The following is a 72,089-nucleotide window of genomic DNA, read 5'->3' as shown; positions in this document are numbered from 1 at the left end:
ATATCAAAAGATACATTTTTGTATAAATTGTTTGTTAAAAAAATTTCAACATACAAATCGATGTTGAAATTTCTCGAATCTCGAGTTTTACCAGTACAATATACATTTGCAGATGTGTTTTACACTTTTAATTATTATTGACATATATTCATCAATAACACTTATTTTTTTTCTAAAATTGTGTAAAAACATAATTATGAGGATTGACAACAATAGTTGAAGTGTTTCCAAATGACTACTTGTTTAGACGCAAAACTGAATGGTTTGTTGAGGTTTTTAAACAAGGCCTTGTAAGAAAGAGGAGAGGATTGTTAAATAAAAAAATATATGAAAAAAATAGGTTTGTGAGTGGTGAGTTTGTTGATGCAGATGAGAGGGTTATTAAATTGGAAGAGAGAAAAAATTAGTTATCAGTAAACAGCAAGAGCTCTTTTGATGAATGGATTTTCGGAATAAATTCTAGTTTTTTTTTTTTTTCAAATAACTCTTATTTGATAGAATTAATAAAAAAATTGGTTTTTTAATTTTTAAACTATTACTAAATTTTATAAATTACTACTATTAAATTAAATTTAAATATTATATTAGATAATATAATAGGTTACAGTTTTATTTATATTATAAATTTATTTTAATTAATATAATTTTTAAATAAAATATTCTCTTAGTTTAATTTATACTAAAATAAATTTTAGAATGTAATATATAAATGTTATATATATTAATATTTATTTTTATTAATATAAAATAAAATATATAAGTAAATGATAATTTTGATATTTTAATTGATAAATTGATTAATACAATTAAAATAAGAGTTGAGTTTTGAAATAATTTTTTTTTTATCATAATAATTAAAAAAAAGTGTAAAATTGTATTAGTCATGAATAAATGTTAATTTTATATGGTTATTGTCGTTACTTTCTTAATTTGAATTTAATATAATTTTATTGTCATTACTTTTTAATTTTATAATAGGTATCTATAAATTTTCTTATCTTATAATAATTTTATTTTATTAAATTGAAAATATATTTATAACTTAAATTAATTCATATATTTATTTAGAATGTTTGTTTAAAGTTAGTTTATACATAAAAAATTGAATAAATTTCCTTATAAAAATTTAATTTAGATTAGGTATATTTATAAATTAATTAATATTTATTTTTTAAATATATTAACTTTATTTTATAGTATAATTATTTATTTATTTAAATTATTTAAAATTTAAATGTTATATTAGATAATATGGTAGGTTATAGTTGGATTTATATTGTGTTTTAATTTTTATTTAAGATAATTAATAAAAATATTAAAATGAAATAATTTGAGAACTTAATTTATATTAAAAAAAATTAAAATGTAAATAAATATTATATATATATATATATATATAAGTGAATTTTTATTAGTATAAAATAAAATATTTAAGTATAGAGTAATTTTAATATTTATATAGATACAATTATTAATAAAGTTGTGATGTGATATATGAGTTTTGGTAATAAAAATGGAATAAAATTTCAATAATGATCCGAGTTGGATGCATATTTGGTCAGTAACCTAGATAAATCAAAACTTGTTGTTAAATCACTCACAAATTAAATTAAATTTTCTTTTATTGTAAACATTCATAAGAACAAAATAATATAGCTTATACTGAAATATATTATTGGAAAAATATATTTAAGGCATTCGTTTTTTTCTTCCTATTTAATGTTAGGTTTATTAGGATCTAAGAAAAATTATTTAATGAGACATAAATTTAATGAATGAGTTTTCAAGTTGATTTGTATTTTGTATTCTTCTTAATAGATATACTAATATTAAGTTAAAAATATTATAATATTTTTATAATTAAAATAGTTAAATTTATTAAATAATAAGTTCAAACACATAAGTTCAATAATTTTGATAACCACCGAAAGAAAAAAAAAACAATAAACTAATTTCATTGAACCAAGTGATGATTATTTTTTATATATACAGTTATACATCAAATTAAGAGAAAGAATTGAAATCATCTTCTAATATTTATATTTATATTTATTTATTATACTTATTTATATAATCACACCCTTCTAAACAAAAGTAATGTTGCTTATTTTGATTTTTAATTGTCTTATTTAGGAATAAATAAGTAACGTCATATTCAATATTCATAGTTTTACAAATAAAATTAATCAAAAACTAGTTTTGTTGTGCGCATTTATATGTCATGACTTCATACCTATGTATACATTTTAAACATATCATAAAATAATACTCCTCAGATTAAATACGTATAAATTTTATGTTTATAATAAATTTATGTTTGCAGCTGAAACATATCATAAAATAATTATTAAAATATTAAAAAAATATATGTTTTTGCGTTGATCTTGATTCCTTATTTTTTGGTTAAAATATATATATAAGTCGTAATTCAATTATTTCAAATCCATAACTACACCCAAAAAATTATTGGATTCTTATAATCACCGTAGAGAGTTATAAAAAACTTGTTAATAATGAAGTTTATTTTGATAATCGAATACTTGTGACATTTGAGGAAACAATACTTTATAATGAAAAAGAAAATAATGAATCATCCAAAAGTTAATCTCATCATTAGCAACTTATACTGAATACTAGCACAATAAGTAGATTGAAATGGAGTAAAAATAATAAACGACTAAGCACATTTGAAATGACTATGAAAGAAAACGAATCAAGAGTAAATCAAAGGGTAACCCTAACCGCGACACCAGATTATATTAGAAATGCCGCAAGGTCTAACTAGGGGTGATCATTGGGTGGATCAATCTGAAATCAAATCCAATCCGAATCCTAAATACTAATTCAGATTAGATATTTCGGATTGGATTGAGATCGAATCGCATTGAGTTCGGATTGAATTAAATCGGATTGGATCAGGATTATCCAAATTATCCAAACTATCTAAATAAAATATATTTTTTAATTTATTTTTCATCTCAATATAATATATAGTTTACTTATCATCACTTTGACAACGATATTTTATTTTATTTTTTTATTTTTTTATTATTATTTTCAGGTTCAAATTTAATAATAATAATAAATTATTTTTTTTTAAAAAAAAAAATAAAAATATATAAAAAAAATGTTGACTAATTTCAAGTTGATATATATAAATATTTTTTAGTTTGGATTATCCAAACCATTTTTAATCCAATATGTATTAATTAAAAAAATGGTTTGATTACGGATTAGATAAATTTAGTTTGGATTTAATACGGATCGGATAAAACAGATTGGTTTTATCCATTTACTCACCCCTAGGTCTAACGTCCGACCAACCAAAATCATGTCTGTGGTGGTGTCGAATGGGGATTTCACCTTCTTCCTTTACCATTGGATACTTATAATGAATCAACAAAAGTTAATCTCTTATGATTGTCAAACACTTGTGTCACTTGAAAAGTCACGAAAACCTTTTATTGCATCCTTAGTCTCCTTTGAAATATATAGGTCAATTCTTGTTGCAATTCTCAACTATCATCCTCATATTAAATATGTGCATAAATTTATAATGTTTAAAGTAAAATTTGAGCAAAAATTTATATTTGTAGTTGAAAATATCATATAAGAATTATCAGTATATTACCAAAAGTGCGTGTTTAATTGATCTTAATTTCTTACTAGCATTTATTCCGTGCATTTGCACGAGTAATAATATAAAAAACCGTGAAAAAAAATTACGGATAACATTTTTAATTTTATTTTTAACCGTTTTAAGTTTATGGGTCGGTCAATCCACAATCCGACCCAAGTATTCATTTACTCAACATAATTATATATTAGTTAATTAAAAAATTAAATTTATATTAATGTTAAAACGTCCCGTGTTCATCAAATTTGGTGTTGAATTTAAAATATAAAGTCTTAGTAGCCTAGTTGGTAAAATGTTGTACTTATTTTTGTTATGTTGCAAGTTTGAAACATACCTCTAACATTTTTAATTTTATTTTTAACCGTTTTAAATTTAAAAACGGGTCAACCCATATTCCGACCCAAGTATCCAAATTAACCATAGCTCTCGACCCGGCAATCCGGACATTTTAAAAATTAAGCATCATTATATATATATATATAGATTAGTTAGTCAAAAAGTTGAACTTATATTAATATTAAAACGCCCTGCGTTTATCAAATTTGATGTTGAATTTAAAATATAAAGTCTTAGTAGCATAGTTGGTTAAAGAGTTGTACTTATTTTGTTAGGTTGTAAGTTCGAAACATACCTTTAGGATTTTTAATTTTATTTTTAACCGTTTTAAATTTAAAGGTGGGTCAACCCATAATCCGACCTAAGTATCCAAATTAACCACAGCTCTCGACCCGGCAATCCGGACACTTTAAAAATTAAGTATCATTATATATATAGATTAGTTAGTTAAAAAGTTGAACTTATATTAATGTTAAAATGTCCCGCGTTTATCAAATTTGGTGTTGAATTTAATATAAAGTCTTAGTAGCCTAGTTGGTTAAAGAGTGTACTTGTTTTGTTAGGTTGTAAGTTCGAAACATACTTCTAGCATTTTTAATTTTATTTTTAACCGTTTTAAATTTAAAGGCGGGTCAATCCACAATCCGACCCAAGTATCCAAATTAACCACAGCTCTCGACCCGGCAATCCAGACACTTTAAAAATTAAGCATCATTATATATATATATATATATATATAGATTTTTGATTAAAGTATAGAAATAAGTCTTCTTCAATGACGTGAAATCCATAACTGCACCAAAATAATAATAAATCTAGTTAATTTTTGTTTAAATAATGTAGTTCCAAAACATTTTAATTAAAATTGAACGCACTCAAAACATATAAGATTATACCACACAAAAAAAAAGTCAAAACACAAAATAATTAAATAAAAAGAAAACATTTGAAAATGACCTGTTAACAATGATGTTTCTTCTAATAATCACTACAGAAAAGTTGGAAAAATATTTGTTAAACAAATAGAAATCGTTGTAGAAGGTGTAGGGAATTTCCCTCCTAATCAATCAAAGAACTAAGAAATATAATAACAAGAAACCAATAAAACAACACAAGATTTGATATCGGAGTTCGACCCAAAAAAGATGGTCTACGTCTCCGTCGAGCTCTGTTACGAACTCGATTCCACTATCACAATTTTAACGTTTCAGTTACACCTCCTTCTTTATATATATCACTCACACCTCTAAAATCTCTAACCTTCTTGTGTGAATTACTCATATATATATATAAACAACTTGTCCTAACTAACTTAACAAACTTAATAAACTTAACAAACTTAAGCTTTTGACACTTTAGTTAATTGGGCCTGACCCATCAACTCAATTTCAACAATCTCCACCTTGGGTTGAAGGGTCCTTCTCTTGTTCTAGTGAAATCGAATATGTTCATCACTTCATTGCTCGAAGCCTTCATTGCACTAAATCTCTTGAACTCTAAGCAAATCCAAACAATGCCTGAATTTACTTAGAGGTAGTACCTTGGTTCCAACATCAGCCGGGTTATCTTCTGTTCCAACCTTGTTGATTGAAACCACCCCTTGTGCTATCTTCTCTCGAATGAAATGGTGCTTGATATCCACGTGTTTTGTTCTGTCATGGAACACGGGATTCTTGCACAAGTGTAGTGCACTTTGGCTATCTGTGAACACCGTCGTAGGTCCTTCGAATACCTTCAATTCTTGCAGCAGACCCTGAATCCACATTGCTTCCTTTACAGCTTCAGTTGCTGCGATATATTCGGCTTCTGTTGTTGATAAGGCCACTACTGATTTCAACTAACTCTTCCAACTGATACAGTTACCGTTCACCAAAAAATAGAAAGCCGAAGTTGATTTCCTTGAGTCTTTATCTTCTGCATAGTCTGAGTCCACGTAACCTCTGCTCTACTTCTTTTCTTGTAACATATCCCCACATTAGTAGTCGAGACTATGTATCTTAGTAACCACTTCATTGCGAGCCAATGTTCACGGCCTGGACTCGCCATAAACCTGCTCAAGACACTAATCGCATGTGCCAAGTCTGGCCTGGTACAGACCATTGAGTACATCACAGACCCAACGGCACTTGAATACGGAATTTTTTCCATGTAAGTCTGATCTGACCTGGTTTTTGCCGAGTTCACAGACGACATCAGATACTGATTCGTGATCGGCAACTTTGCTGGCTTGGCTCCTCGAATTTCGAACTTGTCAATCACCTTCTCGAGATACCCTTGCTGGCTGAGAGTCATTACACCATTCTTCCTGTCTCTCTTAATCCTTATCCCAAGAATCTTAGCAGCTTTGCCTAAGTCCTTCATATCGAACTCGGAACTTAGAACAATTTTCAACTTCTTCACACTTGAAGCTTCTTTGCTGATTAGTAGCATATCATCTACATATAGCAGAAGATAATCAGCTTCAAGTATATTCTTCCCTCTAAAGTATAAACAAGTATAATAGCTACTACTCATAAAGCCTTGTTGAGTAATAAACGCATCAAACCGTAAATACCACTGCCTTGGTGATTGTTTGAGTCCATACAACGACTTCCTAAGCAAACACACCATGTGCTTCTCTTGCTGAACTTTGAACCCTTCTGGCTGCTCCATGTAGATGTTTCCTCTAAATTACCATGAAGAAACGCAGTCTTAACATCCATCTGTTCTAACTCAAGTTCGAACTGAGTTACCAGCGAGAGCATTATCCGAATGGTTTTGTACTTAACAACTGGTGAGAAGATCTCATTATAGTCCACTCCTTCCTTTTGAGAGAACCCTTTAGCAACTAATCTTGCTTTGTGTTTGACCCCCTCCTAAATCGAAATACCTTCCTTGATCTTATAGATCCACCTGCACTTGATTACAGATTGTTTGACAGGCCTTGGAACAATCTCCCAAGTTGAATTCTTATAAAGTGAATTCATTTCTTCCTTCATAGCTTCCATCCACTTGGATCTATCACTAGAACTCAAAGCCTCTTTGAAATCTTCCGGCTCAGTTTTGTCTAACTCAACTGCTGTCATAAACGCATATGTCAACATATCGGTATAAGCTGAGAACCCATACCTCTGGATGGGTTTTGGTTGCCTCCTTTCCCTATCCCTTGCGAGTTGAAAACTAGCTTCCGACTGAGCTGTAATTTCCTCGTCTTGTGTCACAACAGGTTCAACATCTGTACCAGTAAATTCCTCTTGATTATCAGCAACCATTTCAGTGTTTTGATCTGAAATCAATGGCTCCACCTAACCATGATCCCCTGCATTACTCTCCACTTGACCAGTCCCCTGCTCGCTTTTACCCAAGTCACCTTGATTAGATTGATTCTGAGAGAGACACACAAACTCCTCTTCATTGAATACTACGTCCCTGCTGTTTATGGTTTTAAAACCACCAGACTGTTTTAACCACAGCCTATAACCTTTCACTCCTTGAGGATACCCAAGAAACACACATTTCACACTTCTTGGCTCTAACTTGCCTTCTTTTTGATGAGCGAAGGCTGTACATCCAAATGGTCTAAGATGAGACAAATCTGGAGGCTTACCTGTCCACATTTCTTTAGGAGTTTTGAACTCAATTGCTGTCGACGGACATCGATTCACCAAATATGCTGCTGTCATTACAGCTTCTCCCCAGAAGGACTTGGACAAACCTGCCCCGAAAAGCATGCATCGAGACTTATCTAACAAAGTCCGATTCATTCGCTCAGCAACTCCGTTTTGCTGGGGTGTGGATCGAACTGTTCTATGTCTTTGAACCCCTAGCTCACGACAATGACTATCAAACACTTCGTTGCAAAACTCTAACCCATTATCTGTTCTTAGGATCTTTAATTTTCTACCTGTCAGATTCTCAACCAAAGTCTGCCATGTTTTGAACTTTTCAAAAGCATCACTTTTGTGTTTTAATAGATAAACCCATACTTTACGAGAATAATCATCTACGATTGACAAGAAATACGAGTTACCTCCATGCGTCGATGTTTTCTCAAGACCCCATAAGTCTGAATGGACATACTCCAACACGCCCTTAGACTTATGAACCCCGGTCTTAAATTTCTGCCGATGCTGCTTGCCTAACACGCAATGCTCGCAAAAGTTTAGACCCTTGACTCTATCTGAGCCTAATATATTCATGTCCCTGAGAATCTGCAAACCCTTCTCACTGATGTGACCGAGCCTCCGATGCCATATCGTGGCCTTCTTGTCTTCATCTGAAACTACAAGTGCAGACTGTCTCGACACAGTCTCACCAATCAGCTGATACAAACCTTCTTGTTTGATACCTTGCATCATTAACCTGTTTTCCTTCATTATCTTCATCTTCCCCGACACTATTTGATTTGTGTATCCCAAGTCATCAAGAATCCCGAGAGAGACGAGGTTTCGTGACAGCTGAGGCACGAACCTGACTTGTTTCAGAACCCTTACAACACCATCGAACATTTTTATGCTGACATCTCCAATACCTTCTACTTGACATGCATTGCTATTTCCCATCAGCACCTTGCAACCACTCAGTTTCTGGAAATTAGAGATCCAATCTTTTCTGTATGTCATGTGGAAAGTACAACCGGAATCAAGAACCCAGTCCCTCCTAGTATCTTCCATTGACGCTATTAAGACCTCTCCACTATCATAGCCATCACCATAATTCGCTGTTTCTTTAGTCTCCACTTGCTTTTTCTTGTTATCTTTTAGCCAGCTATAGCAGTGGTTTCGAATATGACCAACCTTTCCACAATGATAGCATTTTCTTGTTTCCGTAGATTCCGATTGTGATGTTTTTCTTTTCTTGTCTTTCGATTTGTTATTGGTGCGAGGTTGCCCTTTGAAGAAGTTTTTCCCTTTGGCCATGTAATTCTCACCATTCGAACTCGCTTTCTTTTCTGTTCTTAATTCCAACTCTCTCGACTTCAACGCTGAAATCACCTCTTCAAGAGTGATATTTGTTCGTCCATATTTGATCGCATTACGGACTTCCTTGTAGGATTCGGGAAGAGAGTTGAGGATTATTATTGCCTGGTTTTCATTGCTCATTGCTTCGTTCTCGCTTGAATTTGCCAACTCGATATTGAGTTTCAAGAACTCATCAAGATTTTGAGTAAGAGTCTTTTCTTGCATCATCTTGTAACTGAACAACCTTTCTTTCAAGTAAATCTTGTTGATCAAAGATTTGGATTGGAACAGCTCGTCTAGGCGCCTCCACATCGATGCTGGAGTCTTCTCATTGTCTATCAACCGGATTACAGAATCTGAAAGATAAAAAATGATTGTACCAATCGCTGTCTCTGTCATCTCGATCTTTTGATCTTTATTCATCTCTATTGGCCACGAGACTGGTTCTTCTAGAGTTCGCAGAAGATGCTGCTGTGCCAAGAGAGCCCTGATTTTCCGCTGCCAAATGCGAAAATCTCCATTTCCATCGAACTTGTCAATGTCAGTCTTCATGCTTGAGATGGACTGCCACTGGAATTCCCAAGGTGCTGTTTTCTGTGTTGATCTCTTTCTTGTATAATATTGAACCTTGTCCACTTTGTCTCTTTATGCGCCTGAGCCGAAATCTTCCTTATCCGTATCACTAGCCAGCATTAAAGACCTTTCCAAGATTCCTCAAGATTCTTCAAGATTGATTCTAATCTTGCCCAAACCGAGCTCTGATACCACTGTAGGGAATTTCCCTCCTAATCAATCAAAGAACTAAGAAATATAACAACAAGAAACCAATAAAACAACACAAGATTTGATATCGGAGTTCGACCCAAAAAAGATGGTCTACGTCTCCGTCGAGCTCTGTTACGAACTCGATTCCACTATCACAATTTTAACGTTTCAGTTACACCTCGTTCTTTATATATATCACTCACACCTCTAAAATCTCTAACCTTCTTGTGTGAATTACTCATATATATATTTAAACAACTTGTCCTAACTAACTTAACAAACTTAACAAACTTAAACTTTTGACATTTTAATTAATTGGGCCTATTTAATTGGGCCTGACCCATCAACTCAATTTCAACAGAAGGAAAATTTATTAGAAGATGACATTAACAATGAAGTCTCTTCTTATAATCTCTATAAAGAGTTGTAAAATAAGAAAGGATTTTGTTTTTTTTATTATTATTTATATAGTGGGACACTTATGGCATTTTAGGAAACAACTCATTTTTTTCTTTAGAATTGTTTTTTTGTTAGGAAACAAACGGATAATACAAGGACGGAACTAGGATTCGGTGATGGGTGAGCTTAAAAATAATTTAGAGTGGACTTAAATAAATAACGAGAAAGTTTTAGATAAAACAAGTAAGAAAATATAAATTTTACCATTTTTTAAATTAGAGGTAATGTCATATTTAAATCGTACAAAAAAAAATATATATATTTATTTATTTATTTTGATGGCCCTACATAAATACGTGTTCCTGGGATAATGAATCATCAAAAGTTAATATCATCATCAAGAGTAGCATATAGTAGATACAAGCAAAATACATAAATTGAACTAGATAAAGAAATAAACGATTAAACACGTTTGAATGACTACAAAAGAAAACAAATTAAGAGTGAATGACAAGGTAACCCTACGCATTTCATCGATTTTCTTTTGAATCCGATCTTAGTCAAAGAATGAGTAATGATTAAATTTTATGACTAATTAATAAAATAAAATTAATTTTTTAAATGAATATGATTTCTATATTCTTAGTCCTAAATTTTTTTACTATTTTTTCATTTTTTTAAATATTATTATTATTTATAACGTTTAATTAATTTAATATCTAATGATTTAAATGTTAAAAGTATACATCAAGATATTTTCTCTTTCTTATATATATATATATAAATATTTATCTCTCTTCATTTATCTTTAATAATAAATTCTTTTTCTTTCTTTTATTATATTATAAGGTGTATAACACGCTCTCTCTCCCTCTAATCATCCACAAAAATCAGGTAATTTATCATTCCTAATTTATTTATCTTACTTATTTTCTTTCTCATAATATAAATGTATAAATTTCTTTCCTAAAATATATATTTTTCTCTCTTAATCTAATTATTAAATATTTTTTTCTACCTTACTATATAGATTTTTATATTTTTTCACACTAATAATATAAAATATTTTTTTATTAATAGTTTTTACATTAAAATATATAATATTACATAACATATTATTTTTATATATATAATAACAATATATATAATAATGTTTAATAGATGAATATGAAGGTTTATACACAAATTATTTTTATCTCATTTCATAATAAAAAATGAAGTCTCTTCTTATAATCTCTATAAAGATTTGTAAAATAAGAATGAAGGTTTTGTTTGTTTTTTTTTTTTTTTATAGTGGGACACTTATGGCATTTTAGGAAACAACTCATTTTTTTCTTTAGCATTTTTTTTTTGTTAGGAAACAAACGGATAATACAGGACGGACCTAGGATTCAGTGGTGGAGTGAGCTTAAAAATAATTTAGAGTGAACTTAAAATAAATAATGAGAAAATTTTGGATAAAAGGAGTAATAAAATATAATTTTACTATTTTTAAATTGAGAAATGATTAGGTGAGGAAATTTGGTGAGGGAATTTGGTGAGGGAAATGATGTGGCATAATCTTATTCGCTGGAAAAAATCAATAATTTCTCTTTTTTCTCTCTTTCCTCCCACTTTTACAATTTTCCAACACAATGAAGGTGATGTCACGTCATTCCCTCACCAAATTCCCTTACTAAATTCCCTCACTCTATCACTCCTCTTTTTAAATTAATTAGAGGTAATGTCATATTTGAACCGTAAAAAAAAATATATATTTATTTATTTATTTTGATGGCCCTACATAAATACGTGTTCTTAGGATAATGAATCATCAAAAGTTAATATCATCCAGAGTAGCATAAAGTGGATACAAGCAAAATACATAATTGAACTAGATAAAGAAAATAAATGCTTAAACACATTTGAATGACTACAAAAGAAAACGAATTAAGAGTGAATGACAAGGTAACCCTAAATGTCACAATATCTAACGTCCAACTAAACAAAATCACGTTCGTGGTGGTCTCAAGTGGGGGATTTCACCGTCTCCTCTTACCATGGATACCTATAAGGAATCAACAAAAGTCTCTTCTGATAGTTGAACACTGATGGTATTTGAGAAAACAACTTTTTTTTTTGTTTGAAAAAAAAAACGGAATACATATACATAATGAATCAACAAAAGTTAATCTCATCATCAAGAACAACTTAGGGTGGAGGTAGGCACAAGAAATAAATTGAAACAAGGTAAAAAATAAACTCTATATACACTCGAAATGACCACGAAAGAAACGAATCAGAGGTAATCAAAAGTTAACCTAAAGTGCACCAGAAACGTCCAAGGTCTAATCGTCGGGCCAACAAAATCACTTCCATGGTGGTGGTCCTTGAGTGGGAATGTCACCTTCCTCTCTATGATCTATAGAAAATTAGTTAGAGAAAGAATAAAAAATAAGATTATGATTATCTTCTTTGATATGGGAGATGCAAGAACCGTTATTGGGATAATGAAAAGTTAGGTGATATATAGAGAAAATAAAAATAAATAGAATTAGCATTGAAGTGCATTCTAGGAGAGCCCTACCAATGAAAATGGCAGTTATTAATAGAAAAAGAAAGCACAATATCATGGAGATCTTTTATGAATGGAAACCAAAGAGGTGTGCTTTTTGTGATACTTTCTTGCACAATAAATATATAAGCTAGAAAAGAAGAGCAGAAAACCAGAAAAGTCAAGAAGTATAAAAGAAAAAGAAGAAACAGAGGGAGGCTAAACTCCAAAGTTCAAAAAATTGTAGAAGAAAAGTAAGAAGGATTCTGGGAAAAAGAAAACAGTGAAGAAAAAAATTAAATGAATCAAGGTGAAAAGAAAAAGAAATTTTATGTAATGCGAAAGATTATGATGGAAATGGAAGATGAATCTCAAGTTGTAGTTGAGTAAACTCAAGAGGAAGACACCCAAAAATTTCAAAACTGAAACAGGAATTCAAAAATTGATAAGAAGATTCCAAAATCGATGTGGAGTCTAAAGCTGAAGTCGAAGATAAGGAAGACAAAAACACATAAATTTAAGTTGAAGATAACAAAGGTAAAAAAATCCCCTAAAATTCTTAGAAACAATTATTTCTATTAACTCAGAACGGGCTCGTACAAAAAGAAAATTCAAAATGAGAAACAAAAATGCTCATCATCTTCTTCAATACAATCTCATTTCATCGTTAGAGGAAGTGGAGGAGGAAGAGGAAGAAGAAGGGGAAGAATGGTCTCTCAATGAAAACGAATGACATGCAAAAATGTCAGACTAGGATGGTTAAGTTTGAATGTAGTCTTTTCCATTTGTAATCTCTGTTTATGTCTTAGAATATATGATGTTACTAATTAGTTTTTTAAGGTCTTTTGATTGTTATCTTTGATTTTTGACCCTCCCATTTTTGAGATTTAATGAATGGGTTATAACTGTTTTTAAAATAAGATTATTTATCTTTGATAGATAGAATGAAAAGTAAAAAAAATATATATAATAATTTCTTTTTTTCAATATATATAATCGTCGATGTCAAAAAATTTAGATTATTTTTAGAAAGATATTTTTTTTTAACCTGAAATTAAGTAATGCTAGCATGTAGCCGGCATTTGCACGAGTAATTGATATAAAAATTGTGAAAAAAATAACGATAAAATGTGATAACATTTTTATTTATTTTTTAACCGTGTTTAAGTTTATAGACGGGTCAACTCACAATCGACCCCAAAATCATTTACTCTCACATATATATCCAAATTAACCACAGATCTCGACCGATAGTCTAGACACTCTAAAAATTAAGCATCATTATATATATATATATTATATTAGTTAGTTAAAATATTGTTAAAATGTCTTGCGTTCATCAAATTTGGTGTTGACTTTAAATATAAATTTTATTAGTCTAGTTGGTTAAAGCGTTGTACTTGTTTTTGTTAAGTTGAAAGTTCGAAACATAAATATAAAGTTTTTAATTTATTTTTAACCGTTTTAAGTTTATGGGCGGGTCAACCCACAATCCGACTAAAGTATCCATTTACTCTCACATATATATCCAAATTAACAATAGCTCTCAATCCGGCAATCCGGACACTTTGAAAATTAAGGATCATTATATATATTAGTTAGTTAAAAAGTTGAACTTATATTGTTAAAATATCCTACATTTATCAAATTTGGTGTTGAATTTAAAATATAAAATCTTATTAGTCTGGTTAAAATATTGTACTTATTTTGTTAGGTTGCAAGTTCGAAACATACCTATAGTATTTTTGTTTTTAACCGTTTTAAGTTTATGGGCGGGTCAACCCACAATTCGTTCAAAGTATTCATTAATCTCACATATATCCGAATTAAGTACAACTTTCAACCCGACAATTTAGACATTTTAAAATTTTTGTCAATTTTGGAAAGAAAGAAAACGGTTTATGACATCCTCATCAATCTCATTTGAGATAGATAGGTCAGTTCACATTCAATTCTCAACCATCATTGTCGGATTAAATATGTGCATAAATTTATGTTTATAATAAAATATGAGCAAAATATAATTTTTGTAGCTGAAATATATCAAAAAAAATTTATTAATATATTACAAAAAAAAATATATATGTATTTGCATTGATCTTGATTTCTTATTTTTGGTTGAAGTATATAAAGAAGTTGTCTTCAATGATTTGAAATTCACAAAATAATCATAGATCTAATTAAAAATAGATTAAAAGTAAGGTAATTTCAAAACATTTTGATTAAAATTAAACACACTCAAAACAATAAGATTATACTAGAAAATCTTAACTCAAAATAATTAAACAAAAAAAATTTGAAATGACCTATTTAACAATGAAGTCTCTTCTCATAATCACTCTAGAGAAATTCAAAGTATATGTTAAACAATTAGAAATAGATGGAAAAGCAGAAATTATTGGAAAATGACATATTAACAATGAAGTCTCTTCTTTCAGTCGCTATAGAGAGTGTAAAAAATGGTTAACAATGAAGTCAAAACATTTTGACATTTGAGAAAACAATTATTTTTTTTCTTTAGCTTTTGTGTTTGGAAAAAAATAGGATACCTATGTTGAATCATCAAGAGTTAACCTCATCATAAGAGTAATTTATAGTCGATACAAACACAACAAATATATTAAAATGAGGTAAAGAAATAAACGTCTAAACACATTTGAAATGACTATGAAAGAAAACAAATCAAGAGTGATTATAATCACTCTTCTGATTATGATTACATAAAAAAAAAAAAATGTATGTGGTGGTCTTGAGTGAGAATTTCAGAGACTTTCTCATACAATTGGATACCTATACTGAATCAACAAAAAGTTAATTTCTTCTGATAGTCGAACACCATGTGACATTTGAAGAAACAACTCATTTTTTCTTGTTTGAAATAAAGCACCTATATATAATGAAACAACCAAAGTTAATCTATTCATCAAGACCACAACTTAGATTGGATACTAGCATAACAAATAAATTGAAATAGACTCAAGAAATAAACGCCCAAACACACTCGAAATAACTACGAAAGAAACTAATCAAGAAGTCATCAAAGTTAACATAACTATCACACGAGAAATGTCCCAAAGTTTAATCGTCGGGCCAATCAAATTATTTCCGTGGATCTTGACTTGGATGTCACTGTCTTTTTCTTGCCGACGAATAAAGTTTGGATTTCTTTGTGATCTATACACAACCATATTAGAGAGTGAAAGAAAAAAAAGAATTAAGATTATCTTCTTTTGATACCGGAGACTAAGAATCGCTAGTGTAAAAATGAGAAGTCACCCAATATAAACTAGCATGTATACCGTGCATTTGCATAATTAATAATATAAAAACCGTGAAAAAAATATTACGGTAAAATTTTTATGGATGGGTCAACCCATAATCCGACCCAAGTATTCATTTACTCTCACATATATCCAAATTAACCACAGCTCTCGACCCGACAATCCGGACACTTTAAAAATTAAGAATCATTATATATATATATATATATATATATAGATTAGTTAGTTAAAAAGTTGAACTTATATTGTTAGAATGTGACGCGTTTATCAAATTTTGGTTTGAATTTAAAATATAAAGTGTTATTAGCCTAGTTGGTTAAAAAGTTGTACTTGTTTTGTTAGGTTGCAAGTTCGAATCATACCTATAGTATTTTTAATTTTATTTTTAACCGTTTTAAAGTTTATGGGCGGGTCAACCCACAACTCCGACCTCAATATCCATTTAATTTCACATATATATATAAATAAAAGATGATCGCGTGGAAAACTATATATACTCTTAAAAAAACCTAAAAACCAATGATGAAAAAAATTCTCCCGCTACCTGTTTTGATTCGTTTAAGATCGAACGTTAGAAAGCTGAGGCGAGTGTTTTTGGATCGTTTGTTTACTCTGACTAGTTTATAAGGTATATTCCAAATCCTCTCTTCAGTCTTCGAATTTTCTGATCTGTACCGAGTCTCCGTTTTACTTGAATTTGATCGTTGTTTTTCTTCGATCGGAAGAAGCACTGCTTCTATTTTTCTGTTTTAGTTTCATCGACATATCGGCCAGCGAACTCTGTTTCAATTTATTATTGTTTCATGTGTTTGAATATGATAACACAGATACGATCTAATGGATTTTATGACCTGTATACTGCTTACTAAGGATTTTATTCAAGATTTTCTGCATATGCTGTATATGTCTTTATGTAGATCTTTGAATATGATTTATATTTCTTCATATTGGACTTAGTTTATCCTTATTAGGGTTTTGTATTTCTTCTCAGACTCCTTATTAGGTACTTGATTCAATATTAGGGTTGATATACTGTTTATTGATTCATCTTAGTAGTCTTACCTGCAGAATTGAATTGATTAGTTTGATTTGTGTGCTGGACCTTCATTCATTATTTTAGAGAAATATGTACTTTTTCTATAACTTTTTGCAGTATAAAGTTTAGAGCTGAAAGGACGATGTTTCAAAATAAAGTTTTCGAGGAAACTATGTTCTGAACATCTCTCCCATGTTTCAATTTTTCATTTGAGATCATCTAGAAGCTGAAATCACTTGTTTTTAGAAATGTTGCAGAACTGGAATTAAATCTAGAAAAGAAAATGACCCAACTGTTTTGAATTAAAATTTGACATTGATGGTAGGCATTTGATGTTAAACTAGATTGATGAGTCAAGTTTCAAGATATGAAAGTCAGTTTTTCATTTGAACATGAAATGGTTTTAAAAAATCATCAAAATAATAGGCTTCCCTATTTGTTCTGTTTTCTGGGCAGCCTATTGCATTTATTTTGCGAAAATTGAAAATAAAACTTGTCTCTGTCATTTGAAGTTAAAAACCTATTAAATGATAGTTAAGACTTTTGGTATTCATTTGTTCTAGTTCTAATGCACCATACACTCATATTCAAATTCAATTTTATGACCTGGAGACTGCTTCTAGTTATAGTTTTTATTATACATTATATAAGAACAGAATATCTTAACTGAGTTAAGTTTATTACAGATTGACTGGCTCAGAAAAAAATGATTTCTAAGAATTTGGAGATGGAAATGGACGATGGATGTAATGAAGAAGTTAAAGTTGGCAAAGATAAAGGTTATAGAAAGGCTAAACATGACATGTACGCTGAAGAAGTTAAATTTAGGCGTATCAAGAGAATTCTTTTATCTATCACAAAGCCTTCATATACTCTAAGGTTGGGCGGTGAAAATGTTCGAGCTGAGCACCGAAATCGACTGCAATATCTTCTGTGCATGCTCGTACGTAGGCACAATTGGGAAGAAGCGAGTGGCGTGCTGAGTGTTCTTCTAAAAGCAACAGTAGGCAACAAATCACCAATAAAGAATCGCATAAAGTATGGGGTATGTAATTTCTTAACCTAATCGATAAATGTGCTTTGGAATTAATGTCTGAACTCACCATTTTTTTTGGGAGAGATTAAAATTGAATGTCAATTCCAAGTGAAGTCTATATTGGAGGATACAGTTTGTCATAACCTGGGCTCAGAAATGTTATGAACATTGTTTAAATTGATGTGTGTACTCTTATTCAGGTTGCATTAGAAATTCTCAAGCATGCAAGAAGTGATGTTAAAGCAACTAAATTCCGGCACATATTTGAAATTTGGATGAAAAAGATTGGGTCAATGAATATGTGGCCAACAAAGGTACAATATGGAAACTAAGGTTATTTATTAAGCAGTTTCTACTTGCTTTTCAACACATGTCATTCCACCAATTTAATAGTTTTTTTACAAGTCATTTTCTTGTCATACTGAATGTATTTTCTTGACCTGGTATAATAAATATGATTTGGATTCTAATAAATGCTACCTTTGCTTTTTCCTCTGGGCAGGATAGGTATGTGGTTCAATCGGAATATATTATTTTCTGTCTAAGACAAGGGAATCTCGATGGTGCATATCAGGCTGCATTGAGGTATTGACCTTAGTTTATTCTTCTGTATTAACTGAATATTGGTTCATAGGATTTTCTACTTCCTTCTTGGTTAATTATTGATCATTACTCTCAGTCTGATGCAAGAACGCCAATTTTCAAATGATCCAATGTCGAACTTAGTTGTGGGTCTGACATTCTACCAGTTATGGTATTCAAGTATCCCAGAGGATTTGCAGTTGCAAGATATTGATGAATCACATGTGTCTCTGGAGTCAGAGATCTCAAGATCATATGCTAATACACTATTTGAGAATTCCGAAGGACAGTGTGTGGTAGATGAGCATGAAGCTAGTCACACCTCGGACTTAGACTCAGACACATCTGTTAGAATTGACAAAGTCAGTTCTCATGCTCATAGTGTGAATGACAGTAAAGGTTCCATGGAGGTTGATGGATCTCAAGGAGAAATGACACCCAAAAAATTTCAGTCACAAGGACTTTACATGCAGTCTGACGATGATGATGATAATAGCAGTCAGAAAGACCACTCTTTTGATAATCATGCTGATTATATGGAATATGTATCAATTCTTCATTCCCGTGGTGAGTTAATCATTGTCATCTTGTTTAGCCTAGGTTCCACTCCTTACAAAGTTAGTGTTCCGACTTCTGAGACCTGTAAAGATAACTTTTTTCTTACTCAACAGTCAAATCATCAACCATAATACCATCTTTTTTTTAAAGATTATTTTCTCATTACATATTTATACCCCTAAGGTCTTGTTACCCAAATAACTTGATTTTCTATAACCTACACTAAATAAGATCATTTGGAAATAACCACTTGGTTATTCAAATAACCCAAGATCAAACAAGGCTGAAATGTAAACCTCCTGGGACTACCCCTTAGGGGGAGACAGAAAAGAACCTGAGATGCAATCCCGGTTCCAAAAGATTACCATTGAATAGATTCTCTGCTGTCAGAGAAGTTTGGTATAAAGAAAATGGACGTAGATAGTTTTTGTTGTAGGAAGTACCATAATCATTATATATATGGTCAACCAATCTTAACATAAAGGTGTTTGTAACACATTTTTTTTGTTTCAGTTAAAGTTATGGTGTTCAATATGTGACTGGAGTCATTAGATATTAGAACTTGATCTAGGAGTTTGTCTGATGTGGGATTATTTGGGTTTTTTCAAATAACCCCTTATCCCATCATTAATCACTTAGTCAATCAAATCGTTCAAATCATCAATAAAATTTACCAATTACCCCTACTTTAATTTTTTAATAAAATTTGAATATTAAATACAAAAAGATATTTTAGTAATTTAACCCAAATATCCCACTTTTTCATCAAACAAAGTTTTGAATTCATAATCCGGATTTTTCAAATAACCCCACATCAAACAAGCTCTAAGTTAGAAGGGCACAATTATGTTATATGGCGGTTTCCTTTGGTTGGTACATATTTGAATCTCTGCAAAACCATAGTCTTTCACTTGGTTGTATTTGTTCAATATTTAATTTCTAACGCTGAAAATGGACACTGAGGAAACTAGAATGGTATTTTAACCACTTTCGGCATATAATTCTTTCTGATGCATAACTGCTTGAATGTAGATTGTCAAGTGTTTAGGGCTTTTGACCTGCTGCATCCTAAGAGATGCATCTTATATGACTGTTTCTAACAAACTATTTACCTGATTCTATTTTGGGACAGGTTTAAATACATGGCTTCTTCCACTGAGGATGTTGAATTCTAGTGGTAATTTAGTGGATTTCAATCACTTACATAAGGAACTGACAAATGATCACTACAAGAGTGCAATCAAGCATTTACGGCTTGCTTTATGTATGACACCTCCAGTTAAGGAGGCATTACTTCCTTTGGTACAGGTAAGGCAAATCCTTCATTACTTCATTTTTTGTTGTGACCTGGAGCACTCTTATCAGCCTTCAAAAATCTAAATTAAAAACTTGTATAATTTTAGTTACGAAATACAACTAGGGTACAAACTATCATTCAAAGAGAGAAATTGGGGAGAAATGATAAGATGGGGATAGAAGAGAAAGACCTCACATGCTAGCTCCCCCCCCCCCAAAAAAAAAAAAAAGCTATAAAGACTATAAACAATGAAGCACATAAAAAGACAAAAAAAACTCAATTGAAACTATAAAGACAGCTCTTTTGTTAGTTTTTATTTTCTGTAATAGTTGAGATATGTCATCAACTATAATATTTATAACCTTTTGGTAGGGATGCTCAATTGAGTTTGTTGAATTCCCAGTTGTTGTTACTTGGTAATCGCGTTCACGAGGCCATGGATGAGCTAGAGAAGTTCGGTGATCTTTCAGATTCAACACTCTTACTAAGGTACTAGTTCTTCCTTTATTATTTTTCTGGATACGGAAAATAAAGGTTTGGACTTTGGATGATTGAAATTGGAATTAGAAATATAATTTCAATTCCAATTATATAACCTTTTTTTTTTACTTTTATTCTTTTTGTCGTTAGATTGTAAGTCTGAAGAGATTTATTTGAATTTTGTTTTCTATTTTAACCGCATATAAACCATTTCAGCTAATTAACAAATAGTTAGGAGAATGGAATTGTCTTGAATAGTGCGGGAATATATTGGAACTGGAATTTGGATGTTTCGATAGTAGAATTGATAAATAAATAAGTTACACATTTTAATTCCAACAGAATTCTAATTTTAAGCCCATAAACAAACATAGCTGGAATTAAACCACCCCAATTCAATGTTCAGATCCAATTCAGCTTTAGCCAAACGTGTTGGTGTCAGATTAGAAAGCACAAGAAGAAACAAACAATTAACAGTTCTCACCAATTGTAGATTTTGATTATATTTTTTTAAACTGTTTTTATTTGTTTTAATTTTTTATTCATATTAGATTGAAAGCAAGTCTTCTGGAATCATTTGATAGAGACAGTTATAGCAAAATGGTAGCTTGCTATGAAGAAACGTTGAAGAAGGATCCAACATGCTCTCATTCATTATCGAAGCTCATCAGCATGCATCATAATGGTATATATATGTTTGTATTTTGAACATATTCCTTATTTATGTAGGTAGTATATACAGTAAGTAATTATGTAAACGATTCATTTGCAGGAGAGTATGGTCCTGAAGAACTTGTAGAAATGATAGGTCTTCATTTAGATGGTACATATGCAGAAAGTAGTATGTGGCATGAGTTTGCTAGTTGTTTCCTGAAGCTTTCTGTAACTGAAGAGGACCGAATGTCAGTGTGCATAGATGAAACTGGAAATAATACGGCCAGGCATGGATACTCAGTTCGTTTCAATAGGGTCCCCAAAATGTTTATCGAGGGGGGATCTGGAAAATCCTGGGCGTTTCGTTGTAGATGGTGGTTGTCAAGGCATTTCAGTCCAAACACCTTTAGCTTAGAAACAACAGCAGGTAAAACTTTTTATTTTTATTTTTAATGTTTTACCTTTGGGGTGAACTGAAAACATAGAATTGTGAAACAGGTGAATTGCAACTGGTGAGTTACAAGGCAGCTGTTGCATCTCATATATATGGACATGCATTTGAATATGTTTCCAATGCTTGCAAATTCTTGCAAGAAAACGATACGGATTTGTTCTTATTCTTGCGAATGCACATGCTAAACTCTGTTCCATTCTATGATAGGAATAAACGTCTATAATCCTTCTCTTTTGGCTACATTTTTGGGTGGTTATAGGTTAAAAAAGGGTGCTAGTTTATAATTAAATGTATGTATATTATTACTCTTCCAAGGAAGACTTCATTCATTTTTTGAATAGAGGGAAGATTCATTTTAGTCCTCTTCCTATTCCCCTGCTTTTGTATTTTATGTTTGACCTATGTTAAAATCATGTATGTTTATTTCTACAACCGATGTTTTTCAAAAGTAAAATAATAATAATAACCAAATGTATTCAGCAAATAAGAGAGAATGTATACATATTATTATGTTATTTTCTTATTAAACATATTTTCACGGCCCATTGGTATTGTGGCAATCTAGCCTAGTGCTGCGCGGGAATATTTGGTGATCGAGTTTCTACTCGTGATAATATGCCTACTTAAAACCAAACATCCATAAAATTAGTAAAATTTTGTTTGTCAACGTAGAAACTGGTTTTAATTTTAGGTGTTTTTTTTAATATTTTTGAAGAAGGTCCTACTCCTGAAATTCATAATATGTAGTTTAAGGGAAAACACAAAAATTCAATGATGGGTACCAACATGGGCGAAAACAGAACACAAAATTAACTAATCCTAAACTTTTCAAGAAGATCCACAATATCTTCTTCCAAGATTAAGGCAAATCGGTCTTACTCTCAGCCAATGTCATGAAAAAGGTGCTCGATATCATAAGCTCGAGTCGAACCATGTTATGATTTTTTTTACTTTTTGGATCCAAATGACCCATCAAGGTCAAGTGGGATGGAGAACCACAAAGACTTACACATTCAATACCTAGGCTTCAAGTAATCTCTGATAAAATCCAGCACAACCGATTCTTTCATGCATAGAATTAATCATCCCTAGCTCTGATTTCTTGTATCTAGGGATCAATTACATTTCACATGAATGGATCAAGTTTGTGTTTAGTAAATTTATTTAATGAATTACAAATCTGAACAGATTCAAACTAATTGTCTGCATGCTACCATGCATCAATCAATAAGAATATTGTCCAAAACAAACTGTTAAAAGTTTAATCAGGTACAATTGTTGGAGGAACATTGCAGTCATCATGTCTATTCCATGCACCATCTATGTAATATATAGAAGATCATACAGAAGTAGCTTTGGCTTTCTCAATCTTTTGAATGGAAAACTTAAGCTCTTTCTGAATATTAAGCCTTGAAGGTGACAAAACAATATCTTTCCATATATTTCCATCTTCGTAAGCTGGATTTGGCCTCCCGTATAGTTGGTAGATGGAGTTTGCTTCGTCGGCCAACCTCCCAACCGTGCTTACGCACCTTATTTCATCTGGATCAACCAACAATGTCTTGTCTTTGTCTTTCCACCCTATCAACTAATGAATTAAGAATGTTTTAAAATAAGTTTCATCTAATGTAATCACAAACGACGAAATAGTAGTTTATAATTGATTGATACCTTTGGAGGGCCTTCTAATGCATTAGTGCTATATAGCCTAGCATTGTCTACAAGATGACAGTAAGTTCCAAATGCATCAGCAAACCTTTTGTGTGATTTCAACTGTGATTTAACCCTCACAGCTCTTCTGCACAGAATAGCTCTCCTGTTTTCAGCACAACATTAGTAAACACAACATTCATTGTTCTTTTAATGGAATCAAACTTTAGATTTTCACTTGAATTATCGTTTTTGGATAGATCCAAAACTAACAAACAAAATGGCGGGTAAATACATACCTTATGCCTCTAATAACGGCTAAATAAGCATCACATACAACTCCAACCAACTCTATTCTGTATGGTCTCCTCTTCTTAACCCCTTCCTGTTCTTGTTCCCTTTCTTCCATTTTCTCCCAATAACTCTCTGTCACTGATCCGTCATCGCTGACTCTATAACCGATGCCCATTCGATACCTGCTGCGATGGACATTCCTAGCCATGGCTATAGTCTGAACTACAAATGGCACCCATGAGAGTGTCCCATCCATGATCACATCCCTTCCCTCGTTTAACGCAGTCACTAGGACCGACGAAGCTGCATCAGTCGATGATTGGTGCACCTGCATCAGTCGTTCTTTAGAATAATGAATTGAAAAAGAAAACAGATAAGATATATGTACCAATTCAGCTGTTTTAATCATGTCATGATGATGGCCTGTGGAACTAAGAGCTTTGTATATAACATCTGATTCTTTGAAAGCATCTGCTTCAATTATAACTGCATTTCCTGCAGCACCTGCCCAAAATGGGCTGTACAAATATATATATACATGTATATTCATTATGTTAAGTTTAATTATGGAAAATGATAATAATTATAATACTTACTCTTTGAGAATGTCCTTAAGAACAGTACTCTTCCCAGCTCCCATTCCACCTCCCATGAGGAGGAGAACAGGGCTTCTATCCTTGTGATCCACAGGAGCCATCACATCGGTGCATTGTGAGTCGTCAGATGCTGCAAGTCCGATAGCCTTCATCTCCTCCACTAAGGTGTTAAACACTCTTGCCACCTTTAAGTTCTTAGTAACCCTTTCAAATCTCTGCTCCCTAGAACATATAAAAGATTGATTATTTGAAAATTGAAAGAAAATCGAATCAAACTATTAAATTTGTGACAGTTTTTGTCCTAACATGTGTCCAAATAAATAAAAGATTTCATACCTTGTTGCAGCCATTACAATGTGCCTAAGCTTCATTTTAGGCTCAATTTCAGCACCCAATACCTGGCTCATCATGAAGTGGGCGTGGTTCCAATGAAAAGCAAAGTAACTTAAGATGCATCTCTCGAACTCCTCCACAAGCTTAATGAAGAGAGATTCCGCGTGTTGCTCGTTGCAGAAATAGGCATATATGTCATCTTCACATCCTTCTGATTTTCTTATGTATTCTGAAGCCATCCTACATAGGAGTGGACAATCTTTCTTGTTTCTGAACCCCATCTGTCTTGCTGTGAATGGGATTTAGAATATGATTAATGCATGCATTCATACATATAATAAGGAATGTGAATGAGATTTGGAATATTATTACTTAACTTACCAACATAGGAAGGGAAACATTCTAGGTAAATGACACCGCCTTGATCAGAAAGCCTAATTCGAGGAATGACTTTACAATCTCTAACTTTCTTAAGGCGGTAATGCATGGCCGCTGCGATGATCAACCCGACTGACGACGCAACCAAGATCTGCGTGTACGACGGGGAATGGCCGATGATGGTGCTATGATCTGATCATGGAGATTGGATCATGATCATCAATACAATAATAATGAATTTAACAATGGTCAATGGTAGATGTAATTAATTACCTTTCTGCATTTCTTGGGAACCCAAGAAAGATTGAGATAGATCAGGTGTGAAAGTTTAGGTTTGAGTTTGAGATCATATATTTGCATGAAATTGCATGCATGATCAGCAGTTTGTCATGGCTATGGGGAACAACCTCGTACATCAGCTTGTTAATCGTGATTGATTTTGGTTTTTTCTATTGAGAGGTTAACTGATTTGAAGGGTGAAATAAGTAATGGTTACTAGTTAATTTAACACTTTCTATACAATTATATTATATATATATATATGCACATGTGTTACTTTTATTTATATCCATCTATATTTAACTACCCAAAATAAGTAAAACATTAACAATCCTATATATATATTTGAAAATCTACATTATGGTTCATTTGATCACTTGCCACGCCTTAGCTGTTGTTATTGTGAATAATAAATTGGTGTATGCCTAACTTGCATCTTAATTCCTCAAAGTTGGTATCTAGATAGCTTTAGTGAAAATATCTACAATTTCATTTTCTAGATGGCACATACAATTAATGCTTGTTCTACCATAATATTGTACTACATTTCTGACAATACTTATTGCTTCTTGATGATCACGTAACAACATGATAGGATTTTCAGAACATGTTGTATCCAAATTCCTTCGCATATTCCTAACGCGAGAGTTCCATATACGACTTTAACATTACTTTTTTCGGCCTATAAGTTATGGGAGTCTAGAGTTCCCACTAAGATTTTTTTCCAATCGAGTGCATCCACGGTGATATTCTAACTGATGATAAATATATGTGCGATGATCTTATCTTAATTAGTCAATGTTGTTTTTATTTCAAAGAGGGGGAGACGTCCCCTCATCTTCTTTTACATTAAGAGTGTCGTTGGTATTTGAAGTATTCTTTGGAACATTACTGGTATTCACTAGGTTATGTCGAAAATCATTAGTGGGTGTTAAGAAACGTGAATTTAATCGGATAGATTTGCGGGTCTAAAACAATGGGGCTATATCCCTATTATTTTTTGTAGATAATTTGGTTGAAGTAATATCATAAAACTTTTAACGATCTCAAATTATCATTGCGAATTCTTCATAATGCTATCGTTTTGACATTATGTATAATGAGATTTGATTTAGAAAGCACATTACGATTTTGGAATATCTATCTGCACACATTATTTTTAATATGTTTGATATTAAACTAGATATATTATACAAATTTAAGGGATAAAACCATAAAAACAAATGGATAAATTAAACTTTGTATCAGAAATATTTTAACATAAAATATTTCCAAACAGCCTTGGATTAACGGTTAGTGATCTCTCTTTCTCTTTCTCTCTTTCTTATTGGAAGTTCCACCATTAGAAGTTGCTTGCAATGAATGTAGGGGTGGGTCATCTAGCACAATTTATGCTCTCTACAGGTAAATGTATCATCTTTATATGCGACCGATTCATCTTCTTCTTTCAGATGCACAATGCAGCCAATTCTACATTTCTGAAATTGTAGATTCCTTGATCAGATTGTCATTTGCCTGATTACCCATCTAGGGTTCATTTTCATTAATTCACCGATTGCTTGCTTGGACTAGCTTCACCACCAATGATATCAGATTCCTAATTCCCCTCGTTTGAATTTCTCAGAATATGCATGTGCATGCATTTTGCTTCCTTTATAGACATAATTCCATGCATATAGATGTCGGATTTCATCAGTTTGGATCTGTATATGGCTGCAGCAGCATGAAACCAGGCGCATTCTTATTTCACCTTTATGAATGAATGAGTTGATCACTTCACCATCTCTTAATATGGATACCAGTATTTCACAGATTACTCTAGAGAGGAATCCTCGGGGTTTTGTTAATGCCCTCTACGCAATGGCTTCTGAATGGATATTGGTTCTTCTGTTATTCATTGATGCAGCCCTTTCATATTTATTGACTAGATTTGCCCACCATTGCAAGCTGCAAATTCCTTGCATATTATGCTCCAGGCTAGATCATATTTTTGGAGATGACAATGTTGATTTCTACACAAGTCTACTTTGTAAGACCCATAAAAAGGAAATATCATCGTTGGTTTACTGCGACTCCCATGGAAAACTTACAGGTGCTTGTGGAATGTGCGAAGAATGTCTTGTATCATTGGTTTTGCAGAATGGATCGAACATGGAATCAATTAGATCACTTATGGGAAAATTAGGTATGGATATCCACAATCTAATGCCATCAAGAGACACTGTAAGTTTTAGGACTTGTAACTGCTGTAGTAAGCTTTGGACAGCTATACCATTACCAAAGGCCGTGTTTCAAAGACAACTACAATTACCTTCTTCAATCTCGCGTAGTGTTAGAAACCACCCAAAACCTCCTCTGCCTCGACCTCCAGGGCAAATTCGTTTAAATAATCATGAAAGTTTGAAGAAGATAAGGGACAGGTTTTCTAAGCCAATATCTCCTCAGCTAGGTAAACCTAGAGTTGATAACTTCTCTTATGTTGGATATACAGAGCTGAAGATTACGTCTGATACAGAGTCTGAGTTCCCATTCTCCGATGATGAAGATGTAAATTCTGTGGTTCCTGAGATTATTATAGATGACAAGGAAGTCCATGTCCAGCATCGTGGGAAAAGGCCAACTGTTGCGAATACACTTCTAGACCAATATTTGCTGAAAAATGAGAATGTGTCTTCTGATATTATGGGATGGGTATCGAAAATTGGAGATGATATTGAAGGAATCAACTGGCAACAAGCGAAAGGAAACCATAACGATATTGTTTCCAAATCAACTGCAGCTGTTGAAATTCCTAATAGCCATGTCTCCACAAGTAAAAATCAGCCTTTTCTCCCAGGAAATCCAAGCTCCTTAGAAGATAATGGGAAACCAATGTACAATGTTAATCAATCGCCTGTTGTGCCAGAGTCAGATGAGAAATGTAAGTGAATATCATATCTTTAGACCATATATCAAACACAAAATTACAAAATATAGAAAGCTTATACTATTTCTTATACTTGAAACCAAAGTTTAATTTATTCTTTGTTTTGTGGGTGTTTGTTGCATTTTTGGCTCACCCACCTTTGTGAAATTATTTTGACAGCTGATGCTATTGGAACTTGCCAGATCACATCAAAATCTGATGATTATCATGTAGAATTCCCAGAAACCCCAGACTCAACACGATATGCAGTGATTGATAGTGTTGAAACTGATAATGCGGAACAAAAAGATGACAATGCCGGCCAAGAATCAGTCAATAACAATGTAAAAGTAGAAGTTGAGGGTGTTTCAGGAAAACAATCTGTTATTTCTGGTTTCGAAGTTACTGAGATCGAAGGTGAAAGTATTATTGATAGGTTAAAACGTCAGACAGAGCATTACAGACAATGCATGGCGGAGTTGTGCAGGGAATTGGATGCAGAAAGGAATGCTTCATCAGTGGCTGCAAATGAAGCGATGGCCATGATTACAAGATTGCAAGAAGAGAAGGCAAGTCTTCATATGGAGGCTTTACAGCAGTTGAGGATGATGGAAGAGCAAGCAGAGTATGATATGGATGCTCTGGATAAAGCTAACGAACTTCTAGCCGAAAAGGAGAAAGAGGTTCAAGATTTAGAAGCAGAGTTAGAAATTTACCAGATGAATCCACCAGCAGCGGAAGAAGAAGAAGAAGAAGGAAAGGGTAATAATAATTCGTTGGATATGAAAAGCTCGTCGTTGGATTACAATGCTGAATCGAACTATATTTCGCAATGTCTAAAAGAATTGGAGAGAAAGTTGAATCAAATAATATGTCGAAATGGAAATGAGGATAAAAAGAAATTGATTGGTAATGGTAATAGTAATGGGGAGGATGAAAAGGAAGATGAGAAAGGAGAATTTCGGTTGGTGAAGTGGGAAGAATTGAATTCGGTTGAGAATGAAATATTTGATCTTAATATGCGATTGGAAGTACTTGAGGCAGACCATGAAGTTCTAGCACAGGTTCTGTATTCACTTAAGAATGGACATGGATTGCAGTTTATACAAGAGGTTGCTCGTCAGTTACATGAATTAAGGAAAGCTGTAATTGATTCAACTCTACAATCTTCTGCTTCTACATCTACTTCTACATAGTTGTTACCTGTTCTGTTCTGTTTCTTCTCTTCCTTATTTCATTCAAAACAAAACAAAAAAGAACATATTCCTAGAAACAAGGAAAGAATCTCATTTTTGTTTGTAGATGGGATTGGTGTTCATTTTTATCTCTTTCAGGAGCCCATCCTATCAATTATGTCATGTATTCATCTTCAAACCCAATTTTCTTGCTGTATAAAAATGTGGTTTATATTAGATTTGCGCTCGAGTGGCTTTGGTATGTGTATTTTCATTCTATTATACTTGTTATGTATATCAAAATTGACCATTAGATTCGGAAAATGTTATAATTGGACTGATCGCGAAAAATCATTAGGGATCATAAGGAATCTTATATCAAACTAAATAATTCAAGGTGAACCAAATTGTAACTAACAACATGACATTTTCTTAATAGGCTTATTAGCCCTTATAATCCACTTATCACCAATCTATGTTGCTGCAAACCACAAGAAAAATGACACTTTGATACTCAATAGTGACATTTTCTTGTCAAAACAAACTCATTAGAAGAAACATTACCAAAATTGAAAAAAAGATCATTCTCACCCATTGAAATGTTTGAAGTAATATATATTTTCGATAGCAAACCACTATCTATCTACCAACGTGTGAAGAATCAAGCCCAACAAAGCTATACATACAATGACACCATCTATCTACACATACATATAACACACAACCAAACATTCATACCAATTAAGAATCACATCATTCTATACATTAGCAACAACGTATATAACCATATCAACATTCCAAACAATCTAAACTTGGAATGTGCATACAACAGCGGTTTTGAAATCAAAACCGTGAGGAAGAGGTGGGTTTACAGCTACCGACCTCCATGTCTTCTTCCTAGGATGGTACACTTGCATCAACACAAATCCTGCTTTTCTTTGTTGCCTTGACTTTCGTGGATCCGACGAAGAATCACCACCGTTGATAAACATCATCACATGCAATTCACCGTTTAACGCAACAAAACCGACTGACCTGTCATCCAATATCTTTTTTGGCACTGTCGTTTCCTTCCACCATCGATTGGAAGACATGTCGTACCTAAAACAAACATTTAATGTTTTAACCAATTAGGATGGGATCCAGATTGGCGAAACTAGTGGTAATTACTAATTGAATGGCTGAAGACAACATTTACAACTTTATTCAGTAGGTTACGCAAACAAAACAAAGCCAAACCAAACAGGTAGCTGTAGAGAATTTAACCTAGGGCTGAAATGACCAAAAAGTACCCATTTGATAAAACTGAGATGAAATGTCAGATACAAAATATCTAAATTTTATGTACTTGATATGTAAGTTGATTTCATAGGTGAAACTGATGTCTTGAAAAAGTACTTAAATACTATTTTACCTTTAGAATTATGTAATTTGATTAATTTCCAGAGGTTAAAGTTGTCTTTTGAATGCACTTACTGAAGTATAGAGTTGAGTTATTCATAGCTTACCAAATTAGGTCATATTTTTTAACTTAATTTGAGTTCAATCTAATAATTAAGTGATATTCACCTGACAGTTACCACCAGATAAACTTATTCAAATAAGCAGTTAATCATTTAGAGCTGCTTAACCAAAAACTACAAATATTTCTACTCAGTACAGAGAGAATTACATGCAAGTGTTCTACAGCTGTCCTAAACAGCATCAGATTGGAAATGAAATGCTGGAAATGGAGAGTAATTTATTAGCTAACATAAATGTTTATAATTTTTCTTAAAGGAAGACTGAAAAACAGTAACATAAATGTTTATAATTAACACATATGCTGTAGACAATATATAAGTTCCAGACAAAAATAAAAGGGGTTTATCTCAAAGGATGATTTGTCACCACTTCTTTCCATGACAACTGGTTGGGAGCATCCACCAAAGGACTACAATTTTCTAAGGTTTTCTTGTACATTCATAAAAAGAAAAAAAAAAGAGTTCAAAATTCCAGTAGTCCAATTGCCAAACAACTGTCAAGAAGCACAATCAAGGAGAAACAAGAGTGTTTGGAAACACTTTTGGTTTTTAATATGGGTCTCACTAAGTTCAGATACACACTAGTGGGCTGTTTTTCATGTTGATCATGATCCAAAAAAATCTGCATTTGTTATGTACCAAAAACCACGATAATAAAAAAGGTAATTTTGAGAAATATTAGGACTGCTTGAGGTGTTCTCTTTATATAATCTGCAGTAATTGGTTTTGAGGGATACAGATGTTTTCATTCAGGTAAATGGGCCTCATATGGGGAACTTGCCTCTTTATCTCTTGATAAGACTATTGCGCTACCCATTGTGGCATATTATTTTTAAGCTGACAACAATCTCTTCATCGATCAAATCATCATCCAAAATACTAAATTACCTTTACTTTATTTTTATTTTTTTTGTAACATTTTATACATTAGATACAAATAATTTTTTGTCATTTAACCCAAGAACCAGAAATAATCAACTTTATCATCAAAACAAGGTTTTCTCTTCAAAAAATCCCTAAATCAAACCAACCAAGTTTGTTCAAACTTAAATGTAGATAAAGCAAGTAAACAGCAAGTATCATAACTTAGGCTTTAACCAAAGAATAACGCTGCTTATGATCTTTAATAATTTTTACAACTTTTCAAATATTAGATACAAAAGATATTTTAGTCATTTAACCCGAAGAACCAGAAATAATCCACTTTTTCATCTCCGAACAAGTTTTCTTTCCAAGAAATTGATTCTTTTCAAATAATAACGCTGCTTATGACCTTGGATAAGTCTAACAGGAGGGTAAATGTCATAGATTGTCATTTGGGATCTAAAAGGAAAATTCTGAAAAGTTAATCAAAATATCCAGAGAAAATACAGCAAAGTTTAGTAAATTGAAGTGACAAAACATTCCATATAAAGAAGATGGCATTAATACCTGTAGATGAAAGTCCCATCTAACATGAAGATGCCAGGAAAATCCCAATCTTCATCCTCTACAACAACAATCTTCCCCAGCCTTCTCCTCTCCCCTTCCTCCCACATATCCCCAACTTCAATCCATCTACCACCAGTCTTCAGGTCCATAACAACAGCATCCCTGTAATATTCGTCCACAGGAAACATGCCTGATACAGTCCTGGATTCTCCATAACCACCCATAACCCAAAATTCTGCATTGTCCTTATGGCTGATAAAGAATCCAACACAACCAGCTCGAAACCGTGGAAGTCCATCTAGAGCAATCCACTCATCCGTCTTGATATCATACATCTCAACTGAGCTCATCCTACTCCCAGCAGCACCAAACATGGCATGCCGGGACCCACCTCCAGCTACAAGAATCTTATCTGAATCGGGAATTGCAGCACATGCAAAACTACCACGAGGAGTGATCATAGGAGAGAGATGACTCCAGGAAGATGTAGTGAAATCGAATCGAAATGCGGCCGAGGAAGAACAAGGACGATCAAGAGGAAATGATCTGGTGTCGAAGACAGAACCGCCGAGAACGTAGAGAGAGGTCCCGACGGAGATTGCAGTGAAATTGCAGAGACCGTAGACATTAGGATTGCAAGGCATGGGAGGGAGAGGACACCAAGCTAGGGATTGGGAATCGAAAAGATAAGGAGACGTGATAGAAGGATCCTGAGGGAAGATGCAGAGAAGGTTGGAAAGGTGCGATGGAGGAAGGTGCTTTTTGCGGAAAGAAAAAAGGGTCTTGGAGGAGAAGAAAGTCTTCCATGATTTAGAGATGGACTTGAGACGGTTATGGTGGGAGAAAGGGACGAAGGCGAGAATCAGAGCGGAGAGATCGTTGGGAAGGCCGGGAATTAGGGTTAAGCTTAGGGATAAGGATCCACCTCCTCGTAATTCTTCAGTCTGGATCGACGACGACGACGAGGATGGAGGAGACATCATAACCTTCTTCTTCTTGTTCTTCTTCTTCTTCTCCCTGTTTTTGATGAAATCGGCCTCTCTGATTGTATGTATGTATGGTGATAATATGGGGAAGAATGGAATAACGTAAAAAGTCAAATTAGATTAGGAAGAGATCAGTGAAAGAATCCAAGTAAAGATATCACCTTTACAGTCGATTCGAATATACTCGATTCGGCATAATCGGATGATGATGATGATGATTTTGCCTGTAAATCTTTCTTCTTCGCACTACCCAGAAACGAAAATATACTCACTCCGTTGTCATCGTCTCTCTCTCTCTAGATTAGTTTTAACTGTTTCTCGTCGGCTCTCACTGATGTGGCGGTTTCTTTTCATTTTATTTAATAAAAGTCATCATTTATAATATTATTATTTTTTTTTGGAAATTTGACGAAATTAATCTAATAATGACATAATTTTGGTAAATAAATTCGGTAGAATAAAATTTGTAAAAATAACTTTTTGGTAGAAAAGGGAAATTTGAACAGATGACCCTAAAAATAGGATGAAATACGGAAAGTGACGGTGGATAATTTAAATAGGGTTGCGTGACGCGATTGCGTAACGCAACTGGGGTTGCGTGACGCGATTGCGTAACGCAACTGAGGTTGCGTGACGCGATTGCGTAACGCAACTGGGGTTGCGTGACGCAACTGGGGTTGCGTGACGCAACTGGGGCATTTTCGTCCAAAAAATTTCATAATTAAAATTTTTTGAAAAATAAAAAAATAAAAAATTGCGTCACGCAACCTGAGGTTGCTTGCGTGACGCAGCTGGGGCATTTTCGTCCAAAAACAGTAAAAGGGGTCACCAGCGCTATTTAAATTATCCACCCTCACTTTCCGCATTTCACCCTATTTTTAGGGTCATCTGCTCAAATTTTCCGTCAAGCGAAACATGTATCGCGTGGCGCGAATGGGTAACTTGATAATGTTTACAAAAATGACCTCGCGTGATGCGATAATATTTGCAAAAATGATCTCCCATGCGAAGTCATTTTTGCAAACATTAACGCGTCACGCGATATCATTTTTTCAAACACGATCAGGCTATCTTTTTGCGTCACGAAGATCATGCGTCGGCGCAAGAGCCGTCAATTTAGGTTAGGCCTGTTGGCTTGGCTCGCCCCGCTAAACAATTTAGACAGATTTGGTTGAAATATTAACAACCCATTTGGAAGTGGGCCTACACGGGTCGCGGGCCTAGGCGGGTCGGACTTGAGTTGGCCCGCGGGTTGGCACAAAAAATCTAATCTGATTTATAGCCTTATAGTCATAGTTTTTTTTCTCTCCTAAGCAGAATTGCAGCAGTCAATACTCAATACTTCACCTATCGGTCGCCGACTACCTATTTGTTCCGTCTTTCTTTTCTTCGTTCTCTTCTTCAAGAGTTCGTTGATTCAAACTTGGTCCAGACTGCAGCAGTCAATACTCAATACTTCGACCATTGGCCGCTGGCTACTTATTTGTTTCACATTTCTTCTCTTCGTTCTCGCCTTCAAGGGTTCGTGGATTGAAACTTGGTTCCAGTTCCAGAAGTTTTACACTGAAATTCTGAAACTTAATATTCTGTTAAATAATAGATTCATTTTCGAAATGGACTCCTCTCAAAAGTAAAGTATTAATTTGGATGTTGATGATTTTGAAAGTGCTAAGCATGATGAAGGGTCATCTAAAAAGTTTAAGGAATATTATGATATTTGGATGTATTTTAAGAAAATAAAGGGTATTGATAATATAGAAAAAACTGAATGTAATGGATGCAAAAAATAGTATAAATGTGGGGATAAACATTATGGGACTTCTACATTGTGGTGTCATGTTAAAACTTGCAACAAATTGAAGTTTCACGACGTAGGACAAATGATTCTTGATCAAGATGGAAAGATGAAGTATAAGAAAATAGAACTATTAATGATTTTTGTTTGTAGTGAGACAACCTGCGGACTAACCCGTCTAACCCGCAACCCACCTTGGGTTGGGTTGGGTAGGGGATTTTTAGTCCGCCGTCGACCCATCAAACGATGAGTTTTTGTGGGTAGGCCCGTCCCACCATGGTTGGGCCATCTGACCGCTTTATGCGTCGCGTGACACAAAAGTGTATTATCGTCTTTAGACTGGCCGAAAATGTCATTTTTGCAAACTTTATCGGACATTGTTCATTTCCTTAAAAGGGTAATTAATATGGTTATTTCGTCAAATCTCCATATAAATGATTTAGAAAACAAAAATATAACAAAGGTAATTGCCACGGACTTGATCTCTCAACGTGAAAGAAATAAAAAAAATTAATGTTAAAAAAAAAATAAAAAAAATGGCCATGATCTGGAAAATGACTATTTCCAGGACATTTTAATAGAATGTAGACTGAAAATTAAGTTTGTTTAAATATTTTTCTTCGAATATGACTATTTTTTAATTTATTCGTTTTTTAGTATCATATATTTTTATTTATTTCTCATACACAAGTGACATAGACTAAGTTAAATTCGTAGTCTTATTTTTTTTTTCTCAACTTCGTTACCCTTATCACAACTCTATTTTTTTTTTAATAATTATTCAAAATTTTGAAAATAGGCCAATTACCGACCTATTTACACTCATGGATAATATATAAATGAGTAGTATTAAAATAGTGTTTATTAATTGAATATCAAATATATTTTTTTCTTAAAATATAATATTTAAAACTTTTATTTCATGAGATTCATCTTTCAATATATTAGTTAGAAATGATTATTTAACTTAGTTATTGTTAAATTAATTAATTTACTCTAATTATTCACGTGATGATGTGATATATATAAGATAAATGACAAATTTAAAATTATAATTGAAAGTTTTTTTTTTTTTTTTTAAATTTAGACATCTCTTAATTGTTTTTTTCATTGGAAGACTCTCCTCATAATATTTTGTTATATTTAATTTAGTTAAAATTCTTTTAAAATATGTGTTATTTTATTTTTTATTTAATTAATTAATTTATTTACATGTCATCAATTAGTGTATATATATAATCATAATTTCCCTTTAATTATCAAACTAATCATCCAACAATCTCACCTCCACTGCCTTCAACTCGCCTCCGCCATCTCCTCTGATTCTTTCTCTCCTCCCAGTCGAGTGCGACACTCGACTGCTTCCCCACCTTTACCTCCAGCCATGAGGCCCTAGACTTGAAACACGTTCTTATTGACTGCGCCTTAGCAATATCGAATGAGTAATTTCAGAAAGTAGTAAGATTAATGGAGAAGAAAACATATGATATCTGTTTCAGTGGTTGGCTGCTTATTTTTTAGAAGCCTTAGAGCAAGGCTATTATCTTCTGAAAATATAATCTACAAGAAGTTGAAATGCAACTATTCAATAGTGTCTGAACTCATGTCATACATGTATATATATCCTATACCATATCTGCCCTTACTACAAATTCGCCTACACTTCTGCCAATATCATCATTAGGGAAGCCATGCAAACCGAGAATCAGATTCACATAATCGATTTCTGCATCGCCCAAGGAAGCCAATGGATAGTTTTCATCTAATCGATCGTAAACAGGCCAGGCGGTCCACCTTTCATACGTGTAACTGGCATTGATGATTCCGATTCATTTCATGCACATGAAGGAGGAATGGATATTGTCGAGAAGAGACTTAAAGAAGTCGCCAGGTCATGTAGAGTCCCATTCGATTTCCACGGTGCCCCTAATTTAGGGCCGGAGCCAGAATTTGAAAACTACCCGGGCTAAATTGTTTTCAAAAATTCTATCCGGGCTATTATCAAGCAAAGAATTAAAAATCACACTTTAATGACAAGAAATTATCAATAACGGTGATATTTTAGCGTCGTTATTGTGAAACATACAAAAGAAATTTGGGCTACCCGAGCTACAACCCAGGTAAGGATGTGAGGTGAAACTCGAAAACCTAGGAATCCGAGAGGGAGAAGCCCTGGCTGTGAATTTTCCTTTCATGCTTCCCCAGATGCTTGACGAGAGGGTAACTACTTCAAACCATAGAGATAGATTGATAAGGTTGGTGAAAAGTCGTTCTCCGAAAATGGTGACATTAGTCGAACAAGAATCTAATACGAATACTTCTTCTTTTTTGCCAAGACTGTTGGAGACTTTAGAATATTACACGGCCATGTTCGAATCGATAAAATCAGGTTGCACAAAGGGTGAGAAGAAGAGGATAAGCACAAATGAGCATTGAGTGACTCGTGATATCGTGAACATCATAGCGTGCGAGGAAGAGGAGGGGAAATTTGAGCAAATGAACCTAAAAAGGCCCTTATTTGCCCCGGTGGTCACCGCATAATTTTTATTGCGCTGATGACCATTTTATTTTTTTGACGAAAATACCCCCATCACTTAACGCGATGGGAAGGAACATAACGCGATGAGAATAGGTTGTTTATATAAATACTTAATTTTTTTTTCATTTTGTTATTTTCTTTTCTCTCTCTTCTCTCTCTCGCGCGACAACGTTAGAACCCTAGACGAACACATCATACAAATCGATGACCAAAACCTGTTCTAATCCATTATTGTTATCATACGTATCGATTTATGTTCTTATTTCCATTATGTTCATCTTCAAACCCTAAACCATGAGGTTGTTCTTATTGTTCATCTTGTTCATATTTTGTTCATCTTGTTCATATTGGTTGTTCATCTTGTTGATGATAATATTTACAGATGATGCTCTGAATCGGTTCCGTTTCAGGGAAGATTCATGTTCGCGATGGGACTTCACGTTTCGCGAATGGACTTCACGTTTCGCGATGAGCCAAAATTTCTTGTTTTTTTTATAGTTAATCATGACTTCATTTGAGAAGGTATCAACATCACTCATGGTTTTGAAGAGAATCCGGCTTAGCAAAATAAACTTTAATAATCTTTACATGGAAACATTTATATTTTTCAGAAAAGGCCTTTAAAAAAGCCATCATTGAGTTTCAGGTAAAATAAGATGGTTTCAAATCGATTCGTAAGTCCATTGAAGAAAGTAAAGAAGAAGTTCAGTTGTTAAACAGAAGATTAACAACTCAACTACTTCTTTACTTTCTTCAATGGACTTATGAATCGATTTCAAACCATCTTCTTTTACATGAAGCTTAATGATCGCTTCTTCAAAGGCCTTTTTTAAAGAATCTAAATGTTTCCATGTAAGATTATTAAGATTTATTTTGCTAACACATATTCTCTTCAAACCCATAACTATATTGTTGATACATTGTCAAACGAAAGAGATTACCTATAAAATGACTGTACGAATGAACGAGTTTGAGTCTCGTTTTATGTCATGCACTAACAAGGAAGATGCATGGAAGATGGGGCTGGTATGCCTGATTTTCCAATACTTATTACATTTGACTTAAGGAGGATTGTATTTGTCAAAATCCTCCACATGGTGGAAGATGTGGAAACTTTCCTCCGATTTCCATGGGGGAATGTCTCTTTTAGAGCCACCCTGAAGGGTCTGAACAAGAACATGAAACGTCTCAGTTTCTTATATTTTAAGAAGATCGATGAGAAATCGTGTACTGATCATTTTGCTCCTTTTGCTTATAACATTCATGGGTTTGCACTAGCATTTCAAGTGTGGACATATGAGGTCATTATAGGCTTTTCCCCTAAATTTGCCAACATGAATGAGCTTAATGAACCTCTACGCCCAAGATTGTTAGTCTATCAATCCAATAGGAAGAACACCTTGCAAGAGATAAAGTTTTTCCTTCAGACCATGGATCTGATTGAGATGGAAGAGTCCTCCATGGAGAAGAGGTTATACAGTGGGGTGGACTTTGAATAAATAGACGAGTCAGTTGATGATTTGTTTGAGGGATTGACAGATGGGAAGAGATCCAAAGGTGAAGATGAAGATGAAATGATGAACCTAAAGAACCTAAACCTGAAGATACTCCCAAACATGCCACCAGGAAGAGAAAGGCTGAAGATACTCTCAAAGAAGCCAACCTGAAGAGAAAACTTTCTTATGATGTAGAATCTAGTCCCCCTGAACATTATTCCAAACCTGCAAACATTCTTAGTCCCCCCACCGCGACATCAAGTCTTGCATCACCTCTAGCACCTTCTATTGGATGTAAATTTGATGAGCTGAAGGAGGAGCTAAAAGAGCTGAGAACAGAGCTGAAGGAGGAACTAAAAAAGCTGAAAACAAAGCTGAAGGAGGAGCTCAAAGAGCTGAAAATCACCATCAAAGAAACTCAAGAAACTCACTATACTTATATTAAAAAGTTGGTTATTAGTATGTTCGAATAATTATTAGCCAAATCCATAAATGGATGAATGATCCAGATACCATAAATGAGAAAAAGCATCTCCATACTTGGGAAGTAGGGAAGGAGGTGTTTCATAAAATTCTAACAAGATTCACATGACTTCAAGATACGGTAAGTCGTACAATTCATCATTAATGTTATTCTAACAAGGTTCATTGATATATACTGAATATTTTCCCATTGTACAGGAAATCGACGAATGCTGCCACTTGTTGAGAAAAAAGATTGCAACATATCCTAAGACTTATAATAAATCTAAAGTAACAATAGGTGATTGCTTACTCGGAGATAAGCTTAGGCGAGAGTACAATACTTGGCGTAAATATCCTGAAACGTATAAAAACAAAGAATTTCTCGACTATTACTAGGGTGATGAACATAGATATATACCTAATTGGTCATCAATAGACAATATATATGTGCCTGTGAACATTATTAACAAGCATTAGATACTCTATGTTGCTTGTCTACAACAATGGCGCATTGACGTTTATGACTGCGATTCTTATCTTTTTAAGAATCTTGATCCATACTTGAGACCATTGTGTGAAATGATTCCATATTTACTTTTAAAGACAACCTCTTCTGATGAGAAAAGAAGGTTTCTTAAGATCATCTTAAAGCCCATGACATACAATAGGCTTCCACACCCCAAAGCCAAAAATGCAGCTAAAAGAGGGAAAGTCCCTAGAGTAATCCCGAGCGGGGACTGTGGTGTTTTCATGCTAATGTATATGGAATACTTGACTGCTAACCAAAGTGTACAAAATGTGACCTGAAATGGATTTTTGGAGAAAGAAGTTGACGGTCACGTTATTCCATCAAATTATAGAACCATAGTTGTTGTATTTTGTAAAGTTGATGTAATGTTATTATTTTGTACTTGAAGTGAATTTGTAGTGATTTTTGGAGAGAACTTGAAGTGAATTTTATATGTATCCTGGCTTATTTTGTATTCATTACATTTGATAATTTGTACTTCACGACTCGCGAATGAACTTCACGTTTCGCGAATGGACTTCATTATTTTGTATTCATTACATTGGAATTAACATCTAACCTTCATGACTCGCGAATGGACTTCACGACTCACGAATGGACTTCACATTTCGCGATGTGACTTAACGACTCGCAATGGGACTTCATGTTTCGCGAATGGACTTCACGTTTCGCAATGGGACTTTACGTTTTGCGAATGGACTTCATGTTTCGCGAATAACCTATGTTTTCTTTAGATCTAAAACATACCAAGATTCATACCAAAGATACCAAATAAATGAACATGAACTTTAGATCTAAAACATACCAAGATTCATACCAAAGATAACAAATGAACATGAACTTTAAATCTAAAACATACCAAAGATACTTTAAAGTGAAACTTTAAGGTTGAAGTGCAGTATGGAAGGATTCTAAATTGAGTATCCTTCCATGCCTGCACTTCAGACTTTAAGATAACCTTCAATGTAAAATCATTGCGTGTAAAGAAATTTTAAGTCTGAATTGCAGTAAGAAACGATACTAAATTGAGTATCCTTCCTTGCCTGTTATTCAGACTTGAAGATAACCTTCAATGTAAATTTTACCTCTATTTATAAAGAAAAGAAACATAAAAAGAAGTGTAACTTTAACTTTAACTTTAACTTTAACTTTATATACTTTAAACTTTAACTTTATATACTTTAACTTTAGTTTGAAGATTGGCGCTTAAGAAATGCACTAGTTTGAGTTACAATAAATGGTTTAATTAACAGAAGATTAGTTATCCCAAACCACCACAATCTTAAAAATATAGTATACTAGATGAGTTACAATAAATGGTTCAATTAACATAAGAAGATTTATCCCAAACCACCACAATCTTAAAAATATAGTACACTAGATGAGTTACAATAAATGGTTCAAGCTAAAGGCTAATACTGCTGAGATGATGACTCATGCTGTTGAGATGATGATGCTCTTGCAGTAGATGATGTATGCATCACTACTTTGCATGTTGCTCTATTATGTTTTAGTCCAGCACATGAGCTGCATCGTCTCGGGACCTTACAGACTCACCTTGGGATGACCTACGCTTTGTTTGTGACCGCCCTTTTTTAACCTTAACATGTGGTTTTAGGCACATGCGTTGTTTGATAATTTCGGGAACATCTCAATTGTCTTCATCACCAACTAGATAATATGTCTCCGCATATGCATTCAACCAAGATTTAGTTATGTAATACCTGTGAGCAAGAAAATTGAACGATTAAATAGTTGATTAAATAGATTGAACATGTGAGCTGAATAATAACTTGAGCAGAAGTCATAAGAAACCAAATTCCGGTGACGGGCAACAGCCAATGCATGCATACAAGGAAGACCGAATACTTCGAATACCCTACAAGTGCAGTTCATGTATTTCAAATTGAGATGAGACTCATTGTCATGCACATAAAACTTGAATCGGTTAAGCGAGGATATGGTATATAATCTGGCCTTCTCAAATTCCTCACGTAATAACTTTTCATAAGTTGGAGATAAAAGTTCTTGGTGGTTGGACATTTTTTCTCTTCTATTATTAAACCAATGTGATATTGTGAATCTTAAATACTCATCCATTGTTGAAATGGGATACTTTTCGGCTTCCCTACTCTGACTATTAAAACTCTTAGCATAATTTCTTGTGAGTTGATTGTATCGCTTATCGGGAAAACATGCTCTACTCCATGTTTTGAACCCAATTTCTTCCAAATAGGCAGCAATTCTTTTATCTTTAACCCTGATCTTGTCAAAAAAACCGATTAAAGTTGGAGACTGTGTACGCACGAGAAGCCAAATTAAACACCAGATTACATTTATAAGTTTTGAATTTGGCCATAATATTCATCTTTATGTGATATGTGCACGCACCATGGTCTGCTTATGGAAAAACAACACACAAGGCATTGGCGATGCTTGGGTGTCTATCGGATACGAAGACGAGATCATCAACTAATCCAATTGTATCTCTCAATTTTTGCATGAAATAAATTTAGGAGTTATTATTCTCTAAATCAACAACGCCGATTTCGACAAGATATAATTGCTCATTCACATCCAATACAATAACCACTAATAGTTGACCTCTTACCCTGTGCTTAAGAAAACTGGCATCAACGCACAATACATGATGGTAAGAGGCTTTGAAAACCCTAATTGGGAGGCCTAAGGACATGAACATATACCTGAAGTATCTGAACTCGTCTGTGTGGCGCACCGACTTCCAATACGGTTTCACTACTTATTGACATCGTAAATGAGGGGTATGTCGGGTTTGTCGATGGTGTAGTCATTGATTCTCTTGCACTAGATGGTGTACACATTGATGCTCTTGCACTAGATGGTGTACCCATTGATTCTCTTGCACTAGATGCCTTTCTCTCTCTTTTCACATTGCACTCTTTTCACATTATTTTCAAGAGCCAAAATTTTAATATTAAAGTGCCCTTAGGCTGCCCCTTTTGAAGAAAAAGAGTTCATACACTTGAGTCAAGAAAGCAACCATCTTTGTAAGCTTCTTGACTCTACCTTTAGTTTTGTCTTTAATAAGATTGCTTTTGGTCTTTCTATTATCTATCTTTAATAAGACTGTTTTTGGTCTTTTATTATATAATATGATTGTATGTATAATTATTAATTAGGTCTTTAACTTTATGTATGTTTTATGTAAATTTTAAACCTAACATGTAAATATAATATAACTAAAAAAAAGTTTAATGTAAAAAAAAAACTGTTTTCTTTGTATAAACTTTAAGGGCTTTTGAATTTGAAGAACCCTAAGAAAAATTCCGTATAGTTTTGTAATTATTATTATATTATTATTATTTGAATAATCAGATCTAATATTAAACTTTCTAAGTAAAAAAAATAATAATAATAAAAAAAATAACTTTCTTTGTACAGTTTTATTATTATATTATTTGAATAATTAGATATGTTATTAATAAATTTCTATAAAACTTTAGAGCCATTTGATTTGATTTTGATTTTGAAGAGCCTAAGTAAAAAAAATAAAAATAAAAACAATTTGTTTTTTTGTACAATTTTATTTTATTTTATTTTATTTTATTTTATTTAATTTTATTTTATTTATTTATTTATTTTATTTATTTATTTATTTATTATTATTATTTTTATTATTATTATTATTATTATTACTTTTATTATTATTATTTTTATTTTATTATTATTATTATTTTTTTTTACTTAGAAAGTTTAACATTAGATCTAATTATTCAAATAATAATAATATAATAATAATTACAAAACTATACGGAATTTTTCTTAGGGTTCTTCAAATTCAAAATCCCTTAAAGTTAAACAAAGAAAACAGTTTTTTTTTATATTAAACTTTTTTTTAGTTATATTATATTTACATGTTAGGTTTAAAATTTACATAAAACATACATAAAGTTAAATACCTAATTAATAATTATACATACAATCATATTATATAATAAAAGACCAAAAACAATCTTATTAAAGATATATAATAGAAAGACCAAAAGCAATCTTATTAAAGACAAAACTAAAGGTAGAGTCAAGAATCTTACAAAGATGGTTGCTTTCTTGACTCAAGTGCTTTTTCTTCAAAAGGGGCAGCCTAAGGGCACTTTAATATTAAAATTTTGGCTCTTGAAAATAATGTGAAAAGAGTGCAATGTGAAAAGAGAGAGAAATGTGAAGGTGAAGGTCGAAAGTTGAAGTCCCTTTGCTAGGTGTTAAGAGGGGTATTTATAGGCAAAGCTATGAAACCCTAGGGCCCAAAGGCCCATTTAACAAACTTGACCGTTGAAAGAAAACTATTTTAAACATTTACAAATGTTTAAAATAATGGAGCAATCTTGACATGTCACTAAATCAAGTTTTCAATCCAATGGGATTTAATCTTTATTTAATAATGATGTAATACTTGGTTATTTTAATTTTATAATTAAAAAATAACCAAGTCTTCAATCTTTTCTTCTACACAAGTTGAAACTTTCTCTCTTGCCACTTCCTCCTCTTTTTTAGCAACTTCTTTTATTTTCTTTTGACCGCACATGATAGTATCGTCATTTCAAGATTTGTGGTTGTCACCATCAAGAAGATGACCGTTGCCTTCACCTAACTCTTTTAACATTTGATTTCATGGGTCGAATCTTGGGCATGGGTCGGTCCATTAGTTGGGTGACCGGTCGGATCCGTCAATTGGATCCTTTTCTTGGCCTTACTTCGGGTTGATTTGCCTTTGATTTGGATCTTCCTATCTCTATTCACAAATCTGATCCGGTTCTTGCATGTGGATCTTGGATTGACCCATTTCCCTTTATCCTACAAGAGAAATAAAATTAAAACAAACAATTAAAAAAAGCAATTGTATTATTATTAATTATTCCTATTTCTAAGGAACAATTATAATTATAATAAAATACTAACTAACTTAATAAAATTGCAAAATCTAATCTAACTAATCTAACAAACTAATCAAATTAAAAGAAAACAAAATATACCTAACGAAATTTTATAAAAAACGCTAATATATATTTTGTAAATAATTTTCTTAATTTTTATTTTTTATAAATACCCAAGGTAATTAATTAAATAAAACCTTGAATATTTTAAGTATAATAACTTCTCTAAGTGTTGTAACATAGACAAATTACTACCTTAACTTTATTAAGAATCCAAAATCAATTCTTTTCAAAAACTCAATTGTTTTAAAAAATAATCGTCTTTAATATAAATCGTGCAATGAGTCCGTGAATGAATTCGAGAAAATTTTATAGACTCAGATTTATGTAAAGCATAAACTATAAAATTAGGTGTGAAAAATGAGTGTCTACAGATGTACCCATTGATGTTCTTTCACTAGATGATGTACCCATTGATTCTCTTGCACTAGATGGTGTAGGTATTGATGTTCGTTGAGGCGTGGGTGCAGTTGCTGGTGTGACACTAGTAGTAACATGCAAGTCCTGGGTAAGTATCCCATAATGAGGCAAATAATTTTATTCTACTGCTTCATTTTGACATTCTAAGAAATCCCGCGTGGGTACAACTCCTGGTATACTTTTTTGAGTAAGTGATAGTGGTAGTATACTTTCTTGAGTTGAGTATATAAGTAGTTGTATTTTTTCTTGAGTATGTGGTGACTTATCTACTACAAAAACACACAGTGGTGACACAGTGCGACCCAAAATCAACTGTGATAAATATGTGCTCACATCCTCATCTTGATCAATAACAATAGGGGAGGATTTGTGATACGCGGAACACCATATTTGACTTGAAGCACTAAATTATATGTAAATTTTGCATGTTAAGTCTATCGTAGAGGATATCAACTAATTCGGCAAACGTAATATTTTGGAGGTAAATCCAATGTTTTGATTGAAGTTGTATGAAAATATATTATACCATCAACAACAAATTTCCATTCTCCATTATAAAAAAAGAAAACTTCAGCTATAATAGAAAACATGAATGGATAAATAATACTATTGAAGTCATGAAATTATTCATTAAATATGTTCCTTCGCGAAAAGAGATGGCCCTTCGCGAAGGGACATCCCTTCGCGAAAAGGGAAGGTTCTTCGCGAAAAGGGAAGACCCTTCGCAAAAAGGGAAGGCCTTTCATGTCCCTTCGCGAGAAGCTTATGTTGGGTTTTGCAACAACAAAACTATGGATCTTCTTCGAAATCAAACCTGTAACAAATCGGTTTCCAAATCGTCTATGATGACTAACAGATTACGAAGACTGAAATAACACAAAGCAATAAACGACAACACAATATACGTGGTTCGGTCAAAATCGACCTACGTCCACGGGAGGGATAAGTTTCATTAAATTAAAGAAATGTCAATAGTAGAAACTTACATGCCCTGCTCTCAAATGAAAGAAGTGATTACACTAGGAATGATTGGACTACTCCACAATCAAAATCTCCCCCAATCTTTCTCTCTAGATCAACAAAAGAACAAGAAGAAGGAAACCAGAAAACCCTAGATCTGTAATTCACTCTCTCTCAATCTTACTGTGTTATGAGAAAAATACCTAAAAAAAAGTATTTATACTCTAACCCGTTTTCATAAAAGAAAACCCTGACCCGTTTACCCGGAATTTAAAACCCGCCCGTAATGGCAAGGAACACCTCAACAATTCTCCCCCTTTCGAGCCATGGGAGAATGTTGCTATAAACATTCATCATCGTGACGCTCCTGCTAGAACCATTCCAGCTTTGGCACAACATATCTCATGCTTACCTCTTGGCAAGCCCTTTGTCATCATATCTGACCCGTTTTCATCTGTATGCACTTTCTCCAAGTTTAACTCCTTCTTCTTGAGCATTTCACGGAACCAATGGTACCTTCTTTGGATGTGTTTTGAACGTGAATGGAAACTTGGATTTTGCTCACATGTATAGCACTTTGTGAGTCACTAAAAACCACAAACCTGTCTTGTGTAATACCTATTTCTTTCAACAATTCTTTCATCCATCTCATTTCCTTACAACATTCAGTAATGACAATATATTCAGCTTTTGTAGTAGATAAAGCAACACATTTCTGTAGACGAGACTGGCATGATACAACTCCTCCTCCAAAGGTAAACAAATACCCTGAAGTTGATCTCATAGTGTCAATATCACAACTCACATCTAAATCAGAAAACCCTTCAATATGTGGCTTTCCAGTACCATTACACATAGCGTATTTGTAAGTCCCTCGAAGATATCTCATTAGCCACTTAACCGCTTCCTAGTGTGTCTTACCGGGATTTGAAAGGAAACGACTAAGTACTCCAACCGCATGAGCTATATCCGGTCTTGTACAGACCATTGCATACATCAGATTGCCTATTGCTGAAGCATATGGAACACTGCACATTTCTTGTCTTTCCTCTTCATCCTTGGGAGACATTGTCTTGTTTATTTTCAAGTGTGTAGCCAATGTACAAGCAACTGGCTTTGCCTTGTCCATATATAATCGTTTTAAAATATTCTCCATATATCTATCTTGAGACAACCGTAACATTTTCTTCACCCGATCATGAATGACCTGCATTCCAAGAATTTGTCTTGCTTGACCCAAGTATTTCATCTCAAAAGACTTAGCCAAATCATTTTTCAACTTGGCCATCTTGATCTTGTGTCTCCCAACAATTAGCATGTCATCAACATATAGGAGAAGTATAATAAAATCATTAGAAGTAAACTTTTGCACAAAGACATAGTGCTCTGTAGACGTCTTCATGTACCCATGGATGGTCATGAACGACTCAAACTTAAGATACCACTGCCTTGGTGCTTGATTCAAACCGTACAGACTTTTGACAAGTTTGCACACTTTGTTTTCCTCTCCTTTCTTATTATAACCTCCAGGTTGCTCCATATAAACATCTTCATCCAAATCACCATGGAGAAATGCAGTCTTGACATCAAGTTGTTCAACCTCAAGATCCATACAAGCAGCTAGACTTAACACCACCCGAATAGAAGTCATCTTCACTACTGGTGAGAATATCTCATCATAATCGATTCCATGCCTCTGGCCAAAACCTTTGACAACCAGCCTAGCCTTGTATCTTGTCTTGCTATCATCACCTTCTTGCTTGATCTTGTATACCCATTATTTTGTAATACTTTTCTGTTCTCTGGTCTTTCAACTAGATCATATGTGCTATTTTTCAGCAATGACTTCATCTCTTCATCTATGGCAGCTAGCCATTCTTTCTTATGAGCATCCTCAAGAGCCTCCTTATAGCATATAGGCTCCCCACAATCAGTTAGAAGGACATACTCTGTAACAGGGTACTTAGAACTTGATCTTTTCTCCTTATTAGATCTCCTAAGTACCTCTGTTTGTTGATTATGTTGATTTCATCTTCTTGTTGAACTTCAAAATCAGCGTCAACATTATCACCAAGATCAGTTTCAGTATTAGTATCATTTCCATGGCCTATAGCTTGACCCTGAGGAACATCATCATCACTATCTGAGTCTGAAGCTACATGTGGCCTTATCTCCTTAACATCATGAGACAACTCAAGACCAAAAATGTCATGTATATATGCATAGAGCTTTTCACCATCTTCAAAATTCTCAATCGTCTGATCTTCAAGGAATACCACATCCCGACTTCTCAAAACCTTCTTGTCAACTGGGTCATAACATCTGTATCCCTACTTTTCATCACCATACCCCAAAAATATGCATTGCCTGTTTTTTGCATTTAGCTTAGACCTCTCATCTTTTGGAACATGCACAAAAGCTCTGCAATCAAAAACACGTAGATAGTCATAATTAACATTTTTACCCGACTAGACGCTTTCTGCACACTTATTATTCAATGTCTTGGAGGGAGAACGATTGATCACATACATTGTAGTGCTCATGGCTTCAGCCCATAAATGCTTAGCCAACTTGGCATGGGAGAGTATACTCCTCCTCCGTTCCAACATTGTTCTATTCATCCTTTCTGCCTCACTATTTTGTTGTGGAGTCTTGGGCACAGTCTGTTCATGTCGAATACCCTGCTCTTTGCAATAATCATCAAATGAGCCTATGTACTCTCCCCCATTATCTGACCGCACCCTCATCAGTTTTCTTCCTGTCTCTCTTTCAACCAGCTTATGAAAGACCTCAAACCTTGCTGCAACCTCATCCTTGGACTTTATAGCATAGGCCCAAACCTTCCTAGATGCATCGTCTATGAAGGTTACAAAATAGGAAGCACCACCTATGAATTTAATCTTCATAGGACCACAAACATCTGTATGGACCAGTTCAAGGACATTCTTTTTCAGTTCCACTTTTGACTTACTGAAGGAGACTCTGTTCTGCTTACCCTTTAAGCAATGCTCATAATTTTCAAGATGAGCATCCTTGAGATTCAGTAACTCATTCCTCTTGATCAAAACATTCAGCTCCTTTTCACTAATGTGACCTAATCTCTTGTGCCACAACTCAAAGGATGACTCCATCAAAACAAAATATACTGCATCATATACAATTTTCAAATTTGTCTTGTATAAGGAACAACATTTCTTACCTCGTGTAACAACCAATGAACCCTTGCTTAGCTTTCATGCTCCACCACTGAAAACATTATGGTAGCCTCCATCATTGAGCTTACCTGCTAAAATCAAATTCATTCTCAAATCAGGAACATGTTTTACATCTCTCAATGTCAGGAAACAACCCATGTTTGTCTCGATTTTAACATCACCAAGACCAACTATCTTGGACACACCACTGTTACCCATGCGAACCTCACCATAATCACCAACTTTCTAGGACTGGAAGTAACCTTTGTGTGGAGTAATATGGAATGAGGCACCTGTGTCAACAATCCATGTTGTTTCATTTGAAGATGTGCTAAGACAAGAGTCTTGACAGTTAGAAGCATATGTCAGTTCACCATCTGAAGCATAAACAGATGTATCTGCACTCTGTTCTTTCTTTTCTCTAGGCTTCTCTATACCCTTCGCTTTATCATTTTTAAATTTCCAACACTCGTTTTTCCAGTGACCCAATTTGCCATAGTAATGGCAAGCACCATCCTTCTTTGGAGCTCTAGACTTGCTTCTAGACTTGCCCCTGCTCGAACCACTTCTATTATCCTTTGATCTTCCTCTATCATCCACCAACATATCAGACTTAGAGGGTTTATCCCCCTTTCGATTCTCCTCATCAAGTAAGGAACTTGTGACAAATGCCATGTTGACTTTACCATTTTATGCTGAGTTGCTGAGAGTGATAATAAGTGTCTCCCAAATTGTAGGAAAAGATCCAAGGACTAAAAGTGTTTGTACATCATCATAAAAGTTTATCTTCATACTACTCAACTGATTTAAAATATTTTGAAATTCATTCAAGTGCTCAGCAATTGATTTATTATCAATGTACTTCAGATTCACCAGCCTTCGTACTAGTGCTGCTTTATTCCCTGCTGACCTACCAGCATAGAGATCTTCCAGTTTGGTCCACACACCATATGCCGTAGTCTCATTCTCAATATGGATCACAATATTTACACCAACCCAAGAACGAATAAAGCTGCAGGCCTTTCTATCTATCTTTTTCCAATCAGTCTCTTTTGTAGTCTCAGGTCTAACACCCTCATTTTCAATTGCTTAATTCAAATCATCTGAAACTAACAAATCACTAATCATCAGTTTCCATTTCCTATAGTTTGTACTATTCAAACTCACCATATCAGGTCTAGATTTCCCCATTATTACAGTCTTAACAATTGACAAAAACCCCAGCAAAGAAACCAGTTGATCTCTTCTATGAATTTCGCCAAATAACCAGCAGAGCACTCTGCTCCAATGTTAAAATAGATAACTAATCAATACTTCTCTGATACTACTGTTGGGTTTTGCAATAACAAAACTAAGGATCTTCTTCGAAATAAAACCTGTAACAAATCAGTTTCCAAATCGTCTATGACGACAAACAGATTACAAAGACTGAAATAGGACAAAGCAATAAACGACAACACAATATATGTGGTTCGGTCAAAATGGACCTACGTCCACGGCAGGGATACGTTTCATTAAATTAAAGAAATGTCAATGGTAGAAACTTACATGCCTTGCTCTCAAATGAAAGAACAACAAAAACAACAAGAAGAAGGAAACTACATGACTACTCCACAATCAAAAGCTCCCCCAATCTTTTCTCTGGATCAGCCAAAGAACAACAAGAAGAAGGAAACTAGAAAACCCTAGATCTGTAATTTACTCTCTCTCAACCTTACTGTGTTATGAGAAAAATACCCAAAAAAAAATATTTATACTCTAACCTGTTTTCATAAAAGAAAACCCTGACCCGTTTATCCGGAATTTAAAACCCGCCCGTAATGGCAAGGAACACCTCAACAGTTCTCCCCCTTTCGAGCCATGGGAGAATGTTGCTATAAACATTCATCATCGTGACGCTCCTGCCAAAACCATTCCGGCTTTGGCACAACATATCTCATGCTTACCTCTTGGCAAGCCCTTTGTCATCATATCTGACCCGTTCTCATCTGTATGTACTTTCTCTAAGTTTAACTCCTTCTTCTCGAGCACTTCACGAATCCAATGGTACCTTCTTTGGATGTGTTTTGAACGTGAATGGAAACTTGGATTCTTGCTCACATGTATAGCACTTTGTGAGTCACTAAACACCACAAACCTGTCTTGTGTAATGCCTATTTCTTTCAACAATTCTTTCATCCATCTTATTTCCTTACAACATTCAGTAATGGCAATATATTCAGCTTTTGTAGTAGACAAAGCAACACATTTCTGTAGACGAGACTGCCATGATACAACTCCTCCTCCAAAGGTAAACAAATACCCTGAAGTTGATCTCATAGTGTCAATATCACCACTCACATCTGAATCAGAAAACCCTTCAACATGTGTCTTTCTTGTACCATAACACAAAGCGTATTTGGAGGTCCCTCGAAAATATCTCATTATCCACTTAACCACTTCCTAGTGAGTCTTACCGGGATTTGAAAGGAAACGACTAAGTACTCCAACCGCATGAGCTATATCCGGTCTTGTACAGACCATTGCATACATCAGATTGCCTATTGCTGAAGCATATGGAACACTACACATTTCTTGTCTTTCCTCTTCATCCTTTATAGACGGTTTGTCAATGATCAAGCGGTTGATGATGAACCTTAGCCTGATCAAGCTGCTTTACCGTAGAAAGTTGACGCTTTAGTTTCAACTGAGGAAATTGGTCGGTTTGACTCTGTTCAGCCTACCGATCCGTCTAACCTTGACCAGTCAACCGGACGCTTAGAAGACATATCCCGAATAAACCTCAGAAGGAATAAAAATCATTCTCTTGAACTAGTAATATGTAACATCTAATCACTCGTCCGAACTAGGTGACATAATTTGGAACAATATGAAAACTCAGCTTTCATATCACAAATTGAGCCGAAAAAGGTGGATGAAGCTTTGCTAGATCTTGATTGGATTTTGCAATGCAAGAGGAACTAAACGAGTTTGAGAGAAATAAAGTTTGGTACCTAGTTCCAAGACCGAAACATAAATCGGTCATAGGAACAAGATGAATGTTCAGAAATAAACTCAATGAAGACGGTTTAGTTACGAGGAACAAAACCCGACTAGTGGCTCAAGGTTACAAACAAGAAGAAGACATTGATTTCGAATAATCATTTGCTCATCTGGCTAGACTTGAGGCCATTAGAATATTTTTGACATTTGCGGCTTTCAAAAATTTCAATGTTTTTCAAATGGATGTTAAAAGTGCTTTTCTAAATGGTAAAATAAATGAAGAGGTGTATGTCAAATAACCTCCAGGTTTCAAAAGTCCTGAACAAATGAATCATGTTTACCGGCTAAACAAAGCTCTTTACGGTTTAACAGACTCCAAGAGCCTGGTACGACACATTAACCGTATTTCTATTTGATCACAAATTTACAATAGGTTCGGTTGATAAAACTCTTTTCAAATTTGAGAAAAAAGAACACATATTACTTGTTCAAATATATGTTGATGATATTATTTTCGGATCAACCGATCCAAAATTATGTGATAAATTCTCAAAAATGATGACTGATAAATTTCAAATGAGTATGATGAGAGAATTGAGTTTCTTCTTAAGTCTTCAGGTCAAGCAGATTGAAATCGGAACTTTCATAAGCCAGCCAAAATACACAGTCGAACTGTTGAAGAAATTCGGAATGGATACATGTGCCGAGGCGGCTACTCCGATGAGCTCATCTGTGAAGTTAGACAAATACGAGGATGGTCAAGTAGTAGACATAACAACATATCGATGAATCATTGGTTCACTACTCTACCTAACAGCTAGCCGACCAGACATCTTGTTCGAGGTCGGAGTATGCGAGAGATTTCAATCCAATCCGAAGCAATCACATTATACCGCTGCTAAAAGGATTCTAAAATATCTGAAAAGAACTCAAGACGTGGGATTATGGTACCCAAAAGACTCTAGTTTTAATCTAATAAGCTACTCTGATGCAGACTATGCAGGCTGCAAAATCGATTGAAAGAGTACAAGTGGGACTTGTCAGTTTCTAGGAGACCGACTGGTCTCATGGTACAGCAAAAAGCAAACTTCAGTTGCAACTTCAACCGTAGAGGCGGAGTACCTAGCAGCCGGAAGTTGCTGTGCACAACTTCTCTAGATCCAACAGCAACTCAGGGATTTCGTTGTAACTGCCGAAGAATCTCCAATTTTTTGTGAAAACACAAGCACAATAGCAATTACATACAATCTGGTGTTGCACTCAAGAACTAAGCACATTGACATAAGACATCATTTCATCCGGGAGCATGTGCAGCAAAAACACATCCGACTGGAGTATGTTTCAACCGAACAGCAAGTGGCTGATATCTTCACTAAACCGCTATGGGAAGCTAAGTTCTCTTACTTCAGAAATATCTTAGGACTTACTTATAGTAAAAACTTATGCCATAAACATCAATGCATGCATTCAAACATACATCATCATGAAAAACCAGGGCATCAGCTCAGGAAGAAGCTCATGCTTCACAAGCCATACCTCAATAGAAAATTAAACACTCAGGGATGCTAACCGGAAAGATGTCTTCGATTAAGCTTGACAAATTCACACTACCAAATCACATGTATATATATTGAGCGGTTCAAATGACTTGGTAAAATAGATAGTTTACTCTAAAGCTGAACAGATGTCAATTTTTTTCGACATCTCTTCACACCGAAATAAGCTATCTCGATAAAACCAGTCATGGAAAACCAACCAATAAAATGCATCATGATTTCGGTAAACTGAAGATTTCTAGCTAACTTGGGACGGTTGGTCGCGTTTCCATGCATACCTTGATAATGGAACCTATAAATCATAAAATAGTCGACCTTAATCGAGATGACGACACGTGTCTATCATCAAGAGAGGAAGACTAATATTTCCTCCATATATTTTTTTTAATCATGAAAATCTTTAGCCATCATTACCACTACATTGGAACTAACCATTAAACATCTAAACCAGTTAACCTCATATTAATTACTTGATGACATCATTAAGCACGCCCACATCCCTAACCTAGCCGAACCCTTGGCTATTTAAACAACCCCTCATATCTCAAACATTTCACAAGAACATTATCGACAAAAATACTTAAGAAAAGTTTATCTAAAGAACATGAACACTTCTTCTCTCTCTAAGAAGATTCTTCTAGCCGACTTCGACTCAATCTATCAATCTGAGGATTATGGCATTAAGGATTTGTTTATTGCCCTTGAAAGAATCGGGCTACGAAAATTCTTAGAAAATCGTTTCATCATCGACTATCAAGTAGTCAATGAATTCTTTGAGACTACTAAGGAAGTGCACCAGGACATCATCCTGGCGCAAGTCTACAATCAATCTTTTTTATTCAGCGAGACGAATTTCACTGAATACTGCGGTTTACCAATTGAAGGGGTAACCGACCTTACATACTCTCTAGTGACCATTGAAGAAATGAGTCACTTATTCTCAGGCTCCAACATTCCAGTCAAAACCTGGGGTTCTAAGAGTCATCTTTCTCACAAGTACCAGATTCTCAACGAGATTTTGGGAAAATCAGTTCTGGGTAGGGAAAAGAGTTACTACTACACCCAACAAGTCTTTGAGATGATTATTGCCATCACGGTTGGCACCCCAGTGAACTGGTTTTGGATTATCTTCAATAATCTGAAAAGGATGATCACCGCCAACAAAACCGGCTACGCTCCCCAGCTGAGCAGCTTCTGCGCTAGTCTCGACATCCACTCCGGCCCATGTGTCACTCTCCATCCAAGGCATGTGCTAACTAAGGAGAGAGTTTAAGAGATGATCGACAGATGGGATAAGGTAGCGGCCAAGAAGACTCCAACCGTTGGGTCTTCCCACCATTAATCTTCTCTTGCCTTCAACCGAACTATGACATCTCATTTTCCTTTCTTCATTGCTGGACTGGTAATTTTGCTGTACTACTGGTCCGGTACACTTTTAATTTAATGACAAAAATCTCTTTCCTTTTCGGTTTCAGTCCTTAAGATATACAAACCGTACCTTCTGACAAATATTCTGAAACGAATAATCTCAAATCCTCATTGGGAACATACATATTCATTAATCAAACGGCGCGCCTAGTCCGGATAGGCCTACATCACACAAATTCCAAAATGGGTTATTCTCTTGAAAAAGCATCAAACATTTAATGACAATACATAAACAGTCAGATTTTTCAAAATATTCTCATTAAATTCCTCCTAACCACCTGCACTATATAAATACATCATTCCTCTTCAAACAAATCACATTTCAAAAGCAGCTCTCTCTCTATACTTTGAATCTTCATCTCCATATCTCAGCTCCTCATTTGTCTTTCAAAATGAATACTGAAATTCGAAACTCTATCATCGTCGATTTCGAAGCCGCTCTTGAGAACAGACTCAGCAAAGTTATAATTGATCATTTGATCCTCTCTGGTCTTCAAACATTCCTTGAAGGATCGGACACCATCCTCGAAAAGGAGGTGCACGAATTCTTCAATAATGCACAAGTAAGGGATGATGGCAGCATCACCACTTACATAGACTGCGAGTTCTACCGGCTCACTGAGGAGTCGTTCGTAGAACTGTTCAACCTTCCAACCGAAGGGTTCTATGATTTTCCTTCTCCTCTAGTTAAGGCAAATTAGCGCTATGCTCACCTCCTCTCCGGTAGCAGACACAAGGTTGGTTGCTACAGTCTGAAAGATGAACTAGCCCCCCACTTCCAATTCCTCCAGGACGTAATCCATCAGTCAATCCTGGGACCAATGGCGAATCAAAATTACACTCGCCAAGTAAGTGATATCATGATCGCAATAATAAGCTACTCACCAATAAACTGGGCCACATTCATCTTCAACAACCTGAAGGGGCATATCACGGCTCACATGAGAAGAATCGACTTCGCTCCTCAAATCACCCGGTTCATCCGTTCAGTCATTCCAAATCTCGGACCCGAAATCCCGGTAAGACCGACAAACACGTTGACTAGTGATATGTTGGAAATTGGATTGCAAGAATCGAAAACCGAACCGGCCACATCGTGGAGGATTGGGATTTGAAGATGAACGAAATGAATCTTCGCCAACGATAAATTTTTTCTTTTGATTCATTTCCGGTCATCTCGGTCATTTTTTTGTACGACCAGGTGACCATTTATTCTCATTATCGGCTTAATATAAAATATTTCACTCTTTCGAATCTTCTGGCTTACCATAATCTTCCGGCTTACCATAATTTTTAGGATCGGGATCGCCCTTGGAGGACCGGGGTTCCAGTTTCAAGGGAGAACGCTTACAACAACACAGCACACACTAGTAATAGTCCAGTTAGAGACTAAAACCGTTTCTTAACACTGCACAAGCTGTCACAGACTCTTGAACCGAGTTCAAGGGCGGAAATATCTATTTCAGCTTGAAGCAACACTCAAAGTTTGATTTGGATGATATTTATAAGGAGTTAGTTGGAGAGGAGAAATGGACCGGTTCGGTTTGAAGTAAGTGATAGTTGGGTTTAGAGTGAGTAAGCCGGAAATAAAGAAAATAACACAAGACAAGATTTTTATGGATGTTCGGAGCAAACTCTCCTACGTCACCCCTTCTTCTCAGATGATGAGAAGTATTTTCACTAACTTAAATGTTACAACACTCACACAATGTCGAACGAGTGTTAATCACTACTCGTCGGTTACACCACTCACTATGATGTAATACAATAACTCAATACACATACACAACCACAATGCTTTCTAGAATTTGAACTACTGTTTAGAGTCGTGCGTGAGATTTCCTTTTTACTATTCGTTGTTCGATTCTTGCTTCTACTACACAAGACATGACATTTAATGAAGATCCTTCGTCTTCCTTTTATAGGGAAGGATATCCTAACGGTCATCTTTTTTTCTCTCCATTGGATTGGTCATCTAAAGCCGCGCCGGTTCAGAGATGTTGCATGCACGTTTGATCTTTTTGACACTTGGAAAACATGCGTGCACCGGTCAGGTTTTGAAGACGTGAGCGACTTGTATTTTGGACACATGGCAAACATTCACGCACCGGCCGCCTGATTCAGATTTGGTTTGGGATCTTGGATAAGCAGATCATCATTCTTTTATAGCATGCTTCTGATCCGGATCTTATCTTCTTGTATATTTCCGAGAAATCTCTATTTTGTCATGTTACGTCATCTCGGTTTCATCATTTTTCAAAGTTTCCCGTTGATCTTTTCGTAATATGAGCCGGCTGGATTAGAAGGTTATTGTTGGACGGTCCAGTTAGGATATTGAAACCGGTTCCTCTTGATCATGATTGGATCATTTGGAGCCGGATCACTGCGGTATGTGCTTCAGCCGGTCTGATGCGGCTTGATTTGTACCTGCACATGGAAATTGAGATTAATTAAGTTCTTTGGCCGGTTTAAAATTATCTTACTTAATTTTTCTAACAATTTCTCCCTTTTTGATTATTTAGAATAAATATTCAAAACTTGTAATGTGTGGCCGGTTTTAAGATAACTTAATTTTGGCCAGTTTTTGAAAAATATTTTTAGCAATTTCTCCCTTTTTGATACTTTTCAAAGAAAAGTTTCAAAACAAGTTACTTTTCAAAAAAAAAAATGTAATTGACACTTGAAGTTTCTTAAGATTTTTCAAAAAGAGCTAGGTTCATAAACCGGGAAAAAATAAACGATAATTAAAGTTGATAAGTTCATAAGCCTTAAAGATAAAGTAATAAAAACTAGGGGTTGGATGGTCCTCCCTTTTCTTTGCCTTTCCTCTTAGCCTCTTGCTCTTTCCATTCTATTTCCTTTTTGTCCGCGTCCATGCACCAGCCGGCTAAGAGACTTGTTCTTCCAGGAGGAAGTTAGTTGAATTGAAAGAGGCCTTCTGTCGGTCTAGATGATCGAGGCAAGGGAATGGTTGATGGTCCTTGACTTGTGGATACTACAGATGAGGATGGAGAGGCTTTCTTCTTCCTTGGTTTTAGGGGTTCAACATCCTCCTCTTCTTCTTTATCGAGAGGTTCTTTGGATTGATCGACCAATTGTGGGCCTTGAATACCACTTTATTCTACCCGCAGTAACAAGTCTGATATTTGCTTTCTTTTTCCCTTACGCCTTGTTACCATTGGGTGCTTGACTTGAATCGGTACGGTTTCTAGTTGTTTGGCCTGTTATTCCTCATTGAGTTCCTTGGCGAACTCGAAGTCCTTGGCATCGAGCACTTTTCTCAGTCGCTCCTGGTTTTCTTCTTCGGTTTGGATTTGAAGAGCTGCTTCAACGTCCTTTCGGATCTGATCTTGATTGTTAGCCGCTTGCAACTTAGTCAGCTCCTCAATCTGAGCTGCCATGATTTGCATCATTTTAAGGAGCGGGGCGGTTGACGTTTCAACTGACGTTTTAACCGTCTCAATCAGTTCAGCTTTAAGAGAGGAGGTTTTGGCTTCCGTGACCGTGTGATATTCGTTGATGGAGGTGGCGACGGTATCGGTAATAATGCTCTTAATATGTTCGATTCCCTGACTCTGTTCAGCATGATGGGAATGAACCGACACGCCCCCCTCTTAACCGGTTGAGAGGTGTTCCTTTTGGTTAGCATGAAGAGAAGACTTACTTGGAGAGTTAAGACGGTTGTCTCCGTTCTCATTTTGCTGCGGCTGAGATCCCTCTTTCCAGTCTCCTGTCGGTTTGGAAGTTTCACCGATTTCAAAAATCGGTTTACTTTGATAATCTTTGGGATGCAGAAGATGTTCTTGGCATTTTACTGTCCATTTTGCCTCTAGTCGTTTGATGTCTGTGATAATATTTTGTCGTACTCTCTTTAACCGCTCAATCATTTTTATTTCCATCTTGTTCGGTTCCTTTTCACCCGCCTCAATCAAAGTTGCCGTTACTGCTTTTAACTTAGAGTATTCGTCGACCAAATCCGATCTGGCCAAAGCCGTTGGGATAATATCGGTGTTTGCAAGATTGAAGGCTTGCTGCTCTAAACACAATAGTCCGACCAATATTTATTTTCGGTGAGGTCGGGAAGCACGTGAGATGGCTTGGTTTCACTTCTGATTTTGCACCAAAAATGAAAGGGGCTGGATATTCTATCGGCTTCCTCATGCATGTGACCGACAAGTTATTGAAACATGGCTTCTTCTTCTACAGAGATCGGATCGGAAAAGTCCGGTATGGTTTCTGGTTGAATAGGACCGGTTGAATTATGTTGCGACTCATTTCCTCCTTGCACCGGAGGATCTTCAGCCAAAACTTGTTTACCTTTACAAACCGGAGTTGGACATTCCAGCGTGATGGGTTGAGTGGATAGCCCCTCTTGGGCCGATTTTGGGTTGGGTCCGGTTAGGATAGAATTTCCCCCAGCCGGACCGGATGGCTGTCTTTCTTCATCGTTACTCTCTCGCACCAGAGAGATTTCAGCATCGTCGTTGGCCGTTTCTTTGGTCGGGTTGATTGTGGTCTGATCGGTTGCTCCAACCTGATCAGATTCCTTGAGAGTACTCGTCGCATCGTCTTCATTAGCACGATTGACGTCATGAACCAGATTATCTATTGCTTCCGAGGTTCTCAGCCCGATATCCTCTATCGCATCGTTAACATTCTTGGAAAGAGATTTAGAGTGCTTAGAGTGAGTACTAACCTCTTTGGCCAGTTTCTTCTTCACTTTGGATAGAACGACTTGGCTCCCCAAAGATTCGGTTTGCCTTGAAGACGAAACCGGTCCGGCTGAAACCGTCTCTTATTCCGGAAGAGGGGAAGAGAAAACCTGAATCGGAAAGTTAACTCTTATCGGTAAGGGGTGGAGCAACGGATCGGATAGCCGAGGAGTTGGACCTTCCGGCGTGATGGGTTGAGTGGATGGCCCCTCTTGGGCCGGTTTTGGGTTGGGTCCGGTTAGGATAGAATTTCCCCCAGCCGAACCGGATGACTGTCTTTCTTCATCGTTACTCTCTCGCACCGGAGAGATTTCAGCATCGTCGTTGGCCGTTTCTTTGGCCGGGTTGATTGTGGTCTGATCGGTTGCTCCAACCTGATCAAATTCCTTGAGAGTACTCGTCACATCGTCTTCATTAGCACGATTGACGTCATGAACCACATTATCTATTGCTTCCGAGGTTCTCAGCCCGATATCCTCTATCGCATCGTTAACATTCTTGGAAGGAGATTTAGAGTGCTTAGAGTGAGTACTAACCTCTTTGGCCAGTTTCTTCTTCACTTTGGATAGAACGACTTGGCTCCCCGAAGATTCAGTTTGCCTTGAAGACGGAACCGGTCCGGCTGAAACCGTCTCTTATTCCGGAAGAGGGGAAGAGAAAACCTGAATCGGAAAGTTAACTCTTATCGGTGTGGGGTGGAGCAACGGATCGGATAGCCGAGGAGTTGGACCTTCCGGCGTGATGTGTTGAGTGGATGGCCCCTCTTGGGCCGGTTTTGGGTTGGGTCCGGTTAGGATAGAATTTCCCCCAGCCGGACCGGATGGCTATCTTTCTTCATCTTTACTCTCTCGTACCGGAGAGATTTCAGCATCGTCGTTGGCCGTTTCTTTGGCCGGGTTGATTGTGGTCTGATCGGTTGCTCCAACCTGATCAGATTCCTTGAGAGTACTCGTCGCATCGTCTTCATTAGCACGATTGACGTCATGAACCACATTATGTATTGCTTCTGAGGTTCTCAGCCCGATATCCTCTATCGCATAGTTAACATTCTTGGAAGGAGATTTAGAGTGCTTAGAGTGAGTACTAACCTCTTTGGCCAGTTTCTTCTTCACTTTGGATAGAACGACTTGGCTCCCCGAAGATTCGGTTTGCCTTGATGACGGAACCGGTCCGACTGAAACCGTCTCTTATTCCGGAAGAGGGGAAGAGAAAACCTGAATCGGAAAGTTAACTCTTATCGGTGTGGGGTGGAGCAACGGATCGGATAGCCGAGGAGATTGTTCTGAAGATAGAGTTTTCTCAAAATCTTGAGATTTGTTTGCCGATTTCTTTGCGACAGGCTGACCGGTTTTCTTGGCCACGCTTTTGATTCTTCCCCTTTTCTGTGGAACCTCAGTTTGCTTGGACTTACCTTTCGGTTCGGTTTCTTTGGGACCTTCGCCAACCGGAGCAGCCAGTTCAGCTTCCTTAGAGACTTTGGCCCTCGGAGCTCTCGGCCTGGCCGGTTTAACAATCCTGGTGTTCACATTTTCAGCGTTCATGCTTTTTGAGTTGGAGAGGGGTGTACCTTCGCTGATTCGGATTTGCAGGAAATGCAGAATTTTCCCGATCGGTATGGCATATGCTTGCACCCGACCGTTCGTCTTAGCAATTACCTCGCAAAGTTGATCGAAAAGAGAACTTCCCCAGTCAATCTTGTCATCGCGGACAATGCCCACCATCATCTTCAGCTTGAGTCGGGTCATGTTGTCGAAATTACCTCCTTTTCCTTGAAAGGATTTAGAGATAATATCCATCAGCCACTTGAATTCCGGTTTGAGCTTAAGCTTCCGGCTAGAGTGAGTCACCAGATCTGCTGCGTTTTTTGAGACTACCTGTCGGATTGCTTCAGATTCGGTTTCCGAAGGCTTGTTCGAAAATCTCTCCCCGTGTTAGGCAAACCGAGAGCTTCAACAAATGTTTCTTCGGTGATTTCAAAGGCTGATGGTTCTTTTCGTCATGATCGTAGTGTTGAAGAACTCTAGGACTTCATCCTGGTGGAGAACGAACGGACTAGATAAATAAGTTTCTAGCCCAGATTCCTTCAGAAATTGGATCATGCCTTTGTACTCGCTCGTTCCGTGTTCCTCGATATCCTTGAAATCAACCTGCAAGATGTAGTTGAATAGTGCGTTATCTGATCCCATGATGATCCGATTTGATGAAAAAGATGAAGATCTTGAGAGATATGAATGCAAAGGTCTTTGAAGATTTTTAGAGAGAGAAAGCGTGGGTGAATAATGAGTGGTTTCTGATTTATATAGGTGGGTGGTTACTTGACGGTTAAGGAATCGAACCGTTGCCTGATTTACGGTTTTGGCGCCAAATTTCCCTCCAAAAGTTACTGCAATAACTCTTTGGCGGTAAATAAGGGAGTTTAATATGGGCGGTAATCTAGGAGCGGTAACTGTTGACGGTAAACTGTTGGCGGTTAATTTAAAGTTTAACCGTATGTTAATGTTTGAGATTCATTGCTTATTAACCGGAAGTTTTGGTTAACCGGAAGCTTTTAATATTTAACCGAAAGGATGATGTTAAGCTTGAAATTTTGTCAAACCGGAAATGTTAAGTTGGGTAGTAAGCCGGAAGAAAGAAAAATGAGAATATTATAAATAAGCCGGAGGAATGATGACATAGATGGTTACTCGGTCTTACAACAAAATGACCGAAATAACCGGAAATAATAAAGATTTAAAAATTATAGTAGTTTCCTTCTCTCATTCTCTCGGTCCATTCATCCACGGTGTTACCGGTCCAGTTCTCGATTCTTCCGATCCAGCTTTCCATTATGTGGTCGGTCAGAGTGTTGGCTGGTCCTACCAGGACTTCTGGTCCAAGATTAGGAAAGTTGGCACGAATTTATCGGCTTATTTGAGGGGCAAAGCAGATCCTTCCTCTTAGAGCACTGATGAGTTTCTTCAGGTTATTGAAAATGTATGAGGCCCAATTTATGGGCGAGAGTCTGATTATTGAAATCATGAGGTCAAACAACTCCCGAGAATAGTTTTGATTTGGCATTCGGCCCAGAATGGACCGTTGGATCAAATGTTGAAGGACCTGGAAGTGAGGAGCGAGGTCATCTTTCAGACCGTGATCTTCAACCGGATCAGCGGTGCCGGAGAAGATGAATGAGTAATCTTCTTTTGCTGAAAAGAAGGGGGTTGGAAAATCCGAAAATCCTTCGGATGGTAGGTTGAAGAAGTTTGCAAATGACTCTTCAGAGAGCCGATGTAATGCACCGTCAATGATAGTAACGATGCTGCCATTGTCCCTTACGTATCCGTTGTTGAAGAACTCGTGCACCTCCTCTTCGAGGATGGTGTCCGATCCTTCAAGAAATCTTCGTAAACTAGATATGAGTAAAGGTTGAAAAAGAACACCTTCAAATCTGGAGTTTAGAACCTCATCAAAGTCGACAATGATTGTGTTTCGGAGTTCAGTATTCATTTTGAAGAGCAGATTGAGAGACGAAAATATGAAGGTGAGAGTTCAAATTATAGAGAGAGAAAGATATTTCTGAAGTGTGATTTGTTTGAGAATGGATGATATCTTTATATAGTGCAGACGGTTGAGGAGCATTTATTGAGAATATTTTGAAAAATCAGACCGTTCATGTATGGTCATTGAATGCTTGATGCCTTTTCAAGAGGATAATCTGTTTGGGGAAGGTGCGTTGTAGGCTGTCTAGTCTATCCGGACTAGGCACGCCTTTTGGGAAATGAATATTTCTATTTCCAAGGATTATTTGAGATTGTTCGATGTAGAGTATTAAAGTTTCTATTTTCTCAAGGTTTGGATAAAAGAGGAAATAAATGATTTTCATTAATAGATGTACCGAATCGGTATTACAGCAAAATTACCTGTTCAGTAAAGTAGGAGAATGAGATTTCATGGTTCGGTAAGAGAAAAGACAAAAAAAGATTAGACATTGGATGATCTAACAGTTGAGGTCTTCTTAGTCGTTGCCTTTTCCCATTGGTCGATCATCTCTTGGATTCTCTCCTTGGTTAGCACATGCTTCGGGTGGAGAGTTACGAATGGTCTGAAGTGGATGTCGAGACTTGCACAAAAACCGCTCAACTGGGGAGCCTATCCGGTTTTGTTTGAAGTGATCATCTTCTTCAGATTGCTGAAGATGATCCAAGACCAGTTGACCGGTGTGTCAACCGTAATGGAAATCATCATTTCAAACATGTGCTGGGTATAGTAGTAGCTCTTTTCTCTACCCAGAACTGTTTTTCCCAGAATCTCGCTGAGAATCTAGTACTTGTGAGAAAGTTGGCTCTTAGCACAACAAGTTTCAACCGGGATATTGGAGCTTGAGAATAGGTGACACATTTCTTCATTGGTCACCGAGAAATATGTGAGATCGGTTACCCCTTCAGTGGGTAAACCGCAGTATTCAGCGAAATCCGTCTCGCTGAAAAGAAAGGTTTGGTTATAGACTTGCGCCAGGATGATGTCCCGGTGCACTTCTTTAGCGGTTTCAAAGAATTCATCGACTACCAAGTAGTCGATGATGAAGCGATTCTCCAAGAACTGTCTTATCCCGGTTCTTTCAAGGGCCAGAAACAATTCCTTAATGTCGTGATCTTCATATTGGTAGATCGAGTCGAAGTCGGCTAAAAGGATCTTTTTCAAGAGATGAGAGGAGTTCATGTTCTTGTGATAAGCTTAGCTCAAGTGTTTTGTTGATAGTGATCTTGTGAGATGTTTTGAAATATGAAGAATTGTTTATATAGCCAAGGGTTCGACTAGGTTAAAAGTATGAGCGTGCTTAGTGATGTCATCAGATAATTAATAGGAGGTTTACTTGTTTAGGCATACAATGTTTAGTTCCAATGCAATAGTAATGATGACTAAAAATTTTCATGATGAGAATAAATATATTGACAAAATGTTAGTCTTCCTCTCTTGATGATGGACACGTGTCGTCATCTCGATTAAGGTAGATTGTTTTATGATTCATAGGTTCCATTTTCAAGGTGTGCATGGAAACACGGTTAGCCGTCCCAAGTTAGCCGGAAAATTTCAATTTACCGAAACCATGATGCATTTTATTGGTTGGTTTTCCATGACTTGTTTTATCGAAATAGTTTATTCCGGTGTGAAGAAATATCAAAACGAATCGATATTTGTTCAGCTTTGGATTAAACTATCTGTTTTACCAAGTCATTTGAACCGCTCAATATTGATACATGTGATTTGGTAATATGAATTTGTCAGGCATAACCGGAGACTTCCTTCCGATTAGCATCCTTGAGTGTTTAATTTCCTATTAAGGTACGGCTTGAGAAGCGAGAGCTTCTCCCTGAACACATATCCCGGTTTTTCATGATGATGTATGTTTGAGAGCATGCATTAATGTTATGGCATGAGTTATTTACTATCAGTAAGTCCTAAGATATTTCTGAAATAAGAAAACTTAGCTTTCTGTAGCGGTTTGGTGAAGATATCAGCCACTTGTTGTTCGGTTGAGACATACTCCAGCCGGATGTGTTTCTGTTGCACATGCTCCCGGATGAAATGATGTCTTATGTCAATATACTTTGTTCTTGAGTGCAACACCAAATTATATGTGATCGCTATTGCATTGGTGTTGTCACAAAATATTGGCGACTCTTCAACGGTCACACCGAAGTCCCTTAGTTGATGTTGGATCCAGAGGAGTTGTGCACAACAGCTTCCGGCTGCCAGGTACTCTGCCTCTGCGGTTGATGTTGCAACTGAGGTTTGCTTTTTGCTATTCCATGAGACTAGCCGGTCTCCTAGAAACTGACAAGTCCCACTTGTACTCTTTCGATCGATTTTGCAGCCTGCATAGTCTGTATCAGAGTAACTTATTAGATTAAAACATGAATCTTTTAGGTACCAAAGTCTCACATCTTAAGTTCCTTTCAAGTATTTTAGAATCCTTTTAGCCGCGGTATAATGTAATTGCTTTGGATTGGCTTGAAATCTCCCGCATACTCCGACTGCGAACAGGATGTCTGGTCGGCTGGCTGTTAGGTAAAGTAGTGAACCGATGATTCCTCGATATGCTGTTATGTCTACTACTTGACCGTCCTCATCTTTGTCTAGCTTCACGGATGAACTCATCGGTGTAGCTGCCTCGGCACATGTGTCCATTCCAAAATAACATGAGATGTTTCTTCAACCGTTAAAGTTCTAGTGTTATAAAATCTAAATGTTTTACTTACGGCTGAATATCCTAACATTATTCCTTCATCGAATTTAGCATCAAATGTAGTCAAATAAGTTTTTCCATTGATGTGAATATAACATTTACTACAAAAGATCCTAAAATACCGGATGTTAGGGACTTTGTCATAGTATATTTCAAAAGGAGTTTTAGAAAATCGTTTAGTGACTAAGGACCGATTTTGAGTATAACAAGCAGTGTTGATAGCCTCAGCCCAAAATTTTTTAGCAACACCTGAATCGGCTATCATTGACCTTGCGGCTTCCTTGAGATTTCGGTTTCTTCTCTCAGCCAGACTGTTTTGTTGAGGAGTTCTGGAACTAAACAACTCGTGCCTAATACCGGAATCATCAAGAAATGTAATTAAATTACTGTTTGTAAATTTGGTTCCTCTATCACTCCTAATTTTGTTTACTCGAATAGACTTTTCATTTTGTATCCTTAAAATCAGTTTAATCAGGTTCGGTGTAGCTTGATTTTTAGAAACCAAAAATGTTACCCAAGTAAATTTAGAATAGTCATCAACTACTATCATAGTATATTGCATGCCTCCTAGACTTGTTACCTAACCGGACCAAATAAATCCATATGCAAAAGTTCTAAACATCGTTCGAATTGGTAGTTTCCCTTTATTTTGAAAGATGATTTTATTTGTTTGCCCATTTGACATGCAACACATACTTTGTCTTTTGAAAACTTGACATTTGAAAACCATGAACTAATTCCTTAGAGCATATGAAATTTATTGTTTTAAAGTTCAGATGGTTTAGCCGTTTGTGCCAGAGCCAGTTTGGATCATTTCCAGCTATCATGCATACGGGGTTTTCAATCGTAGTTTTCCAATCAACTTTGTAAATGTTTCTATCCGGTTTCCGGTTAGTAATGTATCACATTGATGATTTTTAACTAAGCATGCATTTTTATAAAATTTAATTGTGTACCCTATATCACACATTTGACTAATGCTTAACAGGATGAAATGTAAGTTCTCTACTAACAATACATTATTTATAGACAGGTTACCATTGATAATCTTACCTTTGCCCACGGTTCTACCTTTTGAGTTGTCACCAAATGTGATTATTACTCCGGTTTCATGAGTGATGTCGGTTAGCAATTCGTTGTTCCCGGTCATGTGTCTTGAGCATCCACTGTCCAAGTACCATTCCGAGTTTCTTAGCCGGTTGTTTCTCCTAACTTGCAAAAAATAAATATTTACACCTTTCTGGTATCCACATTCAGTTAGGTCCGTGGTTGATTAGTCCCTTTGGGATCCAGACTTTAATAAGTCGGATCACTTTCCCGGTAATAGTTCTAATAGTGTTCGGTTTAACCTCTGGTTGTTTGCCTAAGAGTGCCTTATGTTGTCGTGATGGTGATTGTTGATTAGTTTTGGGTGAACGTGTTTTGGTTTGTTTGTCTCCTGACCGGTTGGCTTTCCTTCTCTTAGGATGAAACCATTTCTCCGAATCGGTTGGGCATACATATTTTAGTTCCGGTTTTAGGATAGTTTCTGCCTCAATGTTGGTTGATGAGCTCTTGACAAATCTTACGAAAGGAAGATTATCTTTAGTGAGTTTCATCCCATTAGAGTTGTTTTGGTTGGCGTATTTGTTATATTTGTATCCAATACCAAATTTACATTTACGATGTCTTTTATATTTGCACATCTGTTTACGGCTTCACGGGATCTTTCCCAAGTAGCCATAATGTATTTTGTTCGTTTATCTTCTTCGGTTACCGGTTGAACTGTCTCCTCATTTTCTAAGGATAGTCCAGCCGGTTCATATACCGTGGTTTCGCATGGCTCACCAGCGGTAACACTTGACTCTCAGGTTTCATGTTCTAACCGGGTCGGTATATAAACAGATAAGTTTCTGAACTCAGCGACCATTTCGTTAAGTGCAGTAACTAAATCTTCTTTAGTAAATTCATCAGAAGAAAAATCAAATACCTCTTCTTCATTTTCCATGAAGCAGGTGACTCTTTCTTCATCATTTTCGTTGTCGGAGTATGCCTAGTCGCTTCCACCGTCGGATGCGATGAATGCCTTTTGAATTTCTTTTACTTCATCGGTTTGCTGGTTATCGTTCCTTCGGTAGTCCTTTCTTTATTTGCCATTCATTCGGTAGTCATTTCCTTAGTAGTTGTTACCTTGATAGTTGTTGTTTTGATAGTTGTTTCCCGATTTTCGGTCATCTCTCTCGGTTTCCTGCATTCCGACCTGAAATGATCGAAACCGTCACAGTTATAACATCTTTTATTAGATTTATCGACATAATTATAATTGAAATTGTTGTTCGATAGTGATTGATTCTTCTTCATGAATCTCCTGAATTTCTGTGCTAGCATCGCCATCATGTCTTCACTAATCTGGTCAGCGTTTTTGACGGGAACCGGAGCGGTTGATACCCGGACCGCTGGTTCCACCGATGTAACCGAGCTCTGGTTGCGGTTGACGTTGATGCTTCATCTTCGATCTGAGACTTTATCTCGAACTCGTAAGCTTTCAGGTCCTCAAACACGTCGTGCAGCTTCATCTGCCCGAGGTTGCTTGACTCCCTCATCACCATGGTCTTGATATCCCATTTTCTCGGTAATGATCTTAAGGCTTTTATGATTATCTCCCGGTTGTCATATCTCTTTTCGAGTGTTTGTAATTCGTTGACCACACTGGTGAACCGATTACTGAATTCTTTCATGTTTTCTCCCGGTTTCATCCTGATGTTCTCATATTTTTGAGTTGCAACCAAGATTTTGTTTTCTTTTGTTCTTTCATTTCCTTCATGAACCCGAATGATCGTTTCTAGGCTTCCTTCGCATTTTGACAATCTGAGATTTTGTTGAGTGTGTTGTCGTCTATAGCTTTGTAGATGTGTCTCATGCAATGGTTGTCCAGGTTACTTCTTCTTCGATCTTCAATCATCCATGCATCTATCTCCTTGTTGATCCTTATCGGTCCTTCCTTTAGAACTCTGCTCATCTCATCATCCAGCGTAATCGGATGTAGATACATTTGTTTCTTCCAGCTGCTAAATGCTTCACTGTTTAACATAGGTGGCTTATCGTTGTGGGTCATGCTTCCCATCTTCTTCGGTTGCTTGAGTGTTAAGAACTTCGCTCTGATACCACTTGTTAGGATCGGGATCGCCCTTGGAGGACCGGGGTTCCGGTTTCAAGGGAGAACGCTTACAACAACACAACACACACTGGTAATAGTCCGGTTAGAGACTAAAACCGTTTCTTAACACTGCACAAGCTGTCACACTCTTGAACCGGGTTCAAGGGCGAAAATATCTATTTCAGCTTGAAGCAACACTCAAAGTTTGATTTGGATGATATGTATAAGGAGTCAGTTAGAGAGGAGAAATGGACCGTTCGGTTTGAAGTAAGTGATAGTTCGGTTTAGAGTGAGTAAGCCGGAAATAATGAAAATAACACAAGACAATATTTTTTTATGGATGTTTGGAGCAAACTCTCCTACGTCAACCCTTCTTCTCAGATGATGAGAAGAATTTTCACTAACTTAAATGTTATAACACTCACACAATACCGAACGAGTCTTAATCACTACTCGTCGGTTACACCACTCACTATGATATAATACAATAACTCAATACACATACACAACAACAATGCTTTCTAGAATTTCAACTACTATTTAGAGTCGCGCGTGAAATTTCTTTTTTACTATTCGTTGTTCGATTCTTGCTTCTACTACACAGGACAAGACATTTAATGAAGACCCTTCGTCTTCCTTTTATAGTGAAGGATATCCTAACGGTCATCTTTTTCTCTCTCCGTTGGATTGGTCATCTGAAGCCGCACCGGTTCAGAGATGTTGCATGCACGTTTGATCTTTTTGACACTTGGCAAACATGCGTGCACCAGTCAGGTTCTGATGACGTGAGCAGCTTGCATTTTGGACACATGGCAAACATGCACGCACTGACCGCCTGATTCAGATTTGGTTTGGGATTTTGGATAAGCAGATCATCATTGTTTTTATAGCATGCTTCTGATCCAGATCTTATCTTCTTGTATATTTCCGAGAAATCTCTATTTCGTCATGTTACGTCATCTTCTCGGTTTCATCATTTTTCAAAGTTTCCCGTTGATCTTTTCGTAATATGAGCCGGCTGGATTGGAAGGTTATTGATGGCCGGTCCGGTTAGGATATTGAAACTGGTTCCTCTTGATCATGATTGGATCATTTGGAGCCGGATCACTGCGGTATGTGCTTCAACCGGTCTGATGCGCCTTGATCTGTACCTGCATATGGAAATTGAGATTAATTAAGTTCTCTAGCCGGTTTAAAATTATCTTACTTAATTTTTCTAACAATAAAATTTCGGCTCAACATAAAATTCCGGCTTACCATCACCTTTCGGCCCAACATTAAAATTCGGCTAAACTTCAAAATCAACCGCCAACAGTTTACCGCCCCTAGTTTACCGCTCAAACTTACCACTCTTATTTACCGCCAAAAGTTACCGTAGTAACTTTTGGAGGGAAATTTTGGCGCCAAAACTAAGAACCAAGTGACGGTTCAGTTCCTTAACCGTCAAGAAATCGCCCCTATATAAATCGGAAGTTGAATCATTATTCACACACGCTCTCTCTCTCTCTAGAAATTCCAAAGCAGCTCTGCATTCTTATCTCTAACGATCATCTTCAATATCTTTATCAATCACCATGGGACGAGATAACGCACTCTTCACTTACATCTTGCAGATTGATTTCAAAGATATTGAAGAAAATGGAACCAGCGAATATAAGGCCTTTATTGGATCTTTGAAGGAATCTGGGTTGGAGACGTTCTTATCTGGTCCTTTCGTTCTTCATCAAAATGAAGTCCTGGAGTTCTTCAGCCAGGCAAGTTTGACGAAAACAACCATCACCGCCACTGAATGCGACACCACTTTTGAGATCACCGAAGAGCTGTTTGCTAAAGCTCTCGGTTTGCCAAATGTCGGAAGGGATTTCCGGAACGGTTTATCAGAAGCTGACTTCGCGGTGGTCCGGGAAGCAATTTCGAAGGATGCGGGTGATCTGGTGAATCACACAAGCCAGAAGAAAAAACTGAAGGTAGAGTTCCGGTGGCTCCTAGATATCGTCTCCAAATCCTTACAAGGAAAAGGAGGAAACTTCGACAACATGACCCGACTGAAACTCGAGATGATGATGGGCATAGTCCGCGGTGACAAAATTAATTGGAGTTGTGTATTATTCGAGCAACTATGCGAAGTAGTTTCCAAGAC

General features: G+C 35.6%; 4 protein-coding genes and 1 pseudogene across 4 annotated transcripts; 3 read left to right on the top strand and 2 right to left on the bottom strand.

Moving 5' to 3' along the window:
* The first annotated feature begins 16,427 nt into the window (after positions 1 to 16,427).
* On the top strand, positions 16,428 to 22,351 carry LOC124938342. The gene is made up of 10 exons (XM_047478763.1): positions 16,428 to 16,519; positions 17,614 to 17,972; positions 18,164 to 18,277; positions 18,466 to 18,548; positions 18,643 to 19,112; positions 20,236 to 20,411; positions 20,804 to 20,889; positions 21,432 to 21,565; positions 21,653 to 21,961; positions 22,033 to 22,351. The coding sequence occupies exons 2-10, from the start codon at positions 17,634 to 17,636 to the stop codon at positions 22,209 to 22,211; spliced, it is 1,890 nt and encodes a 629-aa protein (XP_047334719.1). The 5' UTR covers positions 16,428 to 16,519; positions 17,614 to 17,633; the 3' UTR covers positions 22,212 to 22,351.
* Positions 22,352 to 23,327: 976 nt separating this feature from the next.
* On the bottom strand, positions 23,328 to 25,522 carry LOC124939245 (calmodulin calcium-dependent NAD kinase-like). The gene is made up of 8 exons (XM_047479737.1): positions 25,513 to 25,522; positions 25,243 to 25,431; positions 24,865 to 25,150; positions 24,529 to 24,750; positions 24,321 to 24,450; positions 23,938 to 24,260; positions 23,660 to 23,804; positions 23,328 to 23,576 (listed from the first exon to the last, which is right to left on the bottom strand). Exons 1-8 carry the CDS (start codon positions 25,520 to 25,522, stop codon positions 23,328 to 23,330), a joined length of 1,554 nt encoding a protein of 517 aa, XP_047335693.1.
* Positions 25,523 to 27,266: 1,744 nt separating this feature from the next.
* Positions 27,267 to 29,625, top strand: LOC124939244 (probable myosin-binding protein 4). Its single transcript, XM_047479735.1, has 2 exons — positions 27,267 to 28,445; positions 28,530 to 29,625. The coding sequence occupies exons 1-2, from the start codon at positions 27,277 to 27,279 to the stop codon at positions 29,617 to 29,619; spliced, it is 2,259 nt and encodes a 752-aa protein (XP_047335691.1). The 5' UTR covers positions 27,267 to 27,276; the 3' UTR covers positions 29,620 to 29,625.
* Positions 29,626 to 30,162: 537 nt separating this feature from the next.
* LOC124938772 (F-box/kelch-repeat protein OR23) lies at positions 30,163 to 33,864 on the bottom strand. The gene is made up of 2 exons (XM_047479276.1): positions 32,553 to 33,864; positions 30,163 to 30,699 (listed from the first exon to the last, which is right to left on the bottom strand). Exons 1-2 carry the CDS (start codon positions 33,533 to 33,535, stop codon positions 30,405 to 30,407), a joined length of 1,278 nt encoding a protein of 425 aa, XP_047335232.1. The 5' UTR covers positions 33,536 to 33,864; the 3' UTR covers positions 30,163 to 30,404.
* Positions 33,865 to 36,816: 2,952 nt separating this feature from the next.
* Positions 36,817 to 37,874, top strand: LOC124939243 (annotated as a pseudogene).
* The last annotated feature ends 34,215 nt before the right edge of the window (positions 37,875 to 72,089 follow it).

The sequence above is a fragment of the Impatiens glandulifera genome, chromosome 5 (genome assembly GCF_907164915.1).
Source record: "Impatiens glandulifera chromosome 5, dImpGla2.1, whole genome shotgun sequence".
NCBI lineage: Eukaryota > Viridiplantae > Streptophyta > Magnoliopsida > Ericales > Balsaminaceae > Impatiens > Impatiens glandulifera.
The sequence above is the reverse complement of the archived record's forward strand: the minus strand, read 5'-3'. Positions and strand labels throughout refer to the sequence as shown.

Bases quoted from the DNA above. Each gene is read 5' to 3' on its own strand.
- LOC124938342 (XM_047478763.1), top strand. From the start codon at position 17,634: ATGATTTCTAAGAATTTGGAGATGGAAATGGACGATGGATGTAATGAA. The intron at 18,278-18,465 runs GTACAATATGGA...TCCTCTGGGCAG, and splicing joins TGAATATGTGGCCAACAAAG to GATAGGTATGTGGTTCAATC. The intron at 18,549-18,642 runs GTATTGACCTTA...CATTACTCTCAG, and splicing joins GCATATCAGGCTGCATTGAG to TCTGATGCAAGAACGCCAAT.
- LOC124939245 (XM_047479737.1), bottom strand. The intron at 24,261-24,320 runs GTACATATATCT...CGACTGATGCAG, and splicing joins TGATTAAAACAGCTGAATTG to GTGCACCAATCATCGACTGA. The intron at 23,577-23,659 runs GTATCAATCAAT...TTAATTCATTAG, and splicing joins CATTAGAAGGCCCTCCAAAG to TTGATAGGGTGGAAAGACAA.
- LOC124939244 (XM_047479735.1), top strand. From the start codon at position 27,277: ATGAATGAGTTGATCACTTCACCATCTCTTAATATGGATACCAGTATT. The intron at 28,446-28,529 runs AATATCATATCT...TTGAAACCAAAG, and splicing joins TCAGATGAGAAATGTAAGTG to TTTAATTTATTCTTTGTTTT.
- LOC124938772 (XM_047479276.1), bottom strand. From the start codon at position 33,535: ATGATGTCTCCTCCATCCTCGTCGTCGTCGTCGATCCAGACTGAAGAA. The intron at 30,700-32,552 runs GTATTAATGCCA...TGTTTGTTTTAG, and splicing joins GATGGGACTTTCATCTACAG to GTACGACATGTCTTCCAATC.